Raw genomic sequence first — 72,089 nt, 5'->3', positions numbered from 1 at the left:
ATTATGCTCTTCGCTCTGTTAACCTGATCAAGCATCACTCCTTTGTCTTAAGACATCTTTCGATAGATCGTAAACTATTGCAACTTCAAAGAGGAACACCCGGAGATCCATCAAGATGTGTGTCCGCCAGAAATGAAGCACATTGGCGAAGACGACGTGATGTCAGTGCCACCGTACAGGACACAGGATGGCAGGAGGATAATGATTTATCGATTGGGAAATTGGGATCCAAGGAAATATGGCGTGGAGGAGATTTTTAAAGCCACAGTCATCATCCTTGAACTTGGGGTATTGGAGCCTAGAGCACAAATCCTTGGCGGCGACGTAATTTTCGATTTGGAGGGCATCACTATGGCACATGCGTGGACTATCACACCTCAGGTATCTTCTTTCTCATTCACGTGTTACGTATATACCTCAAGATTAAATTTTCTTTTTTACATCGTACCTTGAAATTTAGTTTCATAGTACGTATCTTCTTCAAAATTAAAAATTTTGTAATATTTGTTTCAAGATCAAATTCCGTGGTGCTATCTATTTGTTAATGAACATGTATTAGGCTGGGACATACATTATACAAGTGTTGCTTCTTCAAATAAAATATTGTAGCGTGAACGTTTACGTTTTCATTGTAATCTTGGTCAGAAATCAGATTCAAATGTTTGAGTTTATTATCCAAGTCATTTTCAAAATTCTTTCCAATAAGATTCAAATCAAAGATTCAAATCGTAGAGTTAAAAGATTACTTCCTTGCAAGTGACAAATTCCACACGTGTTATTTCGACAATTCCGTATTTTTCGTTTTTCTAATAATTTGAAAATCCTGTACGAGCTTAACAGCTTGTGAACGCAGCATTGATAAGAAGATCTATGCAGCAAATTTCAGCCTGTACGATATAATTAATAATAATTAATGAGGCAGGATCCGGCTGAATTCACAAGCTTTGGAGAAGCTTGCTTCGTTTCGCGTGCAGCAACCTAATTGGCTGGACGAATGCTGAATGAACGATAATTAAAAAAAATAAAGGATTGTCGGAATGAAACGCGAGGAGGCAGGCTTGACGCGAGGATTTAATTAGACGAAACTAAGTCGAGAGAGGGAAAAGCTTCTAATTTATCCGTGAGCAAGAGATAACTTCTTAGGTGGGAGTACTGGTATCGATCTACTTTCAACGTTCTTGAAACTTAAACCATCTATAACGCCCTTGAAACTAATAGTCTCTTGTTTTATCTGGCGACCTCCTGTTACGTTTATTCATCCCGGCCGAATATCCGGTGAACGGGTGGACTGTATGAAGACGGCACTAATGGTGTCCTTGAAACTACAACAATCCGTAAAGTTCTCGACACCGATTTTCCTCCGCGCATCCAACAAACTTCTTCGTCGGGATCTGATTCTTCATCAGATCGTTAGTTGAACGACGGTGTGGGATAACGGCGAAGAAACTTCGAGCTAGTCGATCATCGACGTCGCTCGCAATGTTATTTCTCGAAAATTTTAATCACAGATGGGAGAGAGAGAGTGAGAGATCTTGTGAAATAGTTGTGAAGATCTTTGTCTTTCATTTTGGAGGATTTATCGTCATTGAGATTTTAAATACAAGAATCTACTATACGCGATGTAAGGGTCGCTATAAATTTGAAATTTCCTTGTGAATTATAGGATATATTTGAAGATCTCGGTTTGTTGCTTTATCGCCAGGAGGATTTTTACTGAAGTTCTAGATGCTATGAGGATCAGTCTTGTGAAATAATTATAAACTGAGATATTTGTTTCTTTTATTTTGGAGGATCTATCGTCATTGATGTTCTAGATACAAGGATGTGCCATAAAGATTTTAGACAAGCTTGTAAAATAATTATAAAGAATTATTTAAGAATTATTTAATTATAAAGAATTATTATTATTATATAATTATAATTATAAAATTAAAAATAATATAATTATAATTATAAAGAATTATTTAAGAATTATTTAATTAGAATATTTAAGAATTATTTAATTATAAAGAATTATTTATATAATTATAAAGAATTTCCGGAGATTTTTATTTTTCATTTTGAAGGATTCTAGGTTTCAGATATAAAGGATCTATTGTAACTAAATTCTAGGTTCCAAATATAAAGTATCTATTGTAACTAAAATAGATACAAAGATTTGTTATAAAAGTCGAAGGTTGATATTTGGTGAATTATCGTTTACGAAATCGAATTTATAATAAATCCTAAAATCCTTGGAATCATTTGCAAAGTATTTACCACCTAACTGGTCTACAAAGAATCGGTGTCAACATTTGTACACAATATTTACACAAAGTGTTATAATTGTGTCCTAGATTTCAGTTTCATTCTCATTACTGTGCAGTTGCTGGAACGTTTCCACTTTAGAATATCAAATGTTAATTCATTCCTCTCCATTAAGTCTTTCTATAAACATCTTTCTAGTATTGACGGACGACGTGAAAATTAAAACAATCAACACAATCGCACTGTAATCTCAGCGACACTTTTCCACCATCGGAGAGCGTCATAGCTGAAAGCCATGATTAAAGGCGAATCGAGTTAAATCTCTTCGAAATATCTCATCCTTTCGAGTCATAAACTTAATCAAGTTGATGGTGTCGGGCTTATCAATCTTTGTCAAATTGCAAAATCTATGGAAACGGGACTTTGGATTGTTTATCACTTATTATTGATGAATGAATGGAGTGATCAGGCTTGGATAAATTTTATTCGAAATAAATTACTCTGGCTATTTCTGTTTCACAAATGACGCGAATCTTTGCAAACGTCTGTCTGGAATTTAAGCTATGTTATATTAAGACTATGTTAGAGTTAATTTCGAACTTTATGAATTGCAACTCTGTTGTATCGTATTCTATTGTATTATGGCCGCTTACTTTTACTTTTTAATATATTCAATTTCACCTTCATCTTTTTAGCAGACTTATTTTATACGTAAACAAACTAAGTAAAAAATTCTTGTATCAAATAAGAGATTCAGTGTTGAACTTTTTGAGTTGCACTTTGTTGCGTTGTATTCTATTGTATGATGGTTGCATCGCTTACTCTTGTTCTTTAACACATCCAATTTCACCTTTGTTCTATTACCAGAATTATTTTATACACAAACAGAATAGATAAGAAATTCCCGAGTTAAATAACAGATTGATTGTTGAACGTTTTGAGAATTTCATCTTTATTTCATCATCAGGATTATTTTATACGCAAAACAGATTAGATAAGAAATTGTCGAGTGTCAAACAAGAGATCCAACAATCGCTAAACTTTTCTTTTCAATTTCATTCATCCAGGTGGCCAGTATGGTAGTGGCGTTGATGGTATCGGCGTTCCCAATGACGACCAACGCCATACACATCCTCCATCAGTCGTGGGTGTTCGACGTGATGTTCTCGGTGTTTAAACCGCTGTTGGACGTGAAAATGCAAAACAAGATCTTCTTCCACGGCAGCAACATGGACAGCCTCCACAAGCACATCTCCGCGTCGTACTTGCCGAAGAAGTACGGCGGGATCAGGGAGGAGTTGCCTTACTACAAGTGGATCGACAACCTCAGCAAAGTGCCTCAAATCGTTAAAGAGATGAAGCAGCTTGGTTACGTACTCCCGGAGGAGAAACAGAAGCAGCAGCCAGATCAATCGGTCGAGGATTGAATTAGGACGTGCCTCGTGGGCTCCTTTGTCTCCAGTTCAATATTTACTTCTTGATTAATAATAGCCACACACGTATTAGTCTCTCATGCTAACCTGCATACAACTATCGGTATAATCCAGTTAGGATTCTTCCTTTTTCACTTCGTTTTTTTTTTTTTCTTGTATTCTCGCTTCCTTTTTATATCCGTTAATTAGCGCGTTTCTTCCTCGGAAACGGAGAAGATGCATCATATTAAACGCAACTCGAGCGTCGCATGTTTTGTACTCTCGTTCATTACCGTTCGTTCTGTATCCTTCTTTCTGCATAGCCTCTGCGCTCTCCTGTCGTGATATTGATTAAACGATTTCAGAGAGATCGCCTGTTCGTTCATCTTTCCCACCAAATCTCCGACGTTCATCTTTCCCACCAAATCTCATACTAGAGCGCGATTCGCGGATTGATAATAAATTGGATTCGAGGCGAATTAATGGCTCGACAAAAATCGACGTCGTTCAATTTCCTAGGAGAATGGAGGGACTGGCGTTGGCTGGTATTTACAGATCGAATCGAGACCTTGGTCTTCCAGGGCGAATCAAATGAAATAAGCGCTATCGATCTCCTTTACCGAGAGCTGAGAGGTCTTTGGATATTCGTCAAAGGATGTAACCTCGAAGAAAAATTAATTTAAAATTCAAGCGTCAGTCGCGTTACTCAGTCAGTTTTTTTTTTTTTTTTTTCTTTTTAACACACGACGAGGTGACAAACCGTCCGTGCGCAAACAGAGACTCGACGCGACAGTTAGCAGATTGATTTGCGTAGCACGTTGTTTGAGCAGAATATAAGCCGAGAGCCATTGGATCAGTCACTGGTGCAAAGTGCAATTACAGGAAAACGAACAGTGCGTGTTTCCCTGCAAGCGTCAGAGCAAACAATGCACAATCTCAACCTAACGAAGATTACATCACTCGTGTCAATCAGGAATTGATTAACGGTACTCTACTGTCTGTCGCGTTCAATTGTACTTTTTGCAACGAATGAGAGAAGAGGAGTCAAACGTTTGTTAACAGGTACACAGTCGCTCTGAAACATGAGCGAATTTCTAAGAACCGCGGCATCGAAGCTCAGCCTCTTCGATAGCGAGTAAACGAGCGTGAATCGCAGATTAATGACTCTCGATTAACGATCACAGTGGTGTAAGTCAGTGAACCGCTCGTTTTTCGTAAAACGACACGTTCTACGCGTTTGATCGTTCTTCGAACGACGAGGCCACGGTACGCGGGCATATGAATTACATTCTTCGCAGAGGAATGGCGATGACAATTGAGATTTCTCGAAAATTACGTGACTTACACACACCGCAGTAATTTTCAGCCGGTGAATTGCGTTCATCGATCGTGGAAGGACGACAGCTGCAGGGGGGAGGAGCCGGTTGATCGAAGTCCCTCTCGATCGGTGCAGTGGAAACAGGCGGATCGGCGCGCGCGAGAGAAGCATCGGGTGACCGACATCGAAAACGAGCAATTCACGGAAAACGAGCGGACATGGTCGGTGGTGGCGGTGGCTTTGGCGAAGGGTGCAGCTAGGTCGGTAGGTACATACGCGTAGGTAGGGCAGAGAGCGGCGCAGGTAGGGCCTGGCGTGGACGGCACTGGGGCTTTTGTGGTGGTTGATATCGACCCGGCGTTCGTGGAGGGTCGGAGCTGTCGGGGGTTGCATGGCGCAAGTCTGGACGAAGGAACGAGGGCGAGGAGGTGTACGGAGGTGGCGGCGGAGGCGGCAAGGAGCGGAGACGGATGGAGAGAGTGGCGGTCCGCTTCCCTCCGAGGAGAGAAGAAAGAGCACCGGCAGTAGTAACCCGGCCAGTACCCCGCGCGCGGGTGCAGCTGCATCCCGAAAAAAAAAAAAAAAAAAAAACGCCCGTGTGTGCGTGAGAGTGCGTGAGAGTGCAAAACGCGAGAGGCGTGCGTGTCCTGCTGGCGAGGACGACCACGTCGCCACGAGGGCCGAAACGCGTCACCAGCTGACAGCCCTCCTTGTCCTCGTTCTCAGCATCCTCTCCGAGGAATAGACGCGTGTACGCGACGCGATCACCGAGGGTGAAACCCTTCCTTCGGCCGGCTAAGGGTTGGGTTCGTCTGTCCGCGAACGGAAGGAAGGTAAACGGAGGCCAGCAGACCGTACCAGACGATAACCTTGGTTTGCAACGCATCGGACAACGATGTTTCCTCGATGCTATCGCGTTCGAAGCCACCGGAGCGAGTTTCCACGCGTGTAACGCGCGCCTCAGCCGAAAGTATGTGAAACGAGGAGAAGCAGAGAGTGAGTGAGTGAGAGAGAGAGAGAGAGAGAGAGAGAGAGAGAGAGCGAGAGAGCGAGAGAGCGAGATAGCAGCGCCATGTTACGAAGACAAGAGACCTCGAACGAGGATTCCTACCTGAGCGCGGGCAGGCCGTCGAACCTGCTGCGGACGAGCTTCAGCAGCGCCAAGCTAGAGACGCTCTATCGTGCCTCCTCCCTTCAACAGAGGCGGGGTGGCCTCGAGTACTTCCTGTTTTCGGCGCTTCTCTACGGCGCTCATTCGTTGATCACGCCGGGGCAGGAGCTACCGGCTCGAGGTTTGACCGTGGTCTTCTTGGGGTTGAACCTGGGCCTGTTAGCCTGGGCGAAACACAATTCCAGGGCGAAGGATGCGCTGTGGTCGGTGGTACCTCACGTGGCCTGGAAGCTATCCACCGCACAGCTACTTGCTCAGCTGTTCCTCAAGTCCACCGAGGTCACGCCTAGGGACGGACTAGGCTGGCTGTTGCTCATGCTCTACCTGCTGTTCGCCACTCTACCCCTCAGGCTGTCCCTCTGCGTCCTCCTCGCCTTTGGTACTGCGTCGGCATACATCGTGTCCGTCGTTGGACTCTCCAAAGATCCTGCACAGATACCCATCGACGTTTTGGTAGGTGCTGTTTGATGTTTGCACGTTGATGTTTCTTAAAAGAGGAGAGAGCAAGCTTGCTCTGGGCGCATTTGGGGCGAGGTTTTGGGAGTAAAATGTAAACGGACGGGGTATAAATTCAGAATTGTACATGTATACTATAGCAAAAAAAAAAAAAAAAAAAAGAAAGAAAGAGAGAAAATAATGGATCCTAGTCATATTCTATTTCTATTTACATTAATTAAGCACGGAACCCCGTGCAAAAGGTAACAAAATTTACAAGCTCAGTCGGAACTGACACGCAACGCGAGTTGCAAAGAAGCAATAGCAGCCGCTGAGATTAGGACGTTTTATATTCTCAGCGACTGAACTTTACTCGAGTGATCGATCATCCGTGCGAACGAGTGGCTCGATTATCCCCCGTTGTCAGCCCTTTTAATTGATTTACGATCCTCGGGCGCCCCCGTCGCGGCGATTGCGCCACAGAAACGACTCCGATTACAATCGTTCACTAAAACTAACTGCGATATTTCACGGCCTCGTGCTTCTTTTCACTCGGTGTGTTTCATCGAGCGTCTCGAAGACGAACAACCCCCTCCCCCTCGTGAAAGGGGCTGTTTCCCCTCGTTTTCATTTTAATTTCGAGCGATTTAATCATCGACACACGATGCCTCGTGGCCTCGTGGAAACAACTGTTGCCGCGCGATTCAATCGTGGTTGAACTAATTTGCCGTTGTGCGGCAGCGGCCGCCTTTCTTACGTGTTTCGATCGATCGACACACGCAACGACACACGGTACGAGGCTGGTCGCACGCCTCGAACGATCCATTGTAAAATAGCCGTGGCCGGCGCGCGTGACAACATTTTCCACGTTCGAGCGGCTAAGCCCTCGATTATTTTCTATTCGAACGCCCCTGCACGGAACGTTGAATGGAACCGGAGTTCGCGATACACCCGGGACTGGCTTGCTATTTTTGAAAATACCAAGCCACACCGGTGGAAGGGATTGGTAAGTTTGCGGTCTCCGGGAGTGTTCGAATTTTAAATAGAATTTTCTTTCTCTCTCTCTCTCTCTCTCTCTCTCTCTCTCTCTCTCTCTCTCTTTCTCTCTCTCTCACGCTCGTCTTTGATAGGCGTGGGTGGTACGTTCGCAGCGGTGAATCGTGACTCGATCGAAACTGATAACGACAGATTTATTTCCTCCTCTTTCTTCCGTTTCTTTTCCCTTTTCTTTTCCATTTCATTCCAATCTCTGTCTCACACATGTGCGTACGCGTTTCGTTTGAAGTGCATTACTTCACAAGAGCTTCGACAAGATATTCTAATTTTAGACGAAGCCCATAGAATTTATAGAACCCGACGCGTTACGACGTCGATTAAAATAACGGATCTATGGATTAGATCTTGGCTCGTTTTATTTTTTCAATCCGGGGTGCCCGGTTGTATAAAATTAGACCGCAATCAAAGCGATTCCCAGTCTCGACGCAGTGTGTCGAGTGGTTATTAACGAGATAATAGATTGGATATCGGACTTTCTTTCAACCTCAGATTGAATAACTTTTTGATTGATCCGAAGTGTGATAAGCTTCCAAAATAACAACGACTCGAGGTAGGAAAAATTAGCGGGCATGATAATTTACCGAGCAACAAGTTAACACCCCAGCTGATTACGTTTCGTAGCTCGAGCAATTTATGGGAAGCCATTTTCTCTGGTTGTCAATTTTTATGGGACAATCTGCTTCGTCGTACAGTGATAAATAACTGTAATCCCGAAGACACCGCTCTCTCCGTCGTTCTTCATCAACCTAAGTACTCTATGAAATTAATTTAAACGTTCTAACCTACTACGCTACGTAATTTAAATTCGATATTTCATAATTCCAGAGAATGACACATTGATCTAAATATAAAGATTCTTCGACAATGACAAATAAATGTAGAAAAACTTGCACTACTTTGAACGATAAAGAGATGCACTTATGTATGTGAATGTTAACAAACAACGATCGCGTATAAAAAAGAGGATCCTCGACTTCAATGCTGTGGCACAAATAAGCCATGGTTTATGCAAATGTCTGATTTATGCAAATTTCATGAACGTAATTGGTAGAGATTTGTTTTTGTCCCGCTAAGTATTATAATGAGCTTATTACGCTTCGAATACTTTGTATATCTTTAGTTTATGCCTACTTCAACTTTCAAATGTTCTATTAATAAAATATTCGCAATATTTGATGACATTCGCAGAAACAGAGAGATACAAATATTTATTGAGAAAATGTGTTACAGTAATATTTAGAAAAGAACAATATTTCTGTTTTAACAAAAGTTGACAATAATTTTCTCAGGAGTTACGCACTCTTGGTAATTATAAAAAACGAATATCCATCAGTTTGGTATGTTTCAACATCAATTAACATCTCTTGAAACAATAATTACATCTCTTTATTGAAATAACTTCAAATATTGTTCTATTCATTTCTAAAAAAGTGAAACATTCCCATTTGACTGTAATTTATAAATTGCAAACAAAAAGGCACTGAATGTTCATCATTTCAGTAAATTCTAACATCGATCAATGTTAACATCTTTTTGAAATAATTGTCAGTCTTAATATTTTCAGTGAAATAACATCAAACATTCAAATATTCTTCCATTCATTTCTAAAAGTAAGATATTTCTGTCCTATTTGTGTAATGTACACAAGAAAATTGAATGTCCATCATTTTAGTAAGTTTTTAACATCAATTAATAATTCCAAAAGCATTACTTACATTTTAGTCTAATCTAGGTTAATATCTTCTCTTGAAATAACATCAAACGTTCTTCCATTCGTTTTTTTTCCCCCCTTAAAACTAAAACATTTCCATTTGACTGATTGTCCTCGATTTGCTATAATCTACAAATTTCCTACATTCAATCCAACCCCCGAGAAATCCTATCTTTACATCGATCTTCAGCCGTTTGATCGCGAGTGGCGGAAGGGTCGTCGAAGGAAAGTGGTAAGCGTCACGATCGTGCTTATTTCATTTCATGTCGAAAATTGCTAGTCGCTGCATGATCGAGCTGTTTTTCTGGTTATTGCAGTTTCTGCAGTTCCGTTCGCCAGCACAGCCCCGATGCAGACGAGCGATATGACGTCGTTGCGATTTAACAGGGTTGACGCTGAACGATATTCCCAATAGCTGGTTCACACGCTCGTGTGCATTGCATCAATGAAAAATAAGAGAAAAAAGGAAATCGTATCGGTTTTCGCAGCAACACCAGACCCTCGCACAATGAACATTCCCGGAGATACTTTGTCTGCAAATACGGGTCGTTTCATACGTTCTTCCACGTCGTGTGCATTCCGTGTAATTTTGCACTTTCCACAAATCTTCAACGAATGCGCGAGAATCCGCAGTGTTAGACTCCTTTCGTAATATCAAACTACGATCATTTTCGTGATATCAAACTCTTGGAGAAACATGAAAGTACACTGTGCTTGCCGAAAGGGTTGCGCAATAGGAAGCCTTAAAACGTCTTGCCCTGGAATGACTTGCCACGCATGTCGAGAACTTTTTGTCCGAAATTGCAACAATTTCTCAGTTTTAAGTATATTTAAATGGCAAAACAAATAATAAGTTTATTACTTCTTAGTAATTTCTATCCAGTGATATCATACCGACGAGCTGAAAAGAAAGAGAAAGCGACGAATTATTGTGTTACGGTTCGGTCACTCGTTATGGTCCGCGAACCAGTTTCCAGCGCAAGGGGTTAAAAAGGAAATCGCTCGCGAATAAAAATAAACGTGAATTCCGCGAGAATTAAAAATTAAGTGAATTTCAAAAACTATAGTAAACTCTCTTCACTTTCCAACTAGATTTAATAAAATATCTAGATCCAAAAAATATGTGCGTTCTCCAGATTTGTACATCTCCAAATTTTTAGTTGTTGCAATATTTTTGGCGAACAGATTGTTCGACCTAATTACTATAACAGTTACATAATATCGTTTAAATACTTTCTGCAACTACTGTCATACACGTACGTCAAGTAAATCAAGTTGTCAGTTCAAACTGACTACCTTTTAGTTTCTGAAATGTTCCTCTGTTAATTCATTCCTGCACAAGGTACACGAAAGAATTTGCGTTGCTAATGTTCATTAGGCAAGTCATCAAAGGTCAATTAATCGACGTTTCAGTCATCGAGGCAGCTCACTTAGGTCACTGAATTCGAGCGTTCATTCCGGTGATGACTGATCGGAAATGTGGAACCTGCTCGTTTAATTACAGGCTTCCCTACCGTTCACCCTTTCGCGCAGACACATCGTCGCTTTAATTAGCGATCCACCTAAACTGGACGCCACCTTTATTCGTCGGAGCAGACTGATTAATAAGTCACGAGGAGCCTTGTGTTTTGTTAAAACGGTAACTATGCTTCCCTGTCTGGGAAACTTATGCTCGCCGGTTACTGCTCGACAAATTTTGTACGTCTTGTTGTTAACTACAGACTACTTATTGTTGGCCTGACGTCATGGTTTATTTCAGCACCATATCTATATACATATTGTGTACATCTTACATTGTACGTCTGTATAAATGTGATTTTATTATATTATAAATATAATTTTGAATATAATTTATAAATATATTTTACATAATATAATTGTATAAAAAAATTAATATAATTTTTAATATACTTTATAAATATATTTTATATAATATAAATACTTTATAAATATATTTTATATAATATCAGTATATAGAAAAATTAATATAATTGTGAATATAATTTATAAATATATTTTGTGTAATACAATTATATAAAAAAAATTAATATAATTTTGAATATACATTATAAATATATTTTATATAATATAAGTATATAAAAAAAACTAATATAATTGTGAATATAATTTATAAATATATTTTGTGTAATATAATTATATAAAAAAAATTAATATAATTTTAAATATACTTTATAAATATATTTTATATAATATAATTACATAAAAAAATTAATATAATTGTGAATATAATTTATAAATATAATTTTGAATACAATTTATAAATATATTATAAACAATTTTGAATATAATTTATAAATATAATTTTGAATTCGAACAATATAATGTGTCCCTACGGTAACAATGAGTATATAATTGCGAAATAAGCGTTCAAATACTTTTGAGAGTAACTTTAGTAAATCGATGGTTTCTATAAAATTAGCAGTTCACGTGAAGAAACATTTTATTGAAAAATAAGGGTAGTTTTCCAGCCAGTGTGCTTAAAAGTCTTAGAGGGTACAATTTATTTTTAATATTCAACATTTATCGTAGATAATAAAATATTTAAATTGCACGTGTGTCACAATTATTAATATATTAATACTCTTTATTGTCATTCTCTTAGGTTTCAAATAAACTTGTGTACGAAGGAACGAATTTAGATTTTCGAAGAACGTCGCGATTTCTTTCGTACACACGTGAACAAGCGTGAATGATTAAAGAATCGTTTCGATGGGTTTTTGAGATTAGTATGAATATTGCGAGTTTCTTTCCTCGCGTGACAGGATGATCGATGCGCGAGAGGAGCGAGTTCGTGCACGGAACGAATTAGGGCTGCACGGACAGAATTTATGAATTTTTGCGTTTGTCGGCGATCGAGTATATCCCGGTCGCGTTGTGTTATTTTTTTTTCTTCCGTTTTTTTTTTTATTTTTTACCGTGGCAGCGCGCGCTGCTTTAATTCGTCGTTCCGAGGTCGGGAATTATAGCCGAGGTAAATTTACTGAACGTTCTACCGCCACGAGCTGGAAAATCGTCCCCTAAAGCGAGACGCGCAACGCCGACTTCATTTTCTGCTCGGGCCTCGGTGAAAGTTTCCGATGCTTCGCGTGAAAAATAATTAAATTCTTATGGACGGTGGTAGCGTGCTGAAATTAACCGACGTTAATTTCGCCTAATGAGGTTCAATTATAGCGGAAAATTCGTGAAATCTTGCCGTAAACGCGGTGATTATGATTTCTTCGGTTACTCAACTTTTATCGCGTGAAACTTTTTCACGACTGTTAAGCAATTATTACGTTTTTACGAATTTCGTAATGTATGACTATTAGTTTTTTATTTATATTGTATTGTAAATATAAATAAAAAACTAACGCTGCATTATAAATGACATATTATCATTATTGATTATTATGATACATGGACAATCTCGTATGTATAACATTTAATATACTTTATATTATAATAATATATAATATATTTATATATAATAATATTAATATAATAATAATATATTTTATAATACTACGATATTTTGTAAAATTAAATAATGAAGATTCTTGTTTCAAAAAACATTACACTACTACTACATGTACGATCGTCCGTATTATTGAATATTAATCTTGTACACACATCTCCGATTTGAAATGAAACTTCAAGATATCCAGACACAACGGGAACACAAATTATAAGATACAACAATGCGTGTCAAAAGCGACAGAACTACAAATTATCATTAACACGTACAGTTGTTCACGGAAGTTCGCAGCAACTAATAGAAAAGTTACAATTTGCTCGCGTTTCTTAATCTTACAGAAATGAACGATATTTCCGAAGTGCTTTAGCGATTCCATTTTGAAGAAGAAGAAGCAAAGAATCAAAAGTTAAGATTTCCCAGACCACGGAGAAAGCGAGAGATGTCCCTTTGCGTGTTAATTTCGTTGTTGTTCGAATCACAGGGCGATCCGCAAACTCGTAGTGGACCATGACGAAACAGCGGACGGGGAACTATGTTGCAAATTTCCCTAGACAAGGGCGACCGCGAAAGCGAAAGTTCCAGTCGTGCACGTGGTTCTATCGTTAGTAACAGTCGAGTAGAGTTCGGTCAATGGTTGTTTAAAATAGAGAGAGAGAGAGAGAAGAGAGAGAGAGAGAGAGAGAGAGAGACAGAGAGATGTGCAATGACGCGACATGCTGCCTTTCTATGCACGACATACGATCGGTTTTCAATGGCAGGAACGTTTCTTTGAAAGCCATCGACTCGATCACGGAAATCACCGACTCCATCTATTCCACCGACAATTGCAATGATCGTTGATTGTTGCTCAACGAACCCTTTTATCAGGGAGTTAATTAAGGGTCTGTCAACCCTTTCATCGAGCAACAAGCGTGCACAAAATGGGGTGCATTAAATATCGTTGATCACGTACACGTTACGTTCCTTCGAGTTATAAATTGTTGTACGAGGAAGTAATTGTCCGTGATGTTTTTAATTAGATGGCGAGTTTGTAACTGATTGGTCGTAATTAGAAATTGAGAAGTTTCAGGGGTGAGGGGGGAGAGAGGGAGGGGGAAGAATCCACGTGAATTAGCAAGATTACTATGAAACTATAGCAAATCGCTAAGAAGCTAACGTAGAATCATTTACAAAATATTGTAAATTCCGAAAACTGCCGAAAAATTAAATCTAACAAATCGCAAGGACTATTTTAAGAAATTTAACAGATCACAGAAACTGTTAAAGAATGATCGCAATGATTCAATACGATTCAAATGTTACTATATAATATTAGTAAATAATACAGGATAATGCCTAAATAGTACAAGAGCTCGATAAAACACAAAAATGATCACAAAGACAGATTACAGAAGTGTAACGAAGATACATAGATAACGCGAGTATCAGAACTGTGGAAAGATCAGTAGATTATCTCTGATATTCTTTCAACGATTGGAGTAATTCAACGGAGTGCAATACTTTAATCGAGCGGCTGAACGAGCGACAAAAGCATTCCTCACGCTAATTTCTCCGCTGCGGCAGATCCAATTACGATCCCATTGTCACCGGGGACTAACGATTTCAATAAAGGCAATATTCGATGAATGGGACACCATCGAGCATACAGGTAGCTCGATGAGATCAAATACAATATATACTTGCCAATATCAGCATCGACATTTAAGTTATCATTTCATGGATTTTGAATATTATTCGAAAATAATTTAAAATGTGTCATATGTAAGTACAGTGTATGAGTTCTAGTGTTCAAGATTCAATAAAATGACGAAAATAATCAAAAACAGCAAGTTTCAAGGGGTTGACGTAAAAGAAATACTCGAATCTTCAAGATTATGGATAGATCAAGTCGTAAAAGAAACGTTTAGTGATTTTAGAGGCATTTAAATTTTTATGGTTTTCGATAACAAAAGTATCCTGCCACCTGCTGCACTATGTGGAGAATTTAAAAAAAAAAAAAAAATGAATTCAAAATTGATAAAGTAGAGATTTCACGCTCTGAAACGAAATTAAATGGATTGTCGTGCGATTTTGTTTTATGAAGTTTAAACAGTTTAAAGTATCGATAATTTTTCATAGTTTCATTCACTTCAGTATGTGTACAGTATATGAACGTTTGTAGATAAGTATCTACCAATATGGATGGTATCTACCAACCTGCAAGTTTCATTTCTAAAGTGAAAATATATAATTATTTCAATGAATACACTTGCAAAGTATTTATTTTACACAAACTGGTTTTCAAGAGTTCACCCATAGATTTTAAGAGAGTACTAATGAATAATTCGATGTTTGTAAAATTCGATACTTTTACAAATATCTTGGAAATCAAAATTTCTTTTTTTCGTTGAAGGCTAACCCAAGACAGAACCAGTCTATTGGACGTGACAGTGTGATTCGTTTGAAGCAAAATTTGTTTATGCATAGGTATAGTAATCGATCAGAGGTATTTCTACAAAAGAGAAATGTTCTTGTATTTTTATACGTGATTTTTAAACAACATAGAAATACAGAAACATGTTTTATTAAGTCAAGATTCTTTGTGAATACCAAAAATCGTCCTCTAATGTTCGAGTATTCCCTAAATCAACAATGTATTGTCACTTGTTTTTCAATATTCACAGATTAAATTGCTGAAGTAATTTTAATAAAATGAAAGATGAAAAAAAGTTACATAAGAAACAAAGGTACTGTTTGTGTTATTGTTTTCTTGGCCAGGGGTAGGTATTTTTACCGATCGAAAGCATGCTTCTGTATTTCTATACATTTTTAAATGATACAGAAACGATTTTTAAATGATACAAAAATACAGAAAGTGCTTCATCGAGTCAAGCGCTCTCTACAGTTCGCGCACATCAAAAATTATCCTCCAACCAGCAAATGTATTGACACTCGTACTCTTTCAAGTTTAGTTGCATGGTTGAAATAATTTTAATAAAACAAAAGATGAAAAGAGAACCGTACAACGAAGTATCGTTTTTCCTTTTTTCGGAAATATTGTTTTCACTTCCAGAAAAATGGAAGCAATATTTCTCTTTCTCGTGTGTAAAAGGTGGAAAATGAAAAGGACAGAGGACCGAGAAACAGCACTGGTATTGTGATTTCCAGCAGTCAGCTGGAACACGTGAACGAATTCGAAAGCTTTTTACGGCACGAGGCGAACAAAAATGGATTATCGATTCGGCGATGTTTTTCGCTCGATGTGTTTAGAAACGCGGAACGAGGTGAGACGGGTGGAAATATTTCTTGTGTTAATTGTTCCGATGATTATAATTGGGAGTCGCGGTTAGCCTGAAATCGATGAAAAGCATTCCTAACTGAGAAGGTGGGGGGGGGGGGGGGAGGTATAATTTATCGGTAGAACGAACAAGTAGAAGAAGAACAGGAGCAGCGGAATTGTTGGATGCTTTCTTCTACGTAGATTATATTAATTACGGAATTAATCGAGACACTTGAGAATGGACTGGTTTTCCTAGAAACGAGAAACGAACGTCTGAGCATTTGTATATTTAAGAGAATTCAGATTCAAATGTTCGTGGCCTTCGTAGCTCACGCTTTTTAAATGCAAATCTTATATTTAAATGACTCGGTGAAAAAAAGTCGACCTTGATGATTTTTAGCGTAAAACATATCGCATGATCGGATTAATGACGTGGACTCATTGTACATTCGGAAAGATGCTGCATAGACGTTGAAATACACGGATTTGAGTGTCCTTCGAGATCGAAACCTGTCAGAGGAACGTGGAAGGATGGGATTTCGGTATTGAGTCGACCAAATGTAAAATCGTTTCGTATATTTCCTGTCTTGAGACAAATTCCAGACTGAAAGTATCGTAGTTTATACGTGAAACCAGTTTTATCTGATCAACTTCGTTTCCTTGACTCGACAATTATCGCATGAGCATAAAAGGAATTAATTATAAGCAACATGAAATGTATCAGGGCAATCGTTGAGATGATTTTACATACTCGTTCTTGATCTTTTCCCACAGGAGATATATTTTTATTCCTCGAGCGTATCGTACAAAACGGGACGTTCTTATACAACGTCCTGTTTACGAAAATAATAAATTGTGCTCAGTGGAAATAACATAAAATTGTCGTTCGCTAATTTTACTTTTTAATCATCGCACGTCATTATTCAAATAGCACAGAATTGTCGTGTCACTGCAGAAGAAAAGAAAAACTGAAATTACACTTCACATGCGTCAAGTATAGTATTATAATATCCGGGGTTTTTTTAATCATTATTTATGTTAAACGCTCTAGAAATGCTTAGAAGAAATATAACTTGGTAATATATTAATATATTAAAAATTTTTCAGTTTTACTTATAATTATTGGCTCAATAATTGGCTTATTTTTAATTGTGAATAAGATGGCAGATAACACATGATTGATGTCTCCTTCAATCATTGTGAAACTGCTTCGTTACATAACCTCTTTAATCAAGTTATAAACAAGTCAAATTAAGAAAGATTTCAAATTGAGAATATGAATCTAGAAAAGAAGAGAAATGATAAATAATAAAATATATACGCAATTTAAATTTTCACAAGCAAATTCTCTAAAGAGAAAAAAGAGAAAGATATTCAAAGTATAAATACCATCCATTTGCAAAATTCTTACGAAAGAATCTCTTTTTAGGTGCTGACGGTGACACTCTCCATAGGCGCCATGCTTCTAGGCGCCTCTATTTATTCTCTGACCGAGTTCCAACAGCGTAGAGCCTTTCTGGAAACGAGGCAAAGCCTGGAAGTGCAACTAGTGATCGAGGAGCAAAGCGCGGAACAGGAAAGGCTACTGCTTAGCGTGCTTCCGGAACACGTGGCTGTAAAGATGCGGCAGGACTTAGGCGCCTCGCTGGACACGCAGTTCAAGAAGATTTACATGTCCAGGCACGAGAACGTCTCGATCCTCTACGCGGACATTGTCGGATTCACCGCGATTTCCTCCACGTACAGCGCCAGCGAACTGGTGAAGATTCTCAACGAGTTGTTCGCCAGATTCGATCAACTTAGCGAGCGGTAAGCGATCAGTTCCGAGGGAAATCTAATTTAACACTGGAACTACTGACGACTGATGAAGCATAAAATTTCAATTAAAAGAAACAGAAATTCTTTATAGCACTTATAAATAGGTTTTATTTATGTATTTTATAAAGAACCATTCAAATCTCCGAAAATATGCCGTTTTATATATCTATAAAATATCGAACAAAAATATTCAAATGGTTATTTTGGTAGTTCTAATGTTAAGAGGAACGACGTAAGAGTTTCTGTTGAATTTGGAATTACAGCTGATTGTTTATAACCGATTAATTTAATTATAATAACAATTGATCGCTGGACGGGGAACGCCCTTTTAAATTTTTTAGAAAACACTTGATAACAAGTGATTGGATTTTGGAAAAGTAGTTTGAAATCTGAGAAGTGAGAAACAAATTCTTGTTGGAATTATACTTGATAGAATTGACTGTTATCAACGAGGAACGTTTTTTTTTCAAATTTTTGAAAAGAATCTTCATGACGAATTTTGAGAAAGTAATATAATTAAATTTAAGAGAAATTGAGAGGAACTAGTTAATTCGACACTTAAAACAACGTTTAAAATTACAAATTGACATTCAAATTAATACCATATTTGTTATTTAACCTTAAAAAGGACTATCGGAAATTAATTCATCTCATCTTGGCTTAAGACAAATTTACTATACCCGTCTGTTATTCACGAAACGAGAACAACAAACTCACTATATTTCCAATTCTCATTTCTCAAGTAGCACTCGCTGGCTTGATTTCGGCGACACGGACAATCCTCTCCATTCGAAAGACAGAAACACCAATTTTACGCGAGATAACAAGGAACTGGACGAACAATGCTTTGAAAGGGACTACCGAGTCAATCCCGACCCCGAATCCGAGATTTTCGCGAATGTAAGGGTCAAAGGAAAACGCGCGTTGCCTTTGTCAACCGCTTCGAAACGGCGGAGGGGGGAGAGGAAGCTGTCGATAAACGGTGGGAGGAACAAACGGATTAATCGACAACGAAGCTATCGACACCACGGAAAAAATTCGTTCGTTTACAATCGACTGTGACCCGCTTTTGAAACGACGGCGAGCTTTCACGAGCTCTGACACACCCACACTCCCCTCTCCGTCGCCCTATTATTTTTCTTTCCCTCTCGTTCGTGCACGACGGATAATGAAAATCCTAAAATTGCCAGCCGCGAAATTGACTTTATCGGGAAATTCCAGCAAATCCTTTCCCCGTTTTCCTCGGCTCGTCCTCGAAGGGAGAGAGAGAGAAAGAGAGAGAGAGAGAGAGAGACCTAACGCGGGTCCTTCACGAGGCGTCGCCGACGAATCGATACGTCCGGGGACAAAGTGGTATCGTTAGCGAATTCCCATCGCGCGATATTTCACTCTGTTCAATTGTCCATGCTATGGCCGTGGCGAGGGAATTCCAGGGAAACACCAGCGATTCGCCAAGGTGTTTGAATCACGCGTTTAACAATAATTTGACGATAGCCGCGGACGTGTTATTCGTGAATTTTGATCTACCTCTTACCGTGGTAGACCACCTCTACAGATGGATATTCGAAAGAGAAAATTGAGAAGCAGAGGTAAAGATATAACGTTTTCGAGTAACGAGACACTCGATCGTGATGTTCTTTTGATACCGAAGCTCAATTTCTACGCTGTGTACGTTGTATAATACAAGTTACAAAGCTTGTAAAACACAGACGCTTGTTCCCTTTATAATTCTCTTCGTACACTCTTGTTCGTGTTGTTTTAGAAAAGACTATCAACTGAAGGGACTATGAACTGGTTAAAATTTTTCTACACTACTCTCGTCACAGGAAATAATCGATTAACAATCGCGCGTTGACACACTTTTCTCACCAACGAGATCTTTCAGATGAATTCGACGAACGAAGTTGCTGCGAAAAATTTGAAATTGAACTGCAATGCGATAATAACCTGTGCCTTGTGTCACGGTGCTAATGAAATTTCCAAATGTTTTGCACAGGACAGCTAATGGATTCATGAAATTCAAAGATTTCTATGAATATTCAGATACGTTCGCGAGTCGTGCTTTACATCGTGCTTCTAAATTGATTCTCCTTAATTAATATAAAAATCCTCCGTGGGAAGGAAAAGAAGAAAAGAAGGAGGCGAGGATTTAATTCGTTGAAAAGGAATGAAAACGCGACCCGACGCGAGGATTACCGAAACAGCGGGTTTGATAATACCGAGATCTAATCTGCGGGAAGAGGAACGTGGGAAAATGAAATCGGTTATCGTTGGATCTGTGTGTATAGAATGGCGAACGGTTTAACCCTGAGAGCGTCGGTAGTGGTGCAGGTCAATGTATAAATCCCGCGAAACACCCTCCTTCACTTAAGATGCTCCTTGACATGTACTTTCCTCTCCCATTTGCCAAACAGCGGCTTGGTACCAAGTGAAAAATTAAATCCTCCACCCTTGCGTTTTCTAAAACGAAACTCCCCGCCACTCAACCCCGTTTCCATACGAACGTTTCAATTACAAATTCTCCAGCTCAATCGATATACACGATCACGTGTGCGTGTGCGTGTGCGTGTGTGTGTGTGTGTGTGTGTGTGTGTTCGCGATCCGTCCGCTCGTTTTAACTTTCGAAAGTATTTCGCTGGAAAAATTTCAGTTTCCAACTGCTTGCGTCTTTTTTTTCTTTTTTTCTCTCTTTTGACTCTAATTATTAAAACTTTCCGAGCAACTTCTATTCTTAAACTAGAGCTAGAAGGTTCTAGGAAGCGGAAGTTTCGAAATCGGCACGAGGTTTAACTTTTTTTTATTTGTCGTTCGAATTTTTAGAACGACCGAAGCTGTTTTACGTTTGAAAGTTTTAGGTAGAAATAACGCTTTTGCTTTTTGTACTTCGAAGTTTAGAAGTTTAAATTCTACGCAAACACCACGCGATCAATTTCAAAATTCATCTCTGTTGATTTTGTCAATTCTGTTTTTTGATGCCGCTTTGTAATTAAAATAGAGTATTTTAGTGCAAGACAATCCTAAAATTAAATAGTAAAATAATATCAATATGAAATCTTCGTCCCAAAATTGTTCTTCTATGAAAGAACTTGGTCTTCACATACTTTAGATTCATACTGTAATTCTAAATAGTTGTATATATTTTCAATTACATTAAGGTATTATATAGAGGCCTCAGAGTTCAATTAGTGTAAGTCATTTTCCATTAAAAATGGAAATGAACACATTCTTGTTGTCAAAACTTTTAGTCAATGAAATAGTTTAGTTTGTATTGTTGTAATATTGCAATGATTATATAATAGCGATTAACTGACAGTAAAAGGGAAACCGATGGTTGGGAAAGACATCTGATCGGATTTCGAAAGGATCTCAGAATTCGAGAAAGTCGGAATTCTCAAGAAAGTCGCGATTGTTGAAGAACTTTCTTTTTTTAAGAAAGACACAGCAATTTTTATTTATTAAAATTTAATGTTTTCTAAAAAGAAAATATTCGATTTTTCAAAGTTTTCTCGACGTTATTATATCATTAATTATTTTTTCTAATAGTTATTGATTAATTTCTTCACGATTTACTATATTATTTAATAAATTTATTTTAATTTTATTTAAAGAATTCTATATCAATAAATAAAAAATCAATTTCTAATATAACAATTGTTTTATTATATTTATAAATTTTTTCAATTCTTTCCTTATATCTTTTCTTTAACAAGACATCTTTTGTTTAATTCATCAATATCATTATCATTATGATTAAGATTATTTATTTATTTATTAATCAATTTCCCAATTAATTTTTCAAAAATTAATTACTAATTTTATTAATTATAAAAATTAATAGAATTAAAAATTTTTACTTCCACTCTCCTAAACCTCTTATACATTTTGTAGTAATTATTGAATTAATTGGATTAATAATTCGATCATGAACGTTATCAATTCGTTCCATCATCAAATTTAATTTCTGGACATTTAATTTTACGAAGAAATTTTATAATAAATTGAATTTCTATCTTACCATTTACTACAATTATTCAAAATATATTATTAACTTTAGAAATTTCTATATCAATTATTCAAGCATATGTTTTTTTCAATTTTCATCAGCGTAAATTTATTTTCAATGACAAGTGACTTGCGCTGATTGACCTCTGAACCTTCCACATATTCTTAAGATTCTACCATTCTCGCGCGCAGCGTGATATTTTGAAAACTTGCCAGGTACGAACAATTGCGAATAAAGATCCTCGGCGACTGTTACTACTGTATAAGTGGAGCACCGGTAGAAAGACCGGACCACGCTGTCCTCTGCGTCTATATGGGCTTGTCGATGGTGGACGCCATCAAGTACGTGCAACAAACGACCAATAGTCCTGTCGACATGAGGGTGGGTATACACACCGGTGCTGTGTTGGCCGGTGTCCTCGGTCAGAGACAATGGCAGTTCGACGTCTACAGCAAGGACGTCGAGCTGGCGAATAAGATGGAGAGCAGTGGAATGGCGGGGTGAGTATCACTTCTTTACTTTCTTTCAACCTCACGGAACTATTTGGTTGAATTGCAGAGTTGAATAGAATGTACTTTCTTAAACTATATTTTAGTAGAGTTAAAGAATAGAATGTGTCTTGATTTCTTAAACTATTTTCACCCTTTGCCTTCGAAAACTTTTCTCACATCATCCACCAGCAATTTATTTACGAAGCATCGACTAAAATGACACGGCATTGGAAACAATCATTCAAATGGTATTCAACAGGAAATGTTGTTGATTATATCTTTCCAACTCTGTGATATCGTTTAAATTTGAATTAATCATCAAGGTGTGTTTGTTGGAACAAATGTAATATTAAACAAGAGTTAATGGTACATAGTTTCAATCTCCTTCACCAGCTTTCAAACTTTCGTAAGAAGCAATAAGAATTCTAGCTTATGTGAATTAATAATTAATAATTATTCTTTTGCTCTTCTTACGTCGTTATTATAGCATTCACTCTAGGCGTCTGTTCAGATATTGTACCTTTATACTATTATGCATCCTATCATAAGATCAAGTGCATACATTCATAATGATAATCAGCAAATTATAAAAAAAGCTGTTGGCTAGATTTGAGTACGATGTCCCTTCAGAAGGATACATATCTGTCTCGTAAATATTTCAGAATTGTTCTGTTAAATTTGGATGGATGAAACTCTTAGAATTATTTTTGTGGAGCGCGTTGAAATTTCACATAAAAGAAAGAAAAGAAATTAAAAGAATAAAAATTATTCGCGAGAGCTTAATTTTTGTTTAAAAAGAAATCGATGTTCGAGTAGGTATACTTTTTGACGAATATCGAGATCTTTTAAAGTCGTCTCATTTGAAATTCAGCTAATAAGAAATCAAAAATTTATCACACACACACCTTGTCATTTGTCCTCCATTTACAGAAGAGAGTTATTGTTTCAATTTATCAATTCTAATCCTGTGCAGTTTGAATTCGAATTGGAAATTCCATATTCCTTCGATCAAAGATTAATAAATGCAAATTATATATAATGCGCCAATTACATTTACATCTAATGACCAACGATTAAGAAACATCGAGAGGATAATTGTAAGAGAAGAAGGTTAATCACGTTTTTTATTGTGCAGAGAATTATGGGCTCTCACGTACTTGTTTTTCAGTATAATTCCACTGAAATACGATTATATATACGTGTGATTCTATTGACGTTTCGATTTCTTGACCTCGTTAACTCGTCGAAATTCAACAGGAGAAAAAGTAGAACAGAGGCGTGAAAAAGCTGCCGGATTCGGAGCTAAACGATATCGATGCGGCGACATACAAAACGCGTCCTTGATGTCGGCGGACACGTAATGAGCGCACTCCGCGTGTATATCTTTGACATTAATTACCTGGCGAAACGCCTGGCGAGCAGTTTTTAATGCCCTGTCGTACTTTAATTTTAGCTGGCTGGTATTAAAGGGTGAGATACCCGAGTCCCGTGGTAAAAACCTAATAGCCCGTGCTTTAAAAAGAAAAACAAAAAAAAAAAAAAGCAAAGCAAAGAAACGGCCATTGTAATGTTCCTTCTCTTTTCTCTTTTCCATTTTCATCAGGCTGATGTATTTAACAAAAAATTAGAGGTCTCGGCCCTTCCTGTCACGCGACTCTCCTGTTCCCTATTTTTGTAACACGTAACGCGATCGAGGGATCTCTCAGCTTTACTCCACAAACGTTTGACAATTACTGAAGAAAAATCACGGCCAGCAACTCTTTTCAATTTCCCGATCTTTGATCAAACTTTGACACGATGTAATTAAAAGTGGGAGTAATTGCTGACGGAACTGGAAGAACAGTCATTTCACGGTCGAGTAAGAGAATTTTCATACGACGTGAACTAAAATAATTGATGCTGACGAGACATTTCCAATTGATTTTTCAATCACAGCCCGGTTTTATTGTTGCACGTAAGACTCCGAAAATAAATTTCGCATATGTAGTTACGGTGATTATAGTTTAATTTATAAATATTTAATTAACTGTATAAACTGTATATTTAATTATTAATAAATTGTATATTATAAAATTTATAAATAATTATAAATTGTAAATACATATAAAATTTATAAATAATTATAAATTATAATTATTAATATATGTATATATATAATTTATAATTATAAATAATTATAAATTATATATTAATATAATATATTGATATATTAATTATTTATAAATTAAACTGTATTAAACCGTATATTTAATTCCATAACTCCAATTAATCAAGTGTCTGTATATTTTCGTGCCATGAAATAATGCACTAAAGCGCAGTGAAATATTGGAGAATACGATAAATCGATTGCGTTGCGATATAATGGAGAATTAACTGCATAAATACTTCGGAAGATAAATGGCTGTTGTCGCACAATTTTCGCTAGAGTAAAACGCAATCTAGAATTCACGTTAAACACAAGTTTGGAGTATTAACGATCCCCTCGCAGTCATTTGCGCCGCATCACCAGCTATTCCAACCGGCATTACGGTAACCTTATTATTATTCACACGAACTAGAATTCACTCGAGAACAATAACGTAACGGCAAGTTCCAGCCAGCGAATCGCTTACAAAAGACGTTCGAACACCCTTCGACATTACCATGAATGCAGAATACGTGAATTCTCCTTTCTCTGCCACATCCACGTCTTACGCCCACGTCGTTGGATAATCAGGGCCATTTTGCCAATCGTGAACGTCTCTGTCCGAGATGTTCGTACACTGTCTCGTCTCTCCTAACGAATAATTTTGTATACTTTCGACGAGAAACGGGTAGAGGTTGAGTAACAGTACGAACGATATTGCAATGATTCGAAGGAGGGTGCACATCTCGAACGCGACGCTGAGCTTCCTGAACGGCGAGTTCGAGGTCGAGCCAGCGCACGGCGAGGACAGAGAAGAGGCACTCCAGAAGGCAGGCATCGTCACATACTTTATAGTCCGCGCGTTGAAGCCCTTCAAGCCAGCTGTCACCAAGAGCCTCGCCTCGCTCACGGAGGACAACAGGAGAACGATGGACGCCAGAGACGGAAGGAACAACAACAAGGAGGACTCGGAGGAGTTCAGGCAGAGGCTGAGGAAGGAACTCGACAGCAAAAGTGAGAATGTTGGAATTTCTGTGTGTCGAACGAAGAGATCGAAATTGATATTGAATTGTTTCTTTTCTTTTTTTTNTTTTTTTTTTTTTTTTTTTTTTTTTTTTTTATTAAAAGAAAAATCCTGTTCGAATCCTGCTATATGTTTCGTGTAAATCTGTTCTCGCGGAATTTTTATGGAAGGAAGCGTTAGGTGCATTTTTGAATAGTGTTATCACGGAACAGATGTAATAAAAAAATTCCATGAAAACGAGTTATTTTAGAAAACACTTATCTGTTATTTTACATTCAATTGAAAATTCAGCACTGTTCACTGAATATTTGCTACAAAGATTGAAAGAAATTTTTTTTACCATTGTTTTTCCGACAGAAAAATTTTTATTTCGATATTTTACGAGTTCCATTTTGTCTGGAACTTTTATTTTTAACAACATTCGTCGGGACTTGTAACGTAAGAACATTTTTCGAGAAAGTTCTCCAAGTCGTATTTCGAATAAAATTTATTTAAAAGTTCCTAAACTTTTTCGGTCCCTAATGTTAAATAGGAATAATAGAGAATAATAATTGAAATTGGTAGAATGTTTGAAGTGAAACAAACCATCATTGATATCCGTAGTACTAGTTTTTAACTAATGACAGAATCATTAGTAGAAGCTTTTATATTCGTACGTAGATGCTAGCTTCGTACAATTCACTAAGAAATTCTTTCTTATACCTCGAAATACAATCTCAGGTATTTCCTTTCGCATGAAAAATTTCCTATTTTTAATTTTATTTTTCATTCGAAATGTAAGAAGACGTTGATTGCAGCTGGAGGAGCGCATTTGAAAGGCCACGCTCACTGGTTGACGCTGCGGTTCAAGGACGCGAAGGTGGAATCCGCGTTTCACAACGCCGAGGAAGCATTCTCCCCGTTGTCGCTGCTCGGCGGGCCATTGGTGATGATTTGCACCGCCCCGGTTTGGAGGTTTCAGCCCTGGGGACCTTTCACATGGGGCGGTATCGGGGTGGTTCTGCTATTCGCCGTGGTTCTGGCTGGTGCCACGTGTTTGGCCAGTGCCGTCAAGGCTATGTGGCTGAGAAGAGCTCTGGCCCTCCTAATGACATTTTCCCTCGGTGATTTTCTCCTCCTCGACATGGTACGTACACTTTCTTCTTCGACAAACCATTCAAACTCCTCTCAATTATTTTGCTTCGTCTTTAACCGCTCGCGCTGGCAACTGATTGCGGACCATAACGAGCGACCGAACCGTATACAATAATTCGTCGCTTTCTTTTTCAACTCGTCGGTATGATATCAAACCGGATAGAAATTATTGAGAAGTAATAAATTTATTTTTTTTCGCCTGGGTTATATTTAGATATACTTAGAACTGAGAGAATATTGCAGATTTGGGGCAAAAAATTCTCGACGCAAGAGGTTAACACGTTGACGGGTGATGTCGCGTCTTTTGTTTCGTGAATCGGCGTTTTTCAGTCTTCAAACGTGGAGGATAGCGATTTACGTCATCCTGTACGCACGTGAACGATAATCATCAAGCGAACGAAAACTATTAAATTTAATTACGCGAATGACAATCATTAATTTAAATTTATATGATTTTGCGTCCGCTTCGTAGAACCTCGATTCAATTTTAAATAATTATAGTCAAAATTGAAGCGTCGATCTGAAAAATGTTTTGAAGAATTTTTCGCAGACGAGTTTCCAGATGTGTCAATGACGATAGTAAAGATGACGGTAGTCTTTTTTCTGATAAAAGAAAGGAGAAAAACGCGATGTATTTGGAAATTCTGCTTACTCATTCTCGATAAGGAAAAATGTTCTCAGAATCACCACTAAGAGACACTACCATTATTATCATTAGTTACATTCATTTGAGTATAGATAAGTTTGATGAAACATTCTCAATCTGCTCAATGAAACATTTTCGTTGCTTTCATATTTTCTGAAAATATATATATATGTATATATACACACAAATTCAAATGAATTATTACTGATACATTATTCACTTCCAAATCATAAATCATTTTTGTTCACTGATGAATGAATTTATATTTAATTTGAAATATTGATAAACTTAAGCAACACATATGTCTTGAAATAAACTATTTGGGTCTCTTTATATAAAATTTATAAAATTTAATATCTTATATAAAATTTATAAAATTTAATATCTTATATAAAATTTATAAAATTTATAAAATTTAATATTTTATATAAAATTTATAAAATTTAATATTTCAAAGTTGTTTTAATATGACCTTTGGCAAGCAACGAAGTAAATCTCAAGCACCTTACAAAATTAAACCAATTCTTTCTAACGTTCGTACGTTTATACATATATCATCAAGGCGTGTACGACTGAACAAATTCTTTTGTTACTAATTGTGCATGTGGTACGCGCCATCGCAACTTAAATCATAGTGCAAGGAGTCAACAACAGAATATTTCGACATGTTACTTTATATTTTCAACTTATATATCGTAATATAAATTTTTATACCGTAGAAGGAAACGTAGAGTAAGAGTATTATTTCCTTTCGTACCGTTTCACAGTTCAACTGCGTGGTCATCGAGGAAAACTTGCCGATCGTAAACACCACTATAACCGTGTCAGCGAAGTGTCCGTATCCTTCCTACTACTCGTACTTCGGCGTGCTTACACTCGTGGCGATCTCGATGCCGAGCTACGTATGCTACCTGGGCAAGGCGGTCCTGATGTACGGCATCGCGGGTTCTCAATGCTTGATCAACATCTACTTGCTGGATGTCAGGCTCGACTGGGAGGATTATGCGTCCTCTCCCTTCGAACCGTCTCCCGTTCCGTCGAAATACTGCCTATCCGCAACTTTACTCATCGTAGCTACTTCCTTGGTCGTTGTATCCAGATACGTAAGTAATGGAACAGTTCCCTGGACAACGTGCTGCTCGAAAGTTTTTCTCATACTTGTATTTGACAGAATTGGAAAAAGATCATTTATTAAAAGATTTCGGTAGTTCGGACGAACAGTGTTCCGAGTTGAATGGCGAAACATTTAGAATTAGTTTTCTAAAGTGACGTTCATTGAGAGTGAATTTTATTAAAATCTGTTCAATTTTTTGTATAGCGCAGTACGTGATGTTTTTATGAAGAACTCTATCGAAAAGTTGGATACTAAAGTATTTCAGAGCAAATGATCATTTGTTTGGAAAAGTCTTGGATATTTGAGAAAATTTGTTTGTGAAGAGAGTGAAAAACGTTATCGAATATTATTCGATAATGTGCTACCACCAGACTTTCTAGAATTAACTATACGATATATTCGAAAAGTCGAAACGTAGATCATTCTACACGAACGTGTTCCCATCCTGTCAATACAGTTAGCGGATTTCCATCGCGTACGAGTAGTTTCGGCAGATTAAAACCTTCCGCGTAGAGACGTCGTGAAAAATTCAATTTCTCCTCGCACGAGGATAAATAACCGGGCCTCCTGTACGAACCTCTCGAACAAATTCATCAAAGTCGAGGGTTGCACTTGGCCCGACAGTCGAGGGCGTATCTCTCATCCCCCGCATCGGTCGACACTCTTTCACGAGGAGTGAACGCGGTTTGCATTTAATGCAAATGAAAGCCAAACCATCTCGTAAAATAAAACAAACAAAAAAAATAAAAAATAAAAAATAAAAGAAACTAAAAGAAAAGAGTAACAGATTGAAATATTTCACAAAATATACCGATCAAAGGTATATTTTTAAAAAGAAGTATTAACCTTTCGGGGCGGAGCCCTATTGAAAAAAATAAACGAAAGGTTAAGTTAAGGGTAAAGATGCGCTCGGTTTCGACGACTCGACGAGGACATCGATCGATTTTCAGGCGGAGAAGTCGAGGAGGATGCTGTACCTACGAGGTAGGGAGGTGGTCGCGCAGAGGGAGAGGGCGGCGGACATGAAGCGCAGAAACGGCGCCCTCATCTACAACATACTTCCGCCGCACGTGGCCGCTTACTTTCTGTCGAGGGCGAGACACCACGACGACCTGTACAGCCAGAGCTACGCGGATGTGGGCGTCCTGTTCGCCAGCATGCCGAACTTCGCCGATTTCTACAGCGAGGAGAGCATCAACAATCAGGGCCTCGAGTGTCTCAGGTTTTTGAACGAAGTCATATCCGATTTCGACGCGGTGAGTATCGTCGACAAAGTTTTCCCTCGAGATCCACTTTCGTGATATCACGTTTGTCGTAATTATTGGAAATTTCGTTCCTACGATTATATATCGTGCAGCTAGATTCAGAATGTTTGACGGCAGATCACAAAAATGGGAGACAGGTTTTCTGTTGTTTGAAAATTAATTTCCCGTTGTCGTTGTTATGATTGTTTATGTGACAGCAAGGTAAAATTGAGAGGGTGGTTTCCTTTTTGATGCAGTTTCCCTAAATTCAGTGAACTTTTAAGCGGTTAAATATAACATAATTCTGGTTAAATATAAAAAGATCGATAGAATGCTATCGTGGGATGTTTTCAATTTTTGCTGGCTAAACCGTGGGAGCATAGTGTACGATAGAGAAGAAAAATAAATGCTCTACTATGAGATTATGATTATATATAGCCACTGGATGGAATCGTGATTATATATGTGAAAATTTGGAAAGTTAATTGCGAAACAGCATAAAATTGTACTTAATATTATTACATCATAAATGAACCAATAACTACGAAAAATTTAAACTGTTGTAACTTTTTCCTTTTGTAAAAGAAAATTCAGTAACAATTCACTTGAATATCTACTTTGACAACCCATCTATTTCTTTTTTCAAAAGCTGTAAAAATTCAAGCATGTCTAAAAACATTAAAAAATTCTTTTTATTACTGGATCATCGCCATCACTTTGAAGAACAAAGTGTTTGAACGAGCCGTCAAAACTTGCTATACAATTCCTTTTCTCAGCATATTGAAATTTGAATATTAAGAATAAATTCAAGAAATCCTAATGTTTCATTATTTAACTTTAATTATTCATTATTTAATTTCAAAATTAGATAAAATGATTGTAAACAGAAGACTTCTTCAAGATCACGGTAGAATTAGTCAGGAAAAATTTTTTATTATTTTTAGAGACGTTTGAATTTTTACAATTTCAATGCTATAAAAGTATCGAGATTTCAAGTTTCAAAATGAGATCGAGTGAATTGTTGTATGATTTTCCATCTTTACAAAGTTATAACAGTACAAAGATATCGATGTTGATAAGAAAAGTAACCAAGGTATTGAAACGTTAAAGACAAACGAAACACTCGTTGTATAAATTTACATCGGTCAATTAGTTATCCAAGATATCTAAGATATTTTTTGTTCCGTTAGATCCTCGATCAGACTAAATTCAAGGACATCATCAAGATCAAGACGATAGGCTCGACGTACATGGCTGCATCCGGAATCACCGAGTCAGCGGAATCCGAGGACACAGCTCGATGGGGTCACCTGTCCACCCTCGTCGAGTTCGCCCTGGAATTAAAGAAAGCATTGTCGAGCATCAACGAGCAAAGTTTCAATCACTTCGTTCTGAAAATGGGTATCAATCACGGTCCTGTGACCGCTGGGGTCATCGGCGCCCGGAAACCTCACTATGATATCTGGGGAAACACCGTGAACGTAGCGTCCAGGATGGAGAGCACTGGGAAAGTAGGCTGCATCCAGGTAAAATGTTCGAAGAGTAGGGCAATTTAGAAATATCTAGACGTAGACGAAGTTGCACCTTTTCTTTTTCTCCAAATATCATAAAAGATTCGATAAAATGAAAAATTAATCTTGTTACGATCCTTGTACCGAAATTTTTGTCCATGCTTCAGTATTACTCTCGTTTTAGGAGATAAAAAGTGTTTACAGTGATTTAAAAAAAAAGATGCAATCAAGAAATTATGCGTACTAATAAGATTTTATTCAAATTTCAAATATTAAAGGAACAAGGCGGTGGAAAATGCTCAAAAGAACGTAACAGAATTAGCATTAAAGAAGCAAGTTTTATAATAAAAAGTATAATGGCTTTATAATAAAATATAAATATAAAATTTATAATAATAAAGAACGTAATAAGGTTAGAATTAAAGAAACAAATTTTATAATGAAAAGTATGATAGTTTTATAACAAAAGTATCACGATATAACTTTGATACACACTCAAGACTTCAAAAAATGTATGGAGATTAGTTTTTTTTAATATACGAATTTCTTGTTATTTGAAGCTCCAATCAAGATAATAATTCTTGAAGAGTTTAACGATGGTTCTTTAACCTCTTGCGCTGGCAACTGGTTCGTGGACCATAACGAGTGACTTAACCATGTAAAATAACTCATCGCTTTCTTTTTCTCTTGAACTCGTCGCTATGATATCACTGGATAGAAATGATTAAGAAGTAATAAACTTATCATTTGTTTTGCCTGGGTTACATCAAACATAATTTATTTAAATATACTTAAAACTGAGAAAATGTTGCAATTTAACGATGGTTCTTTAACCTCTTGCGCTGGTAACTGGTTCGCGGACCATAACGAGTGACCTAACCATGTAAAATAACTCATCGCTTTCTTTTTCTCTTGAACTCGTCGCTATGATATCACTGAATAGAAATGATTAAGAAGTATTAAACTTATCATTTGTTTTGTCTGGGTTACGTCAAACATAATTTATTTAAATATACTTCAAACTGAGAAAATGTTGCAAATTTAGAGGGCAAAAAATTCTCGACGTGCAATTCCAGCGCAAGAGGTTAAGAGTGGGTACTTCATTTTCCACAAGTAAATTATAAATATATGATATTGTGACATAATGCTTTCAAAAACTTGTCAATGATTTAATGATTTAATAATAAATTTACTAGTAAAGATAAAAAATGATGGCACGCTCCGCAAATTGACACTAACAGAGACGTAAAAATCGCAGGTCACGGACGAGACCCGGAAGATCCTGGAACCGTTCGGCTTCGGCTTCGAACAACGCGGCCTGGTGTTCGTCAAGGGCAAAGGTCAGCTGCTCACCCACTACCTGGTGTCCAAGGATGGCGTGTCCTTGAACCTGGACAGCGACCTGCCGGTCGAACCCACCTATCCGATCATCTACCAGTAGGCTAATACTCGAAGGCTCTAAAAACTTCAACGCAAAAAAAAACCCTTCCACGTTCACGAAGGGACCTTTCGTCGAGAGCGAGGTTTCTCTCTCTCTCTCGATAACCCTCGAAGATTTTATCTCGAGACGAAACGAAGGGAAGACGCGCGAGGCCTCGACTACTCTCGACGATCTTCGAAGAGTTCGAACGCGTGAAACAGGGCGAATCGCGGAGATACGACGGGGAGGTCTCGAGCAACGGACGAACGGATCTACGATGTTAGAAGGTGAAGATCGGGAGATCTTTGAGAAGAAAAATTAAAAAAAAAAAAAGAAAGAAAACAAAGAACGAGAAAACTGGGCTGTTTAGATTAACTCGATACACGTATATCCTATTTGGCCAGAATTTTTGTCACTCGTTCATTTCTTGGGAGGAAGTTCCACGCGAACGATGATTCACATGACAAAACGTCGTGGTTTTCGTTTGGTTGGAGATTGCGGGAAAATTTGATTTGCCAGAGGCTTAGCCAGCCACTAGAGAAGAAAGGCTCAGCCACTAGAGAAAAATTCTTACCGCTGTACCGTAACGACCGTAGTTTACCGATTATCGTGATACACTGAAGATGAAGAGAACAGGGTACAATGTAAAAAAGTTTAGGGCGACGCTCGAGGGACGAGCGAGACTAACTGATAATTACAAAGAAAGTGACACACTATACGTCGTGGAATTGTCTTAGTTTAGTACTAGGCCTTCAAACGAATCCTATTTTCCGTAGAACCGAGAACGTAAGAGAACGTTGTTGGTAGCAGGCTGGTTTCGATTCGAGGAACGAAGATATGAAATTTCGGTACGAAGTACAAAACGTAGAAAGGATCTCGAAGAGTCGAAACGCGGGAGAAGGATGGGATTCTCATCGTAGGGATTCCCCGTCGAATCGTGGATATCTAGAATAAGTGTAGATTTGCCGGAACGCGTCAACAGCCAAGAAGCCAGTCGATCAACCCTCGTCACTCTAGAATCGATACGTAAACTTAAGAAAGTGTCTAGCTCGTAATCGTTGTGGTAGATTCACGGTTCTCGCGATCGAGTCAACTCTATTTTTCTAGATCCCGCGGCGAGCACGTTCCCAGGGCGCGATTAATTAAAAGGGGAAATGGATTAATTAAACGCGCCGAGAGCGTGGACGTGGTCAACTACATAGTGGTAGGTCTTTTTCCTAACGTGGCTCTCGGAGAATCGCAGTGTCCTCCGACGCACATTCTCTCGGTCGTCGAAAAAAAAAAAGAAGAAACTACGTCAACTGCGTGCTCTCTTTATGACTCTTTTTTGAATTCGAATCATCGCGGCACGACATGAATGAAATTTCCGCGACGTGACGCGGGGTCTGGTATTTGACGAAGAAGATCGTAGACTTGGAATTTTCTCCAAGATGGTCGAACGGTGATTAGCCCCGTGAACGCAGGAGAATTCCTTCGGTCCTTTTTCTCGAGGAATTTAGAATCTAATCGTAATAATTCGACGGTGGTTAGACATTGACCGATCGAATGGAAATTTCGGCGATTGTCCCGACAATCGAACCCTGTCGGATATTATTATCGGTCAGGTTATACCTACGCGTTGTAATTAAACAGAGTTAATAAAATCGAATCGCAGGTGCAATTTCAGTTGTACAAAGTAAATTGCAAATCGATGTGTAGATAGTACGGATGCTCGATGGAGAGGAGAGGTTGTACATTTCACGTAAAAACTGAAACCTGAAAGTAAAGGAATTGTTTATGTATTGTAAAAAAAAAAAAAAAAAAAAAAAAAAAAAAAAAAAAAAAGAATCTTGTAGAGAAAGCTCTAACAAAATACTTCGTCGGTTATATCGGAGCTTTGTTCTCATAGAATTAAAGAAAAAAAAAAAAGAAAAAGAAAAAAAAGAAACTGGGGGTTATAAAAAAAGAGAAACGTTGAATGAAGATGAAGTCAGGGAAAGGAAATATGATCGAAAATATGACGCGAGGAGGAAATATTCCGTGGCGTGGTTGATACTAAAGAAATCTCAGTGAATGAACACGCAAGGAAATGCTGAAGTACTCGGAGAAGAAGAGAAACGAGGAAGTTTCGAACGCTGTCGTTAAATTAAATTACCATCGAATACGAAGGAACGCTCGCGCGTGTTTGAAACAGTTTGTTAACGAGACGAATAGAAAAGGAAAAAGAAAAGAAGAAAAAGAAAAAAGAAATGAAGAAAAAGTAAGAACAGGCTAGAAAAACTTAACTGTCTATTAACGATCACGTGCAGAATGTTCTCATCATGTTTGAACTATGACTATATCTATTTAGCGAGAGTCCATTAGGACGAAAACAGTCTCTCTATAGTTTCGAGTTTAACTCTATTTTTCTGCGAGCAGAGTCGTCGATTTGTACGAAGGAAGAAACTGATCCGAAGATGACGATCGAGGCTCCTCGCAGGAGCCTTTAGGTCAGATTCGAACGTTACGAGGCATTTCATCGCAAGTCCCCGGCATTACTCGCCATTAAACGACTTCTGAGATCAAAATAAGGCAATCTGAAACAGTCAGTTTGGTTTCTTCTCTTCAATTGGAAGGAGATTGTCCGATTGTTTCTTTCCTTTTCGTAACGGTTCGTTCGTGTTCGTCTTATTTTGCGCTCAAGATTCGTTTAGTAACAACCGTTACGGGCTTCGTGAAACAATTTTGGTATCGTGTCGTCCACAGTAGGATGATACCACAGGAGTGTAGGCTAACGTACTCGAACACGATATCATCACCGATATAATAATTTATTTTTCTACAGTTTCAGTCGCCGAGTTAATAGACCAAGATGACTCGAATACGTACAACGCACACGCGATTAACGACGGGCAGGGGGGCGCAGATTGTTCAGGATTTAATCCTTTCGTCGGCAATTATTTAAGACCTGATGATCATTCAAGCTTCAAATAGTTCCAAAAAGAAAGAATGAAGACACGATGAGCCGTAAGCGTAGAGACCCGAGAAACACACATTCGTACATTCGTATATATACTGTGATTTTTAATAAACGTTTCACCGAATCGAAATTTCCAATCCGAGATATTTTCATTGCTTTTTTATAACAGTCTTTTTCTAACGATACTTTTAGCAGGGTTAAAATAGTACGAAAGGATTAAAGGAGAAACGAGCAGAGAGAGAGAGAGAGAGAGAGAGAGGAGCGAAGAGTAATTATTAGCAAAACAGAAAAGAAAAAAATGAAACGAGAATGCACGGCCTAAGCGCGACAACAGTGATAGAAGAGAGAAGAATCTAGTAAATCGAAGAAAGAAACCCTTCCCAGGAAAATTCCGATCTTTTTTTAACAAAAAAAACGAAAAAAAAACGAAAAAAGAAAAGAAAACTCCGTCGTTTGCATTTTCAAGTCACGGGACGACTCACTTTTTAGAATTTACCATCGCCGTCGGGTTGCTTTTTGCGTTTCATTTTCGTTAGACGCAACGGCGAGAGAAGTATTTTACTCGGATGAAAGAGAAAGAAAAGTATGAGAGAGCGTGAAGAAATTTAGAATCTTTTCTCGCAATGATGAAACGGTTCGTTCTCTTTCGGCGGAGTTTCAGAATCGCACGCAGCGAGAGAGGAAGCGAGGAGAAAGGAAACGAATCGGATCGATTACGGGACGCTGAATCACAAACGTTGTTCCAGCGTTCGCGTATTTCCGGTTGATACATTGCGTTTGGCACGGTTCACGTGCTGACAGACAGACACACACACACACACACACACACACACACACAAAATGGAGGAGCAGGAAACGGAAGCAAGTGCGAGAAGATGTTGGCGCGTCCGACCAGACGGAAATTTTGTAGCAATAAAGGATACTTCGTGTACATATGCAAAAAGGAGGAAGAAAGCGAAGAGAGACGGGTCGACAATGAGACGTGGCGATAGCGGAAACGATTGTATCGTCGATTATTTTCGTGGTCGGTAAACGAGGAAGCAAAGTGAGAGAAAGAAATTATTGAACGACCCGGCCGAATGCGTGTATAGTCGTGTAAGAATTATATCACTGTAGATATCTTAGCACCTTAGATGTGAGATTTCGAAGAGGGAACACTTGTTGTAAAACTTTCAAAGTATACTTCTTCAGACTGGGGGATACGCCGGGGACTCGTGGGAGTCGAGGATGGAATCACGCGACTGTAAAATAATAAATGGCTCCTTCGCCGATGAAAATTGGCCGCCTCCGATGCTTTTCCCACATTCCACATTCTTTCCTAGCTCTCTCTAAGAATTGCCTTTCGTTGGATCAGATAATTTCATATTTTGTATATTTTTTGTCTCAGTGAATTGGAATTTCTTTATTTCAATCATTTAAATTTGCAACAAGTGAAATTTTGCGTGAAAAAAATACAGGGAATTAACACGAAAATTGCACGATGTCTGACCTGTTTCTGATCCATTCGAAATTTATTTATTTGTTATTCATGTCTCTGATAAATTAACAATTAACTTAGTTTTTAATCAGTGATTCGAATTGATGAGTAGATATTTTTCATATAAAAAGTGGAGGAATTATTATAGAACTGAAATGCAATTTTAGAATGAATATTTACAACATGAATTTTATTCATCTCGATTTGAATTTGTCGAAACTTCTCCTGTCAATTTAGTTGATTGACACAGTTATGACACAACGTGGATCCAAATTTAACAATGATGGAGACTTTCTTAATTCTGAAATTGGAATAATTAAAAAAAATTTTATCGATGCACGTGATCCACAGTGAAGAGTCTGAACCAATAAAGATGAAAAATTGGCGACAAAATATGTTGCAGTTTTGTAAAGAAAAATCATAAAATAATCAACTTGATTTTAAAACATAAAACCCCTACAATCTTGAATTCTTTCTTTTGAAGATACTTCTGCATTATACAGCAAGTGAATAAATAAGAATAAGATAAAAATAAAATAAAATAATTAAAATGGAAATACTAAATCTATTCTCGAAAATTATCAAAATTCAAACGTTTTTAGAAATAATACAAAATTTTTGGTAACTAGATCGCTATTATTTTAATGACTGTAGTCTTTCCAGAAGCTTCTCATAATTTGCTGTACGATCTTTTTCAATTATTTTATTGCACTTTGAATATTAAGAGTGAACGACAAAGATTCAAGAAATGCTAACATTTCGTCATAATTTAATTCTAATGTACAAAATTTGATGAAATTATGAGACATAAGAGGTTTTAAGAACTCGTTGTAAAGAGTAGATTTCGATTTTCGAAGACTGTGGTATTAATCGTGAAAGAAATTGTTCAATATTTTTAGAGACGTTTGAATTTTTTGACAAATTTCGAAAATGAAAGTATCCTTGATATCTTTGAAAAAAAAAAAAAACGAATTCAAAACCATTAAAATAGAAGCTTTACACTTTGAAATGAGAGAAAAGAGATTGCTATATAATTATAAAGTTTAAAATATCGATAATTTTTCGTCGTTATCGGTTCAGTTATGCTTTTCACTGACAATGAATACAGAGAGGTAAGTAAAATATGGATTTAAACGCGAGTTTATAGTCAATCTTAGAGTTGGAATTCATTTAACCAAAATGGAGCTTGACAATATGACATTAATTTAATCATTATATTATCATTTAAAATAGAAATAAATTAAACTTAATTATTTAATTTCCTTTTGTAACTACCGATTAAAAAAAGAAAAAATGATTGCAAATAAACTCAACATGATTGGCCCTTGATCTATTAAACACAATGAAACTTGATGATCAGCGCTGAGGGATAAGAACCGTTCAATAGATTATTGGAAAAAACTTTATTCAGAATGTTGCTTTGCACAAAGTCGAAAGTTTTGTACAATACGAAGCGATGGATCGACGAAAGGTGTGAAACAGTTCGACAGATTTCTCTCGAAAAAAAGGAATTCTCTCCAAAATTAGAACAGAAACAATTACAGCGACTATATCGATTTACATTTATAATTCTACAACGACAAGAACCGCGGTCATCGAGCGAAAAGTAAATTACTCTTTTTTATTATTTCATCTCATCTGAAACGATTTTTCGTTTCTCTCCTCCGTGTAACTTTTGTTTCTCGTGAAAAAATATTTCCTCTGAAAACTTTTGGCCTGATCCTTTTCAGAATTTTTAATCTCAAGAGGTGAAAAAAATTCTTCTCTCTATTTCTTCTACTTCGTAGTGTGGTATATGTATGTGTGTATATATATATAGTACATACACACTTTTAGTGTTTCACATTTAAAAAAGAAACGACCACGTTCTCTTTCTTCTGCAAGCGTGACGATTCGTCGAGGATTACCTTAGAAACTTCGTTGCTTAATATACAACACAACGTCAAAGAATCGAAGGCGCTCCTTCGTTAATACTTGTATATATATATTTACAATATACGTTATATATAGAATATACGTGTATACATGTACGTTTCACGATTATCATGTTATAAAGTGTCGACGGTACGTAAGCTTGGAGAAAACGTTTCTCTCTGCGATGAATTTCGAAGTGTGAACGAAATGCATTTCGATCGAGCGCGTATCGAGATTGCATTAAGATTTAAATGGAAAAGCGTTATTATACGAATAACGTGCGCTGCAGAATGACGAGAATAAACAAACAGAGAAAACCTGAATACAGAAATTCGATGTAACTATTGCTCGTAATCGAGTTGAATTTAATCTTTTACACTCCAACGACGATGTATTCGTTATTTGCAAATATAACATAAAAATTATTATTCGTTTCCTTTGACAGAGAAATTCGAAAAAAATGAAGATCACACGTTACAAGTGATTCTCGTTTCTCGGCTCAAAATCGAAGGATCAAAAATCGAAGAAATCCATTTAAACGTTAACAATCTCGACGCGTTTCCTGCGCTTACAAAAAGTAAATCGTATCTCGTGTTCAACGCAGGATGGGAAGAAATGTGAAAGAACCGCGTAGGAAGAAAAATTTCAACTTCCTGACGATTGAAATCGCACGAAGAATCAATGTGACGATGAGGAAAGTATAATTCGTGAAAGTATCGAAATTACGAGAGAGAACACGCTTCGACGGAACGCAAGGGGACAGGTTTTTCTTTCTAGATTTCACGTCGAGCCGCTGTTAAATAGCGAAGGAATGCTCGAACAGGCTGCTTTTAATGTGACATTTACCGCACGAAGCGGGAGAAGCGTCCGATGCGATAATTTCGCGATCGCATCCGCGACTCCATTACATTGAGCGCTTTCGCGAGTTTCAAATATCTCGCCGCGATTTCCCTTAAAATTACGGAGACTAAATATCGGAGCGATTGTCATCGGGATAGAATATATCGTGTAAAGCACTTGAAGAGTCACGAATTTTCATTCAATTAACGCGCGCTTTGTTCGACACGCGTCGTGACACATTTTCACAGCAGTTTACAGTAGAATCTGATTTATTCGAACGAGTATTTCTCGCAACAGAGAAACATCCGAATGGACAATTTTTGATACTACATTCTGTTTATTTAGAGATCAAGGAAATCAGTTAGATCAAATATTTGGAGATGTATTCTTTTCTGGACAATTATATAAATTGTCAAACATAAACTGTATATATTCTTTCTTGTGCTTCGAATCATTACCAAAGGCACGTCCTCGTTACTTTTGTCTTTCAAACTTTTTAGTTATTTCGTACTTTCTTTTTTTTAAATACACAAATTGTGACTAATCTATCGTCATAATTCGGCCAAAGTCGAAACTATAATGAACTGGAAAAATGCATCTGTCACTAGCAGATTTACAGCATTCTGCATTAGTAATGTAAAAATAATTTAAACATAAAAATAACTTGAATAACAAATGTGTCGATAGAAGAGTAATAATGAAACAAAATCGAGGAAACAAATTTTTAATCGTAGAATATAAACTGTACGTTGCCAAGAATGTGTGTGATAAATCGTAACGGAAATTTCATTCAAACAATTCAAAAATCCACATTCAGACATACGAATCCAACTGGAAATCGATTATTTGTTTCATCCAGCGCAACATTGAAATCTCGCTCCGATAAATACAGTTCTACCATAAGCTCGAAGCGTTTGATAGATTTTCGATAACTCAGTAGAAAGTTCGCCGTTATAAAACTTGCCAAGCTAGTCCCTTATTCGTTTATGTGTCCACGAACGTACGTTTTTCATTTGGAAAATGGAAATGGCGTCGAGCGATTTCGCAGCGACGATAAATTCTCGTTCAACGATCGCGTGGTGCGCCAGTCTCTCTCCGGTAAAAACGCTCGTTAACACCGTCGTTGAATGTCGCGTCAAGATTTTATTTACGTTTCTTTGCTTTTCCTCCAATATTGGCCAGCCATCTGTCTCGCTCGTCGAAACAACTGGCTCCTTCCACTTTGTACTGTTTGTTTCTTGGAAAGCTCGTTCGATTTCGCATTAATTTCGACCACACGTCGCATCATTTTTGCGTTTCTATCGTAACTGGTCGTATGTCAGACTTGAATAATTCTGTTCGACTTTGTGGGCCTCGAAGAACTGGGTATACAACTCGACACGTCATCCTTCTGTATAATTTAACACGTGTTATTACGCGTGATTTCTTTACCCCAAAGCTACGTGTAGCTACAGGTGGTGCGCGTATACTCTCGCTCAAATGTTTGGAGAATCCTCCGATTTGTTGGTTGAAACCAATCCTTTGAATTTAGGGAATTAGAGCGTTACAACTATCATTTCATCGATTAAGTACAATTAATTACCAGCGTTGTGAATATAATATCTATTTACTCTTTTTTATTTTGTGACCGTTTCTCGAGATTCTGACGTGCTCCAAAATTTTTGGGCGAGAATACACTGTCAGCCACAGGTATTGGTATTTAGTATAAATTGAACATTTTTCTCTGCACTGAACTGCTTCTGCTTTCCAGTTGATTTACTGTAAATCTACTGTAGCGAGTTGAAAATCACAGTGGCGTCACAGTAGCGAAATAAAATTTGTCAAATATATCCCAATACTTATGGCCGGCAGTGTAACGAATGTTTAACGTGCTTCGTTTAAGAATCACGTGGCTCTGAGTATAAACCAGAATTTTGACAGATAGAAAGAGAGAGAGAGAGAGAGAGAGAGAGAGAGAGAGAGAGAAAGAGAGACAGAGACAATGACAGTGCAGCTTGAAATACTGAATCGTAATTAGAGTCTCATTTATATCAAACGCTATAAACAATCCAATCGTTTGCTACGATTCTCCAGTCCAGTGTTCTCATTCCAACGAACGAAACGATCTTCAACTTGTACAGAAAGAGACTTTCAGTATAAAATTCAGATGAAATGTCGCCCGTATATGATCAACAGTCACGGGATCAACAGTCATCCACTACGTTTCCAGAGCAACATTGGCAACAATGATATCTCAACAATTTGATTGTTCTTCAATCTAGGCCCCGTGACAAGCACCCGTGTGAAGATTCACCTTTGTTCTCGAATTCTGTTTCAAACTCCACTCGTACGTCCAACGACCGTCATCGAGTACTATACATCGATGGATGTTCCACGTTATTTCGCCAGGTGTGCTCGTGTGTTCAACGAGCTTTGGCCGACTGGAAGTCGATTTAATGCGCCAAACAATCGGCCAAAACGAGTCACTGGTCGAAGGCGTCGCTGGTGCCCGGCCGATCGAACTCCTGCGAGGAGCCAGCTGGCCGATCGGGCACCAGCAGCCATCCTCACGTTCTTACGAACTTGTACACAACGCCGAACACCAGCACGCTCACGAGGACCAACACCAGAGCGGTGACCACCTTCGCGAACGCGTTCAGTCCACTCTCCGTGTGCTGCTGAGGTCTCCTGGTTGGCACGCTCTGCTTCGAGGCGAGGCCACGGGCCAGCGCCGGGAACGCCAGGCTCTGCGTGAACGTTAGCTTGTGCAGAGACTCCGACAGGGAGTAAGGACCGACGGAACCACGGGCCGCTGCCCTCAGCAACGCGTACTCCAGGTCCAGGGCATCGAACATGCTGTACCTGTTGAATCGAACGGTAGTTTCTCACAGTATAAACATCATTTGACAGACTATTGTACATCGGTATTGTCGTTGCGTGATGAAAGAGAAGTTGTTCGCGAGGGAAGATAGTTTTTTTTTTTTTTTTTTTTTTACGTATATACAGCGAGTGACGAAAGTATTTGTTTAATTGATCGAACAGAATTGAGAGAAATAGTTTTCTATACGAGGTGTCTCGGCTAAGAAATCACCTGAACGTCTCTTTTATTTTTTACGAGACGAAAAATATTCATAGCGCAATTTCTTTATGGCTTTAATGAAGAAACATGAGGGCGTCAAATATTCTGCGTTTGTTGAATCAAACAACATGCAAGTTGTATGGAAGAGATTGATACTGTTGTCGTTGCATGGTAGAAAAGAAATTATTAGTATGGTAAAAATAGTATTTATGTATGTACAGTGAGGGAGTATTCGTACAGCTTGAGTGATCGCAGAATTAGAATAAGAAAAATATTTTCTATACAAATGTCTCGACTAAGAAACCATCTAAACATCTCCTTTATTTATTATAACACGAAAAATATTCATACCACAATTTTTATGGCTTCAATGAAGAAATACGAATATTGAAAAACAGATCTTTCTCTTAGGTCACTTTTTCTCTGTTTTTCGTTTTTTTTAAATCATTGTATTTTTATTTTTATTTGTATTTTTTTCTATTGGAACCATCGTAATAGATGCAAAAATACATTTAAGTATATTTGAATCATGAAAATTAGTAACATGATAGTTGCTGCAGTGAACGTAGATGAGATATTTTAGAATAGGTCAGAAGACATATTTGTACAAAAAAGACAATTCGCATTAGGAGGATGACTAGGATGAAAGAGTTATTCTGTCACTGTGAATCTCTGTGTAAATCATGTGAATAGCTACACTATGTTTGACGACTTCATTTAAGTTAGGTACGTCGTTGAAGTTCGAACGCACGTGGAACATTATACTATGCTTGACGACTTCATTTGTACCATGTCGTCCAAACACAAACGTGAATAATTCCACAATTTATCAACTAAGAAAAACAAACGAACTTCTTGCGAAGCTGATACATTTGAAAATGACTAAAGATCAGCTGAAATCAATTCTTTCCCTCGAATTTTTATCGCTGGAAGATCTGTCTTACTAAGAAATCAACCAATTAAGGATAAATAGCCTTTCGCAATGAATTTGATGTCGTATAATTTACTGATAAGGTTCTTTTATGATTACAAGGTTCTGATTACTCCGTAGATTTAGATAATCCGATTAGCTATTTATATTTTAAAGCCTTGATGACAGATGGAGTTGTTCAGAACCAATCGACCACATTCCCCTTTAATCAATATCTGGCAAAATTTGAAATTCCAACGAGAATCTCCTTCAACTATTCACCTACAGGATCAATGGAATGAAACGCTCGAGCAAAGAGAATTTAGAAAACTCAACACTCGATAATCTCACTCCTTGTTTGGAGCAGAACATTCCGAAACTTAAGATTTACATTAATTCACGCATTTTATATTTCTGGAACATCTTTCGCCACTATCTAACGTTTCAGTTTCTAGTTGGATATTTAGTTGTTCACCAATCAGAAGCAACTAATTCAAAGCAAGTAATCTCTCAAACATTATGGTGGCGAATTATTATAACAATAATTACCATACGTATTTTTTATTTTAATAATTTTCCAATATCTTTTATATAATTATGTCACTTTTGTATTGGGTATTTTTCTTTACCCGTGAAAAATAAAATAAATATAAATAAATATATATAATAAATATAAATATAAAAATAAATATAACAATAAAATATAAAAATAAATATAAACAAGTATAAAAATAAATATAAATGAAATAAATAAATAAATATTGTCTGAATATACTAGCAAGGGTCTCGACACTCCCATTCGTCAAACCTCAAAGACACTCGAAGTCAAAGAAGAAACAAAGTCACGCTGCCGAATCGATTCGCGATGTGACACGGTGAAGGTTTCACCCTTCGAAAGTTCAGGGTTCGAGGTGGGAAAAGCGCAATGAAATCCCGACGATATCCGGCTCTGTATGGAAGGAAGCCGTCGGCCAAATCATTCGGACAGCACGCGATTATTATCTTCAGATGCATAAATGAAAAGCGGAGCGGTAACCGCACACGTGCACGTATTGCTTGGTGCCAGGGTCGCACCTTGACACGAGTCAAGATCGCTATCAGCCCGGGGGTTTATTATTTCCAGCTCCATCCTCCCGGTAATTTCACGAATCAGGAACAGACACATTCAGGGACTCCTCTCCCTTTTTTATAAGCGAGATCGTAACGCGTCTGAAGCAGAGTGATCGTTGATATCAGCTTATCTCGAGATGCAGATCGTACGAGGAAAAGAGTGAGAAGGTATCATCATATCTCGATGAAATTCGCGAAGCAAATAACGTAAAGAATTTCTTTTGTACATGGAAGATTCATGTACTTCTTTGGAGTACAGAGTTGACATTTTATTTGGATAATGAACATAAACGAATCTGACAATGAGGAACTTTTATATACGAAAGATTCGTTGGAGAATAGAGTTGAAATTTTATTTGGATATAAATGAATATGACGGCGAGGAATTTCTTTTGTATATGAAAAATTCGTTAGAGAACAGAGTTGACATTTTATTTGGATATAAATGAATGTAACGATGAAAAATTTCTTTTGTATATGAAAGACTTGTTAGAGCACAGAGTTGACATTTTATTTGGATAATGAATATAAACGAATCTGGCAATAAAAAGTTTCTTTCGGACATTTCGGCAGAAGGATTCGTTGGAAAACAGAAAATAGAATTGAATAAGATTTTATTCGATATAAATGTAAAAAATGAAATATTAGTTTTACTTAGAAGAAAGTTTTTTTAGTATACGTGAATACTAATTTTAAATTTCCTTTCATCCGCCACTGTTATGTAAATGTCGTCGATGTATTTGGAAATTTATGGAGGATAAAATTAGGAATTATGTATATTAAAGTCAGAGTTATCTACCTCTTCCATCGTAATCTACGGAAACTGTAGTGGTAATAAATTTAGAAAGGACATTTACTGCTTTCGGGTGTGGTATATAGTGTTAAAAGAACAACGTTAATTAATGAACCTAAAGAATCAATTCACGAAGTATGAATATAAATTCTGTTTGCAGAGTTCCTTGAGTTTTTATGTCTCGATCTTTTTTTTTTTTAATTTCAACGTAGAAGGTTAAACACGAAAATAAATCTTTCCCATTTTTTAGTTTGTTAAGAAGAAAAGATTAAGTAGTAAGATACGCGCGTATGTATGTGAAACGAATTTTTTTTTAAACTGACACAGCTAATTCTGTATGGAAACAACTATCGCACAGCCTTATCGTCCAAAAATTAATGCATAACTATGAATTTCGAAAACGTATGCATTTGCATATCATGAATAAATCAAATCTTTAACAAAGCACAGAAGACAAGCGTGGCAGATTAATTATAAACACTGTTCTTGTTCGTATATCATGTATGTTTCAGGAAACAATTCTGCACCTTGAAAATTTACCATCACGTACACGAATGTAAAGTGTTCTTAAGCAGTACTGCAATTAATGCGATATTTATATTCACGCGTTATATGTTATTATACTAAAAAAAAAATTTCAAATTAAAATATTTCACACGAGTTGAATAGAAATTGCTAATTTTATTTTCTCGCATACTTCAATATTAATATTGCATTTTATAGTTCAATATTAATAGTGTTTTATAGTTCAAAAATACTTGTGTTTGATCGAGAATTTGATCAAGGATGTATTATTATTAATTCAACGTAACCTCTAATAATTTGAATCTACATCATGCTTAAACAAACTCAGTTAGACTTGATTAGTTTCTAGACCCTTTCAAATATTTGATCGAAAACATTTTACTAAAAATATGTTGTTATTAATTCTATATAATCTCAAATGATTCGAATGATTATATATTCTACATCATGTCTAACTCAACAGTCAAACAATTAAATTCGATTAGTTTCTGAATACTTTCGAATATTTGTGCGATTGTAAATACTTTGTCAAGGATGTACTCTTATTAATTCTGTATAACCTCAGAATTGAATATCGAACAATTAGATTCTGTACCATGTTTGAACAAACTCAATTAAACTCGATTAGTGTTTAAATACTTTCGAATGTTTGTTTGATCGAAAATGTTCTATCAAAGATGTATACACTGTCACTAAATGTATATAACCTCGGAATTGAATGTCGAACAATTAGATTCTACGCCATGTTTGAACAAACTCAATTAAACTCAATTAGTTTCTCAATTAGTTTCTTTCGAATGTTTGTGCGATTGTAAATACTTTGTCAAAGATGTACTCTTACTAATTCTGTATAACCTCAGAATTAAATATCGAACAATTAGAGTCTATACCATGTTTGAACAAACTCAATTAAACTCGATTAGTTTCTTTCAAATGTTTGTGCGATTGTAAGTACTTTGTCAAAGATGTACTCTTACTAATTCTATAACCTCAGAATTAAATATCGAACAATTAGATTCTATACCATGTTTGAACAAACTCAATTAAACTCGATTAGTTTCTAAATTCTTTCGAATGTTTGATCAAAAACGTTCTACCAAGGACGTATATACTATCACAAAGTCTATATAACCTCGGAATTGAATGTCGAATAATTAGATTCTACATCGTGTTTAAGCTCAATTAAACGCTCTGTATACAGACTATATATTACCTGCTGCTACGTCTTCTATCTTGCATCTGAGCATTCGCGGAACTGGTCATCGAACGTAAACTGCTGGTAGTTGAACTCGAGGGACTGGGCGGAAGCGGAGGTTCTTCGTCGATTGACGTTCGGTCCGGTGTCGGCGGACTCTTGACCCCGGAATTGTGATGATTGTGATGCAAATGGTGCAATTGCAGTCGAGCGTGATCCGGATGGAGTAAACTGGCGCGTCTGGATTGTTGAGGCGTGGCGGCTGGACTAGTGCCGGCTACACCGCACGGAGACGGCGACGCCTTTTTACGACAATCGCAAAATTGTTATTGCCCAGCCATTTCTGTGAAATTCTCTTAGCGTAACATGGAAATTGGACACTAAAGTTTTAAACAGAATGGTTAACGATCGCTAGCTGCATTGATATTTCGAAGTTGGCGATTGGTTAGACGTGAACTGTATATCTTACATATGTTTTTATGGAACTGTATATCGTACAATTAGTGGATGTTGTTATTGAACTCTACAACTTGGTTTGGTAGTTACTTTCGAATTTTATTATCTAAATTTTGCGCCGGATTCTACGATTGAATCACCTGCGATTTGAATTGTACGATTTTCAATTTCTTTTGCTATCGGATTTCAAAATTTATTGGCCAATGCTGTTAAATTGTATATAATTCGTTATTTAGCAGTATGTATTATATACTATATTATATAACATAATTCGATGATTATCGTTGTTGAATTTTACAATATTACAACGCTGCGGTTAATGCTGTCGGATTCTACGAATCGATGTCTATCGCTATTAAATTTCACTACTTGATTAATATTACTGAATTCTATCTGAATTTACATCTTCATTTCATATCATCGAATTCTACAATTTTATTCATCACTACTCAACGTTTTTTAAAATTCCAAATTCCAAATTTTCAGTTCTCGTCTTGAATCTTAATCTTAAGCCAATCGAGTTTCTTTTCACACAACTTTCACGCAACTAATGCAATCAACGTTACTATATTTAAAGAAAAAAAGAAAAATCTGAAGATCCTTAATCAACACCCGCAGTTGCTTCGATTATGCTACCTGTATGGATTCGATGCCACTGTCGTTGACGTTCTCTTGGACATCCGGGAACACGAATGCCTGTGCCTGTCCGTCGGCTTCGCCTCTCGGCGAATCGCTCGGCCATACTTGCAGCAGAGGAAGTCCACCACGAGGCTCTGTACAAACTTCCGCGACGACGTCGTTGCTCTGCTCACCCGCACTGAGGCACAATCGGCCCAGCTCTCTCAATGGCTTCTGTTTAATCAGGTATAGCAATTATTCACCTAACTCTTCCCTCCGTGCTTCCTACTCCTTCTCTTTATAATCGCCAATAATTATTAATAGCTCTCAGTTTCCGATCAATAAGATTATGCAATTTCATCGTTGATCGCCAGGAAGAGTATTAACGTATGAATATTGCAACGAAAATAAAGCAACATTTTCGGGAATCTTTTCTTAATAGTCTTAGAGAGTCTTTTGATTTGTAAATATTTAGCTAGAATATTAATCCTTTGAGTGTTTAACCCGTGCTAGAATATCGTACGGATAATTTTATAATCATTAATAAAACAATTGGTTTACTTACTGGAAGTTCAAAGAGATTGCAATATATTTAGTAAATATATTTATTATAAATGTTGAGTGATGAATGCATCCTCCATTCAATATTAAACTTTTAGATTTTGGTCAATTTCAGTATCTCAAAGGGTTGAATATCACAGCAATTAATTAAATTTTACCATATAAACTGTAGTTTGAGGACAGTATATAATAGTAAAATCATTTTAACTTTTTCATTAATCATAACGAAGAGCATCAACGAAAGAATACTTATTATAATGAAATTAGCGATATTACATTGTCAATATGTATTCAACTTTCGTAACTCTTTCTTAATAGAAATTCTTAGAGACTTTTTGAGCCATACAGTTGTAATTCGGATACAATATATATTTTTATACGTTTCACATTAATTGGAACATCAGAACGTCGAATGTGTCAGGATATCTATAAATCTCCTCAGCATCTGACACAACTACGCTGATAACACTGTTCTCAAGCACTATGCCAGTTGCACATACACAATCGCATTATGCATGTTGTATTTACGTCACGTGGAGCCTGTCATCGGTTCGAATTGATTTCGCTCAACACCGTCTGTGTTTCCGGGAATTTCACCAAAGATACCATACGTATCAATCGTTCGCGATTACATCTTCCCATCGTACAACATAATTGAATCAGCGGTCGTTGAATTGACGTTTCTTTCATGTATAGACAACGTTTTTTATCAATTTGCACAGTTTGTATAAACTTTGAATAAAAGTATTCTTTGTTGAAGTTTTGTTCTATTATTGGAAATAGAAAGTTTCCAATAGTATCATTAATCACTTTCACTGATAAAGGGATTCTGCAATGGATTTCGATCAATAATTGTGTTCTAATAAATTGAATGCTTAATACACGAATACCTACGCGTTGAACTATAATTTGCATGATCGAATAATTTTCGTAAGAATTTTCCATTTGTAATACACTATTACAATTAAAGAAACGGAACTTTTTATATTTATTTTTGTGAACAATAGGCCACAGAAAATTTTACGACTTTATCTATTAAAATATTTATGATTGTCTGAACTAGCTAAAAAAATTACCCAATTTTGTTTTATATACTTTGTACGGTAAAATGTACGTTTAAAAATATTTTAATAAATATAATCACTAAAATCTTCATTTCAGATCTTTGCAAAAATAGATCCTAAACCAATTATCAGTAGTATATTTTCATATTTTTGTGAGTTTTGTGTATCTTTCCAGAAATCTATGAAATCCATTATCTGTTGAATAATGTTTCTTGTGAGAGTGGTTAATACTACAAAACTACACTTTTCCTACTATATATTTCCTTTTTTCTTTTTAAATAGTATAATAATTTCGTGATCTTGGAGTTTTTTTAAACATCCACACTGTTCTTTCATATACATAAATAACACTGTGTCCAAGGCGATCAATTCTTTAGGCTTTTTATTTAGAAATTGCTTCGAGTTCATAAGTCCTTATCTCATACTTCAATTCTCTTACGCGTCCTATGTTTGAATATGCATCCATTATCTTAACTCCACACACTACAAAACACAAGCTTCCAATTGAAAAAATCCAACACGAATTCCTCAGATTTGTTGTTTACAAAATAAAAGAGTTAATTCCTATCATCACTTTACTTTCTTAATGAAGAATTTGAGTATTCACTCACTGAAAAACAGCTGATCTCTGCTTTCTTCGTCGCGATTCAATATTACCGATTCTCTGTTTCATCACCGGCTTGATTAACTTTAACTAACTCACCGATATTTCTGGAAATCTAGTAACTTTTATATATAAAATTAAATAATAAATATCACAAAATATTTGTACAATTTTTATTTTTACCTATAAATCAAAAGATTCAAATTATTAATTCCTACCTCTATCAAAATTGTATTTTGCTTTTACATTGCCAACGTTGTGTAGACTGGTGTACGACACCGTTACGAATTTATGAATTTTTATGTCCTTCGTAAAAAAGAATGGGCACGCGTCGAAATTGTTCAGCACGTAACGAATTATGAAATTCCTACTAGAATTGTTGCCAACAAGAGATTGTCATTTGAACAAATAAAACACGTTTGAGTGAGTAAAAGGATGCTTTGATTAATGCGAAATATCATCCAGTAATATATATGTATGTACATGCGAACAAAACAAATGATGAAGCTCTGATTCTCGTCGGAAGTCCCTGCACACAAAACGGAAGTTCGAATCGGCTTATCGGCTTTCAACCGCGAAGGCTTCGTGTTATTTCTGTTGTCCACTCGTCGAAAACGTTTCAATCTGATTGTCAGCCTACCGTATTATCTCGTTTCTCGTTGTCTCATGAAAATTCGATGCGCCAGCTAATTATTCATCGAACATATCAAACATTTATCGAAGCGCTTGTTTGTCATTTTTCCGTAATATTCACACATGTGCCCGTTCGATAGCACGTTTACCGCTCTCCGAGTTCACGCACGATTGAAATACAAGCTGTTTTCGATTATTCTTCGGATAAAATTCGAATCGTGTATAGTATATTTTCAAATATATATCATATAGATTGATATAGTGATATGACTAAGCTCGTTATCCTAAATTTACAAGAATTATTTATACAATTGTTCCAAAAATTTGTTAAATTCTGCGTCGTAGTTTCTGTTAAAATAATATATATATATATATATTTTTATATTATATTATATATATATATTTTTGTTAAAATAATAATACAGAATAAAATATCCTCGAGTGCTAAATTTATGTTTCTAGCAAATTTCAATTATTTACGACGATCAATAAATAAACTATTTGTTTATATAAAATTAATTGTTAAATAAAATTTCTTGACATTTACGAAATCTTCTTAAATTTACATTTTCATCTTTCATTATTAAATTGTGCACTGAGCAAAATTACGTGATATTTGTCTATCAAAGTCAAATACTTCGAAAGTACAACATTTTGTACGGAATTGCGTAAAAGGCGCTGAATTAATTTCGCGCAACGAAGAGCGACCTGAAATGTGGTGAAATATCAGGTAGCAAGATGTTATGGATATTGTAGTGCAGGAGAATTCGCGGTCAAATGCTGGGAACGGAGTTCCACGCGAGGTTCGCGTAGATTCTAGCGATATTTGGCCCGTTTCGACAACGATCGTCGCATTTGATAGGTTCACCAGCTGCTATTCGCAAGGGAGACACACGTGCATGGGTAAAAGTGTTATATGCACGTATTTTGCGAAGCGGCTACACGTGGCAATGAATTATAATCGCGTGCAACTTTACGCTTCTTTGATTCATTAACAGTAGTAAATACATAGTACATGGGCTTTAAAATATCTGTGACTGAGAAACGAAGATTAAACGACGCCTATAATTATTTAATTATTTATTAGCGATGGCTGAATATGCGGAGAAAAAGTGAAATTACTAGGATAAGAATTGTGCTTATTTTCAGATTTATCACTAATCTAAATTTATCAGGTAACAATAATAAATTTCTGCGAAACGAATTATATTTTCTTCCGAATGATCTGCGTTTCTAAATCTAAAAATAATTAAAAGAGAAGTGGAAGTTATACGTTATATTCCTTTGATCGAGGAAAATTTATCACGCCTAAAATGGAAAAGAGAGAAGACTTCGAAAGATTGTACATTTTTCAAAATAAATAAATGATGAGATATTTTCTTGCAGGAGAGAGCTCTTAAGAAATTGCAAGAGAGATGTGGGTAAATAATTTATAAATTAACAAATGGAAAGAATAAATTTTTCAATGGCAAAAGTGAAAAGAAAAGTCCGCGATGAGGATAGTTACGAACAGAGGCGACTTTAACGAGTGAAAGAAAAATGTAGCAAACCGAGTCTAAACAATTAGTTCCTTATACCCGATCGCCTCGAGACTTGAAGAATTATCGTAGTAACATTAAACAACCTTCGACGTTTCTCGTCTCCGGGAATAAGCTGAATAGAAAAGGCTATTACAAAATAAGCTTCCGATAGTAGATCGTTGTCGACCACATATTCCTGTGCGATAACTTCCAAGAATCTTGATTTCGTTTTCGAATTACAGATCTTTGGATAGCTAATTAAATTAGCTAGATACCCTTGAGCTACCTCCAGGAAGAACAAAAACTGCGGTTACCTAATTTGAGTACAATGGAGGAACTGAAGACTCCAAGCGTGTGTGAGTAGAGGAAGCTTGTAAATACTATAATCTGATCGTGAATCGAAATTTTCACGTTTGTGGCTGTATTTATGCAATATTGTATTAGTCTACTGTACTTTAATCGATGAAGCAATCAAACTGACAACGAATTGAGGGTCCAGTGTAATAAAAAGCTACGCCATAGTAACCGTCGGATTAATCCCGCAGAAACTCATCGAATTTTATAATATAAATTTACAATATATGAAACGCTATTTTTCGAAAAAGAATTTCTAAGTTTGTGTAAGATACTATACTATGTGAGATTTTTTGAATCTAGATTTGTGAAATTCAGCTACATAACAATATGTTTGTACAATGTTACGGAAGGTACGGAATTTTTATGAGAAACAGCGTTGTAATAGAGTTTTCGTAATTAAGTCTTAATCTATGAATTAAAGTAGAATTTATCTAGACATCAAAGATGTCAAAATTAATAAAAACTCATTTTTGAATATTTTCTAACATTTGTACTGAACTTCTCAATCACTCAGGAACTAAACTAATCGACTTTGTTTTCTGATAACTTCTCAATTCAAATATCAAGACATACGTATGTACAATTGATATATATTATTTCGATAAACTTTCGACCTGTCCTCGCCAATATCAATGTTTGATATACACTCTCATTGAAAACTCTAGAACATTTTTTATTTTCAATGTTCAATAAATCCAAAGAGTTTCACAATTTTCATTCCTTATTGCACAAAATATTATTCAATTTTTAAAACAATATAAACATAGCGCTTGTTTTTAAGCTTTTTCAAGATTTTTAAGCGTATATGAGTGCGCGATGGTTTGACGTAATAATCAATATATAACATGATATAATAACCAACTAATTGAATTCGACGAGACAAGGGAAATCATTTCGAGAGAATCTTCTCGAAACATGGAAGCATAAGTTGCAAAAGTTTTCGACCGAGCATAGCCTGGGTTCCTGAAATATATACCCGATTGGATTTTCATTAGGGCCTGTTTACACCGGCACGGCGAAGGTCTCGGTAACACACTTGTCGTCTCTTTGTGACACGATGACGTAGGATAGACTTGCGCTAGAATTGCAACAAGTTCACCAGCTAATATTTACCACGACATAACAATAAAAGTGCAAAGTTCAAAGCAGCGGCTCGTGTTCTTAGGGCACAGTTTGATTCTCGTCCTTCGGATGCCATCCCCCTTCCTCGTGCTTGAGGAAGAATGTACTTAATAACGAAAGAGAGCCGAGCAACTCGATTTCGGAGTATTACTCCTCCTTTGTGGAAGCACGTTTACTTTCCTATTGCTGTCAGCGTTGGTTTAATTTTCTGATTCCTTTGATCTCTTCGCGATTTCTTGCTCTTCGATCTACTTCCGGTCTAGAAAACGGCTCTTTCGGTCGAAATTTCTTCAAATTCTTTTTCCCTCACTTCGCGGAAGATCTATTTTTACTGAACAGACGAACAATATTATTATTATTAACTCGCGACGCGCGTTTTTGCTAATATGAAAGTGCAACTGTCTATAATTCAGGGTCGATGTTGACGCAATTTTATAGAAAATTTAAATACCATCAAAAACACCTGTCATATGCAAAACCGTACAAAAGATTCAAAGCACAGTGGTTTTATTTGGAAGAAAGGAATCTCCGTTACGTACGTTCGATTTCCTCAATTATGTCTCTTGCATAAGCAGCAAAAAAAAAAAAAAGAAAAAAAATATTGAACTTAAACACTGAATAAACAGTAAGGGAAACTGATAAGGTCTGAAAACTGATTCTCTGTACACTGATTCTTTGTATTTCGAGATTCGTTACGCCGCCATTGTTCGAGTTCGCTGGAGGGTGAGCGATCGACGACGACGAGCGATTCTGAGCGGCGACATTTAATGGGATTATAATGTAAATTTATCGATGCATTTTTATCTTGTTCAGCGATTTTTTCCACCGGCGTATTATTAGCCCGACCTCGTGTAAAAAAAAACTGGTTGGTCAAACAAGCGATGCGAACTCAGATCGATAGAACCCGCAATCAGGAAGCTCCCTAATGAAGCTGGACGGCTCTTTTACAGCTTTTTCCCGTTCCGCTTCGGTTATTCGACGGTTTCTGGGCGGAAGGAAATAAAAGAGTAGATAAAGAAACACGGGAAATGCTGCGCGAGAAACGAAGTATCTGTTTCGGATGAGAACGTTACGATGAAAGTTTCAAATTCGCCCCGGGAAACTGGCAGAGGATTTGTCTACTAAACTTTCAACGAAGCGCGCAGGAACCGTAACATAACTCGCGAAAGTATTTGTACTTGACAGAAAATATAAAATACGAAGGAGTAGAAAAGAAGAAAGAAAAGACAAACGCATCCTATTGAATTACTTCGTCGAAACTACATATTTCCTTTTCGAAATTATATGTGTTGGCATATGTATCATAAAAATTTTGTGAAATTTGATCTTTGCGTGGATATTATTTAAATATAATATTACTTAGTAATTATTCCAATATGCCTACATTACAATAATCATTAATTTCATTATTTTGGCTATTTAAAATTAATAGTGCTTCCTACTATAAAGAGACTGTTAAAAAATGTTCATGAAAATCATACAAGATACAAATTCTAATTGTGTTAAAAATGTGACTCTTCGTATTTTAAATATAAAGTTGTAACATAATTTTATTCTAATGTTGTATATTAAATTATTATATTTACTACAAAATTTATTGCACATTACATTTATTTATAAAAGGAATAAATATTTTATATACAATCTAGCTGGCACTATTTAACTTATATAAGGATTAATTGAATTTTATTTTGTATTGTTTACATCATTATCTTACTATTAAAAAGATATATATAAAACCGGCCCAAATTTTGTCAATTTTTATATACGTAGAAATGTGAAAAATTGGGCCGAAAGGATTTGAAACTCTACTGTGTCATACTATAGAACTATAGAACTTCAGTAATTTTCAATTTCTATATAAATATAAGATATAACAAAACAAAATCCGAATTGGCAATATATATGTATATAGAGTGTAGAAAAATAGAGAGAGATCATCGATGTATCATTATAATTTCGTTCTATTGTATTCTGGGTTCAATTTTTTCTATGGTAAAATATTCTGTTCTGCAATTACGAAACAAATTAATTCTTTTTATCATTGTTTTTCTTTCTCAATGAGTAGAACGTAAATAAATTAATTTTTAATATTATTTAGAACATAGCATAGATACATTCTTTGTTCCTTATGAAACAATAAATCGTCACGTTGATTAAAAGAATAAAATATTAAATTAGAATAATTTTGGGAGGTTTTATAATTGTGAGATGCAACTTGTGTTTGTAATTTAAATTCTGTAACAACAAAAGAAATTTATTAGTACAGGGATTCCAAAGCTCCAAATTTATTAAACGTTTATTAGATCTTTTCAGAATCGATATAACTATCAAAGAAATTCGCATGTCAAATTCTTTGACACTATATTTTCTTCGTAAGTGACGTAGAATTTTTAGAATTTGGCTTGCATTCAATGAAGAGTACTTATTGTTAGTAGCCATCGATTATTCTATAGCACAGAGTTTAATAAAAAAAATTCGATCAATGTGCGACCGAGAAAATGTGCAGAAAAAGTCTCGAGAAGCGAGTTTCTTTTTATTGTTTCACATGCAGTCCGATTTTATAAAAAATTTCGTGACATTTTCACTGTACAAGCCAGATTTTGTGGCCAGCAAAACGACGCAATCTGGATGCGAACCAAATTTTTCTGTGTGAAATATAACACGATGCCACGAGTGTTCAAACGAGTGTTCTCTCTTCTGTCTGTACATTCTTTTATTTATCTCAAACGAGTTGAGAATTTTTTTTCTATTGAGAATATATCATAGTTGAGATACGCTATCTACGGTGATTCACAAAAATGTTTAGACGTTTATTTCTTACGTATTGTATTACCTGTGTTGCGAGAAATATTTTGAAGTGTCACTGGCATTTCAACGAGACACGTTCACCATGGTTATATTAGTAAAGTTTGGAATAAAACTGAAACCGTGTAGAGAAATTACGAAATATTTATAGCAAATAACAAATAAAATATATTTTATAAGTTGATATGTTTTATAATTATCTCTTAAGGAGAAAATTGAAAAAATGAATTATTAAAAGAGTTGTTGTTTTTCGTAGAATTTTTCAACTCTTCTCCAATATTAATTTTCGGGCAGTTTGAGTCGTTTATGTGTAATCTTTACTTGTGTTCAGTGTAAACTTTACCCTTGAATTCCGTCGAAGTGAATTTTTATTTTTTCAAATATTCGACTCAAAGGCCAATTATGTAATTAAAGTAGAAGCATCAATAAGCATCTCGGAATATTTTTAGATTATTTAAAAGTCAAGAGCGACAAAAATATTAGTCATTTAGTCAAACGATCGAAATTTTCCGCAAAGAGGTTAAGAAGAATTTGCTATTATTTTGTTAACATTCGATCCCGTCGCTAAACAATTAATTAACCCACGTTGCAAGTATCAAAAATTTCACAACGTTTCAGCCGAATTAAAGCAAAATTAATTAATTCGCGATCGCCTGAATATTAAAAAGTTTGTTGCACATCGTATATAAACGGGGATAAATATCATCCTTGCTTCTCTAGTTCGACGCGATCGAGATAATTATCGAGAGAATTTCGCGATTCATCGAAAGCGATAAATTTAGCGTCCGACTGATTTTATTCATCAACGAACAGATTAACAACTCTAGACTAACAAACCGAAAAGATTTATTTTTGAAATTTATTTTTGCGGAAAATTTCGTTATTAATTTTTCTTCTTCTATGATTGATTTTTCTTCTATCGAATATCAAATGTTTTTCCAGAAAGTGCTCTGACGAATTGACAAGTTTTGCAGAAAATGAAAATAAAAGTTTTCGCGGTGAAATTATTGTAATTGTTTATACTACGCCGAATTCAATTAGTTTTGTTTGTCGAGAATCGGGGAAAAATGAAAATGGAGACAAATATTGTTGAATATTTTACAAATAACAAATATCAAAATCAACTGAACTTACGAGTAAGTTTAATTTCTCTGTTATAACAGTCTGACCTTTGTTCAGTTTGCTAAAAGTCATTCAAACCTTCAGAAAATGCACCAGTGCGAAATCTATGAAATTGCAAATTGGTCGTTCGAGCACTTTGATAATTTTACAAAATTACAGACGAGTTCTTTGACAAAACGTTTCGCTGGACAGGTGCAATTCCCTGGGTGAAACTCGTTGGGATTTTTAAACACCGTTGCTCGGTTACGAGCACGCTGAACGAGTTTCACGATGGGCTGAATAATGCAATGCGAATTAAACATTCCGCCATGCTCGGGCAATTCCTCTTTCGTTTGCAAAGCGAAGATAATGGTAATTCATATTACAATTACGCTATGCTTGCAACGCGGTCACTCGTGTATCTTTTTCTTTTATCGATTTCGAATTCCTCGCGCTGTCAGCGCCAATTTTGACGAGGAACTCGATACGATACCTGTTACGATATTAGAAGTGTTCACCGAGTTTAACAAAAACTAATATACGTGTAGTAACATCGATTCGTAATAGCATTACGTCGCAACTAGACCACGAATGTCTACGAGATACGAGCAAAAATATTGAAAAACTTCTGAAAACACAATATTCACTGAGAGATGACATTGGAAAAATTCTAAGCAAAATTAATTACGATATTGTAATCAGACTTCGAATGTTTAAGCATTTAGAGGAAATTTAAACTAACACTAGAACTACCGACGATTAAGGCATAAAATTTTCCATCAAAGACATTAAAGTAAAAGAAACAGGAAACCTTTATAATGCGATATGGTATACAAGCTTTTACTTATGCATTGATAAAGAAGACTTTATTATCTATTAATAATAAAGAAGAATCATTTAAGTCTCTAAAAATACACTTTTATGCTGTTTTATATCTATAAAATATTGAACAAAAATTATCATATGGTCATTTTGACGAATCCGGTAGTTCTAGTAAAAATATTGAGCCGATGGGAAATTGCCTGCTATTATACCAACGCAGTAAACGAACGTTATGCCGCGAAAGAGTTTCCAAAAATTGAATTAATCAACTTAATCAACTTAAAGCTGCCGGAGTTTCAGCTTCCTTTTTTTATCAAGTTAATTACCACTCCCGACGGGCTGTGCCGGCTGTTAAAAAAAAATATAACCACGAAATTAACAAATTAGCGAACAGCTGGCGCTATAAACGGCCGGCCAGCGGTAACTCACGCAATCCGTTAGAAATTTTCTCAAAGGCGGGTGTCATACAGACACACGACCACGTTCGTGACCGTGACTGAAAGATCTTGCCTGGCTCGGCCTTGACACGAACACGGTCGATGAAGGAAAGGTAAAAAAGGGGGTTGCTTTCTCTCACCCCAATGCTTCTCCACGCGTGTAAACAGCAACACCCTCTCCTTTAATTTTTAACCACCGACCAAAGTAAAGCTGCGCGTTTTCTTTCGTCCAACACGTATACACGCCCTTCCAAAAGTATTGGGACACTTGCAGAAAAATGAAATAAATTTGGAAAACTATTAGGAAATTGTTCTAATTTCTTAAATCTATTTCAATGTTAGTTATATCAAGTTGGGAGAGGTATATACAGTTTACATTATTGTAATAATAACATTAATTTTGCACAAGAAAGTTAAATTTTCTTTTCGTCGATACATCCACCGCACTTTTTAATTATTTGTTCGACTAATTTCGGCGTTTTGTTAGTTTTTCTATTGTTTCTGGTACTATTCGGCTCCTTGCATTTTGTAGTTTGTTCCATAAGTGATTTTGGGACTTTGGACATACTTCACGGATTTTTCGATCTAATTCATCTCAAATGTTCTCTATTGGGTTCAGATCGTGGGATTAAAAGGGCCAATGCGTTATTTTTTACTCATCACTCTGTTCTAAATGTTGCAAATGGTCTTTACAAACCCTTGCAGCGTGCTTGAGATCGTTGTCACGCATGAAAATAAAATTTTGGCCCATTAATCGCCTCCCAGATGGTATGGCATGGTCACGTAAAATAGACAAATATTGTTCCTTTTTCAGAATCTCTTCGATTTTTCTTAAATCACCAACACTATTTGTCACAAACCATTATCGACCGCCCTTCGTGTTTAACTGTGGATACGATACAGTCAGCAATCATTTTTTCTTCAAGTCTTCTAAAAACATAAGCTTGCAACCGAACACCTCAAATTTAGATTCGTCGGTCCATAAAATATTTTTCCACTCTTCACAACTGACCAATTTCGACATTTTCTAGCCCACTGTAGTCTTTCTACTTTATTTTGTCATCTGAGTAATGATTTTTTTATAGCTACGCATCCACGAAGACCAACCTTATGCACAGCAGGTGTCCTAATACTTTTAGAGGTAAGTATGTATATTTATTCGACCGTGATAATATTTCTTTTGTTTTATCATTGCTTTGTTATTGACGAGTTTGCCTTATTGATGAAATTCTCACAGTTAATGTCGTTGCAACTCGATTACAAATTTTATCGCGAATGCGACGAGAGAGAAAGAGAGAGAGAGAGAGAGAGAGAGTTTATCATGAGAGAAAGATTGACGCAAAGTGGAAATGTTAAGGGTTGCCTGACGTAAATTAATGAAAACCTTTGCCCTCGAAAACGAGATAGTTGCCGACTGGTCTCGATTTGAAAATTGGTTGCTCCGCTCGAGATATCACCGTAATTGAAATTTGCTTCTCACGCGTAACCGTAATTTCTGTAATGAGCGAAGATATTTCTTCTGTAATTTTCTCTCGGGAGAAAACGAATGAATAATTCGTTCGTTAACAATTTGCGATTCTTAAGGTCTAATTTAAAGAATGTTATCGTAAGTTGATTAAAGTACATAAACAGTGCAACGTATATACATTCTTCTTTCTAAAAATATTTGAAAACACGCGACGAGAATTTCCCGCAGAGAAAATTAATTAAAAGTGTCGTTTGCATCTCTACGTCAACGGCTGAAAGATTTTGAAAAGGAACAGGCGAAGCATCGACGAGGCTACGTCGCTCGTTTGTCGACGAAAGTAGGGGAACGGTCTCATTATGCCGCGACGAACTAGCATCCCTTTCATTCGAAATCCATGCAAATCCGGCCCGAGGATTCGTGGAGAACCAAGGAGAACGATCGAACGATGTCGTTATCGACGACACTTCCTCGTTTCACAGTAATTTTTACGCAACTTCAGCCAACTTGTATTTGCACCCTGGGGGGTCGAGACCCTGGAAATTCACCCTCTGTTCGTGTGCTATCATTGGAAAACGGATGACTCTCTCGATACGAAGTACCGAGACGAAGGGAGAAATTCTAAGAGCTTTCTCGCTTCGATTATATTCTTCATTTCTCGAGCAATATTTCGAAAGGCGTGAAATACGAGCCGGGGAGGATTTTAGTATTCGACGAGATGGAATGTGAATTTGTATTCTTCGAAAGTCTGGAATTTTACTGAATGGCATGTTTGAATAAATTTGAAAATTCGAATTTTAGCGCCTGTTCTTTCGAAATATGGAATTTTGAAGGATTACAGAGGAGAATTATTTAATTATTCTCTGAAAAATTGATTGAGTTTGAAAAATCGTTAATTGTTTGTTGCTTGAAAATTTTCCATTAAAAAGAAGAATATAATCCAATCCCTTTAATTAATATCCTCGAAAAAAAGTTCGACAAACGAACATTTAGGGGACAACTTTTCAGACTTGGTCGGGAGACGTCTCATGGTTCAACGAAAGATAACTCTCGGATAATGAGATTACAATCAAGGGTAGAAAACGAGCAAGTATGTACCAGGTAAACTGAAACAAACTTCTGAACTTTGTCCGTGAACTCGAGGAAGTTGTTTCACGCACAAGACAGCTCGTGCTAAATAATTCACAAATAATTCAAAGAGCTTTAATCTCCTAACCACTTCATAATTTATCTCACTATTTGGATAAAAAGAAATGGAAACTACGCAAGCTGAATTAGAGTGTCCTGTCGACAAGTTTTAAATAAAATTTAGCAAATTTACGACGTCGAAATTTTTGATATTGTAATAAAATGTTATAACAACTTGTAAAACTTTTGAAATATATAATATCAAGCCTAAAGAACACTGAAATTCTCAATCTAGCTCACCAGTTTTCACGTATGTGAAGAAAATACTACGATCCTTTTTCCTCTCTGTCCAAAAACGAGGAAATGTAATGAAATCAATTTTCTCCAAAAAATTTTCCACTCCACTCCACTCCACTTTTATTCACATCTATCTCAACTATAAAAGAAATAAGATTATAAAATTTCCGATATACAAAAATAGAGTAAAATCCTCGAAAAAAATTCCCACTCTGCTACATCCTAACTATAAAAAAAGAAAAAGCGAAATTGTATAACACCATTCTCACTTTTCTATAGCTCTATTCACACACATTTCAACTACAAAACGACCCCAGCAACAATAACGGTGTATCGTTGTAGAATAAATCCTATAAAATTCCCGAAAAAAATTCTTATACACTTACGTTCTTATACACATGCATCTCAATTACAAAAGAATCTCAATACAAACGAGTACCTATCTCTCAGGTAAATTATTCTATCTGAACTATTAAAATTACCTTAGCAGTAGTAAAATATCAAACAAACCTTAGTTTTCAAAAAATTTCTCTTATATCAATAACAAAGAAGAAAACAATACAAATACGACATAAATCTCAGCTCGATCGTAAAAATTTTTATTCAACCTACCCCTGTCCACACGCGCGTCACAATTGCAAGAAATATAATATCAAAGTGCGACAAAATTCTGAAAATTAAAAAAAAAACATGAAGAAAATATTCTAAAACATTCCAAAACTAGCAAAAAGTCGACACACTTTCCACCCTTGTGCAAAATTGTAAAAGAAACGCGAAAAATGTCGAAAATTCTGGCTGAAAATTCTGAAAGTGAAAAGAAAAAAAAAAAAAAGAGAGAAATATGTTAAAACCAGTGAAAGGTCAAAAAAACGTTCTCCACCCCTATGTACCTGAACACCGTCCCAAAAAAACAGCGCTCGCCCGTCAGAATTCGTTCAACCCTTGGCAAGAGAAAGAGCTAAGAGAAACCACGGACGAACGTGGAACGTAGGTCACCCACCTGCATGCTTCCGAGGGCGGGCTCATGGCCAAGGGTTTCGGCACGATCGTCCGCGTCGTGCCTGCTATCGACGTCCAGGATATCAGCTCCTCGGTCGGTCTCCTCGGGGTTCGAACAGCGACTGGTTCCGCTCGTCAGGATAGCAGAGACAGCAGCGTGCTCAGGGGGAGGGGGTTGCCTCGGTCCGGTGGCTCGGCGCCGGTGGGGATGAACGGTCGTGTTTCGCCGTGCTTCGGGGCGAGAAAGAGCGAGCGAAGTATATATATATATATATATATATATAGAGAGAGAGAGAGAGAGAGAGAGAGAGAAAGATCCAGTATCGCTCAAATTCTCTGACAAGAGTTTGATTTACTACTGATGCTAGCATGACGAGACTGATCGTTACGCTCGATTCGACCAGCTTGTTGCTGGATGAATTACCAGTTAGCGAGTGGCTAATGGGGGACGGAAAGTGGGGTGAGATACGGGTTGATAGAATGGTGGAACGAACAGGCTCCCACTGGGGGAGGGAATGAGTGGATCCTTTAGAATTTATTATTTTCCATCCGGCGCGATCTCTTCGGGAAATTGAGATATCGGGGTCGCTCGACAGGGAGTCGACGCGAACTTTCGTTGGGGGTGGAAGCGTTGGTACGCGCACCCGGAGTGATTAATCGACTGCGGATGTTTATGCATTCGGGAAATTTAATGCGTGGCAAAATGTTCAAGATATACAAAATAGAGTTGTTGGTATATATTGATAAACGGAATGATTCTGCAAAACACTTTGTGTTTCGTGAAAATATGGAATCATATAAATATTTAACTTGTCCTTCCTTACGCGAGGAAAATTTTCTGCGCTTTATAATAAAATTCATCGGACTAGCACAAAGAAAAAAATTAAATTTCTTTTCAACTGTTGCACACTTAATAGAAATTTTCTGATTCTCGATACGTTTAAAAAAAAAAAAGAACTTTTATTAAATAGTACTGCCTTCAACACAGAAAATTGACGGAGAAAGATACTAAATTTCGTTACCGAAGACCTTTTTAATTTCTATATTAATATCAACGAAGGATGAAACGATCGTTTGTTAATTCTTAGAAAATTGCTTAAACGTCGAGAAGAAGACAACAAAGCAGCTGGAGGAGGCAATTTGCCAGTCGAAGACGGAAGCACACGAAACAGGAGGTCGATTCATCGAGAGAACAGAGAACTGGTGGAATTCGGATTGCCGGCGGACTGGAAACGCGCGGAGTTCCTCGAGTACTTCGGACTCGTCTTTCGCGATAACGACGGCTCGGAAGAAGATCCGAAGAGGAAGTTGGTATCCGCCTGCAGAAACTTCCAAGAAACAAAACTTACGTGCTCAGTTTCCCCTCCCATATTAATTAAGGAATTCTCAGGAAGCTGGGGAACCGAGAAAGTTGAAATTATAAAATTAGATACAAAAGGCGAAGAAAGAACATGAGGCGAACGGATAAGAAGAAAGTTTAATAAAAGCTTGAAATCACGAGCTAAACTCGTGACTCTTCTCGAGGGGAGGAAGCGTGGGTACGTGACACACACAAAAGAACTCGAATCGATAGAACAGTCGAGTGTTCGGCAACGACACGAAATATCAAACGGAAGCTCCTTTAAAATCCAGCGAACGATGAAGCAATCGAAAGAACAAAACCCAAAAAACAAGGTCACAAAGCGGGAAACCACAAAAGGAGAAATGGAGTCCGCACAAGCCAGAATATATCTATCAAACGATTCATCCTATAGAAGGTTCCCGGCATTCGACGAAGCGTCGAAAATCAGCTTCCGACAGAATCGAGAATACACAGAATAAAGTCTGAGAATCGAGAGAATGTAACCCTGGCCGATCGGATATCGAGAATAATATCGAAATAAAATCCACGAGAAACGATGAGACAAACAGGTGTTGGGAAATCGTATTACGTACCGGAAGGAGGTAGAACGCGACACGGAAGAGAGTGGCGAACGAGAGTGGAGGACTGGTTCGAGGGAAAACGTGACGAGGATAGAGAATGGAAAATCCGATTTTCGCGAAGATTGTTGGAAGAGAAGATGGGGACGAGAAATGCAGAACAGTCGTGGAAGAAGCTGAACAGAGAGAAAAGAAGCAGCGACGGAAGAGGGCGAGAGGACGTGACGCCGGCGCGAGAGGAACTCCGTAGGTCAAGGTCGTCGCAGGTGGCGTCGAGCCCCGTGGTACGGCCCTGAAGCCCCACTCGACCGCCAGAAAGCTTCGTGCAGGACGATCTTCACCTCTCTCGAGATCGATATGGCCAGCCCACGTTCAGGCCACGCCGCGTGTGCAGGTAAAAACTGGCCGTTTTTCTTTTTGGCGAATGCCTCTCAAGTCGGTCGATCCTGGTTCGACTCTGTCCAGCCGGTAATTAAGGGTGGATAGATTAATGAATCCAGAAATAATTAATTTCGCAAATTCAGGAAACTTTACGTTATGATTATTCTTAGCTACCAGACCGAAGCAAATCCGACAAAAGTCACGAGGTAATTTCAAGTTTTTTACTTTTATAATTAGTAAAAATGGTTACTGGTTTTTGGCAAAATTAATCGTTACTCTTTATCGAAGTATGAATACTATTGTATTTTTTTTATTCATTTTCATTGTAGAATGTGAAATTAATTTTAGACGTTTTCACGTGATCAGACTTTTTCCTAACCGTCCATTTTCTACGTATTAGGACTACCCATGTTTGGCACGAGATTAGGGTCGATGTGTTTGATTTGGTGTGGATTAGTGTGATCCTTGCTTTAGGGTGGTTCTGATGTAATAATTTTAGTAATATCTGAAAATGATGTGAACCTTGATATATGTATAACTAATTCTGTTTAGATTGGATGTGGAACGATTTGACGGATTTGGATCAATCAAACAAAGACAGGTCAGAGGAGTATTTAGATAGCTTAATTGGATTAATCAAAAAAAGGTTCACTCAGATAAGGAAGGTGAACATTTTATCTGGGAACATTTAGATTCAAGATGTTCGAAGTGCTACTTCGTCAATCAGTAAATAATCCAAATTACTTTAAACAACTAGAAATACATCCATTCTAAATGTGGGAAATGTAATTATTCGAATAAATTCCAAAATCAATGGACACTTGAATAATTATATAATTTATATAATATTGTTCGTCGTTCTGATCAGAAGAATCATACATGCCAATAATATTGATCAAAGTGTAAAGTTAATTAAAACAAACATTATAAATACAGATATAACAGTGTACGATAAGTATCAAATTCAAATTTAAAATATCAGTAGATCAAATCAAGAGAGTAAGCTTGAAAGATAGCTTACCAATCTTGGACAACTTTGCGCAAGCTACGGGCAAAGATGATTTGTGTTTTGTATTTTCGCGAGATGATTTGCAATTGTGGAACAGAAAGAGTTTCCGAAACTTTAAATGAAATAGCTTCTGGTTGCTCTTCGAAGTAATTTCAAGGATAAAATAGGTACACAGTAACTGCAACGGAACTTGAACGAAAATTTATTTCGCTCCAAATGCAATTGAAACCATAAAGTGTGCAACAAATGAAGCGTATAAATTATGAATAGAACGAACACTTTTTGCGTGTATTTCGATATCTTCTGCAAACATCGTTACCGCAAATCAATCATTTACCTATATTTGCCGCTGTCACCGCGGCAGGAAAAGTGGAACTTATGTATGTACCGACGACAAACGTCGCGTGTAACTATTAAATATATATCATCATCGAATAAGACTCATCGACGCTTTATCTCGAGCGATGTTTTACATAATCAGCAAATATTTTGCTTCGTATTTCACGGTTCGGTGATTTCACAGAAAACCGGTTAATAAATAATTAATTAACAATCCTACCGATATTACAGGCACGTTTCAACTATTCCTCAATGAATTTTCATTCTACTGAAATTTTATTCATATTGTATCTCGTTACGTTCCATATAAATTTCGTAGAAATCGTATTACATCCCGTATGAATACGAATCAATTCCGTTCCATTTAAAAAATATTTACGCGATACAATAATACGAATTTCTGGTTCATCGGAAAATTAAGAACGCTTGTAATTTACACTTATCGAATCGTACTTTTCAAATTTACGTTTGACGAAATGATGAAAGTGCTGATCGAACTTGAAGCATAAACATAAATATATTGAAATCACGTTCTTAATGGGCACTCGACGTTACGTTATAAAAATGTTACTTTTAATTATTCATTCGCTCTTGGCGTAACGCATAATTCTGATGAAAGTATATTAATAAGAATTAATATAACTTTACAATTCTTAATGTAACGTATAATTCTGATAAAATAATCAAACTACACTTGAATCAACTACACTGTGCTGCTGAATCTGAATCAATCAACTTCCCCTTTTCATTTATTTCCCCGAGACAACGCACGAGTGAGTGTCACGGTGAGAGGCCAGGCATGGGAATCAGAATTTTCTTTTGTGCTATTGAGCCAAGTTCTAAAAATGAACGCCCTTGCCATCCATGCCAAGGAAGACAGCCTCGAAGTCGGAATCCTTCGAGCATCCGTTTAGATTATGCGTCTCGTGCAATCGCGTACCAGCTATAAATATATATGTCTTTATTGCACGAGAAATTTTTCTAGAGAAGAAACGTTTTCCACGGGATATTTCCTTCAAATATAATAACGTATGTACGTAGCTCGAGATATTATCAGACAAAAGTCGCCTGGCGATGCACACATCTTGGAATCGAGACGTTGCCGTCGAGAGAATTCTCACGTGACATTTTACGTCGAGTCGTTCTGCTCGCGTGACTTCTCGCCCTGGCTTTCTCCACGTGGAAACGCCGATCTCAGGGACGATTACGTTGGCAAACGCCAAGAGGCTGTTGCTTTTCCGTACACGTGGCGACAAAATCGAAATTTCGGTGATTCACGTTATTTAAGACGGGAGTTCAGACGCTTAATGAATAACGAGAAATCTACGATAATAATTTCAGTTTAAATTAATCTGACGAAAGACTATCACGAGATAAAAATATGTTTTACTGCTCCGTTGTGAAAACTCACGTGATGCGGGATTAATGTTTGAATTTTGTTACGTGGAATATAATATAATGCAGAGGGTGTTCAGGTTTGTTGTTTAAAATTGTGTCAGTGTGCAGATTCTTTCCGAGTAAAAATAACTTCGCGTAAACATAGGCTATGCGTAAATACTTTGTTGGAAATTTATGAGAAAAATACTGAAAAGCACGGAAATAAGAATATGAGTTGTCTGCTCGACGTGGTAATTGAATTAGTGAAGAATAGTAGAAAAAATATTATATATATTGAATTCATCAAATAGAAGTGCAAATAAATCAAGAAGTATTAACATTTTATTTTCTACCGTCTGATTTCACGTCTGATTCTTCATTTAAAAAAAAAGAGAAGGAAATAATCATATCTTTGTAGGAATATTTTAATCAAGCATTTACTTTTTTCTCGGTTTCATTCGTCAAATATGCAAGTATCGTTCTGCAGGGGAAACGGACACGCCGTATATGATTAATTTAATCCCGAATGTTCGAGAAAAATATTATGACATTGCAGAAATTGTACTCTGGATCCTTGTGAAATAATCAATATATTATAAAATACCACACATCAGAGAAAATACTAAACTTCTCTTTTTACGAGACGAAAATGTCGAGGAATTCCAAGCCAAGGACGTTATAAATCCAAAGATTAAAAAAACCACATGAACTACGATCTTCTGAAGCCTCGTAAAATTGTCAATATACTAAATAAACCTTCCAAAATGCATATCGTAGAAAGTAACAACCAAATCTCTCCAAAAATTTTCAAACAGCAACCTCTGCTACGAAAATTTTAAATTTCAAGCATAAAATTACGAAGTTTTGCAACACTATCGATGGTAAAACTATATCAGAGAATACGTGGCGTCCACTTTTATGTCACAAAAATGCTGAACCTCGATAGACTTGTTTTCTCCGCGAACGCACCTTTACAACGTTCCACGAGTTTTCTAGTTAAAAAGTTCGCCTCGCGCACGTCAAATCCGACTAATACCCCCGAAGCGAAGGCAGCTCATCGATGGCGTAATTTTCAAAGCTCATCCCCATGGAGAGTTGCTGCAGCGATCTTGAAACTTATCCGGGAAATTTTTAGGTTTGCGGCGCGGTTGCCAGCGGCGAAATTCAATTTACTGCGAGAGAAATCGGTCCCTGGAGCTGTACGGCATGCCGATCACGTAATTCAAGAAGTCTGTTCGATCGTGGTTCACTGCATTGTCTCTTCCTTGATCCGCCTCCCATGGGAAGACAGAGTGGACGCGGCTATGGGTTTTCTTCGGTTAGAATTACTTTTGGAGAGAAATTCCGGGGGCTGTATTGAAAATCCGTGTGGTTCGACGATCCACTTTCGTTCATCGAAATTTTCATCGAAATAGACGTTGTGTTTAGTAATTATTTTTAATACAATAACTTTTAATAAAATACACTACTTAATATACTTCCATACACTGCCACCCTCTTTTCTTTTTACATTTCTATGAAAATTTGTTGACGTGACGTAACGAATACATCAATAGCAAAATGGACATACTTTGATAACAAAAGTGTCAGTTGCAATAGAAAAAAACTTCAGAAAAATTATATATATTATATATACTATTATATTACTAATATACTAATATATAGTATATACTATTATATTATACTATTATACTATATATTATAGTATAATATAGTTGTATTATACTAATATATAGTATATACTAATATATTATTATACTATTATATTACTAATATACTATATAGTATAGTATACTGTTATACTATATATTATAGTATAATATAGTTGTATTATACTAATATATAGTATATACTAATATACTATTATATAATATAGTATACTATTATATTATTATACAATTATACTATTATATTATAGTATAATATACTATTATACTGTATATTATAGTATAATATAGTTATATTATACTAATATACAGTATATACTAATATTCCATAATACTATTATATTACTAATATACTAATGTATAGTATATACTAATATACGATTACACTATTGTATTATAATATACTTTACTACTACTATTATGTATATACTAATATAATATTATATTATGATATAATACATTCAATTTCGAATACATCTAATAAAAAAGTAATTTGTAAAATTATCTTCCTATGTCTGATATATAAAATTCCATGTATCGTAGAAAATGTTACAAATACAATAAAAATATAAATTGCCTTCTAGAAGAACGAAAAAACATATTAGAAATATGTCCATTTCCAGAGGGACATGATTGTCGTGTAAAAAATACGAGACTCGATGAAGCTGCGTACGAATTGCACGAAGAAAAGGGGACGAGTGACTGTGCGCAAGGAAGAAAATACTATGAGAATCGCTGCGTTCTACTGTCAGTTGTCATATTGAATCGTATTATCGGTTTGTAACATTAATTTCTACAGTGGATCGATTTTCTCACACGCCCGAAGCAATACAATTGTCAAGATTTGTCGATTTCTTTCGTTACCTGTACAACAATCGCGTTTACTTTAAGCAATAAAACCTTGTTACCGCTGTTCTCGACTCGAAACAAGTGTTTCGAAGCTGGATGTATCTAACGAAATATCTTCGCGATATTTCTGCAAGAAGAAATCCCCGTTTCGCGTATTTCCGCCGGTTGATTGTTAATCTTTTCTCGAGCTTTCTTCCGCAAGGATAAGCGTATTATGCAAAGGAGAGAACCTACGTGTAGCTTGCACCGCATTGTTCCGCAGTGTTATCGACTAACGTGTCCCATTTGTCGAATTTCAGGTAGCTCGTCCCATTTATTTGGCCGGTTTATTAGGTTTCCACCCGTCTCTATCGTTCAATTTTTTTAACATCCAAAGCTGTTATTCCTAGATTGTCCCATAATCGTTTAAAGTTTTATTAAAATTATGCTCATTGAAATTCGTGAAAGCGTGTCAAGAATCGTATCGTTTTACGTTACTCGTTAATTGATCAACGTTTGCGAGAAATTCACTGCAAATTGGCGAACTGCAAAGTGACGCACGGATATGTTTCATTTAAATGTTTCAACTGCTAGCACGAGACAAGGTGTCAATTAAAATCCCATTTCTTTCCCAGATTGTTCTCTGCTTTTTTCCCAACGTCCAGACGAAATCCGTCGGCGGTGGCTCAGTTTCGCTCGTCGAGGAAAAGAAAAAAAGCTCACCGTGCCAAAGGATCGCGCACGAGGATTAAAGATTCACAGGGCTCAGCTAAAATTACCTTGCTTGCCCAGCGCTTCGCCCAGAAGATTTTCATCTTTCTCTGTGTTTCCCGCTACTTCACGTATTTCTCCAGGGAACACAGAACCGATTTTTAATTGATATCTCCAATCTGGTGTAGAATTAATTCCAGAAAGTGTTACTTTCAAACATCGTTCCGAGTCATGGAGAAGTTTAATAAATGGGAAGTTTAATAAACTATAAAATTACAGTTAAAATTAAAATAAAATAAAATTGAACAGTAAAATAAAATTAAAGTTTAATAAACTATAAAATTAAACATTCAGACTTTATGATAATATAATAAATATCTTTTTTTTTAATTTTGCTTTACTGTTCAATCTTTTATAAAATTAAAGTGCAAAAACTAGATAAAATATTACGTACGTAAATATAAATATGCAAAACTTTTGTTCTTTATCAA

General features: G+C 36.5%; 3 protein-coding genes across 4 annotated transcripts in view; 2 read left to right on the top strand and 1 right to left on the bottom strand.

Annotated features, from left to right (window-relative positions):
• The window catches only part of LOC122537714 (alpha-tocopherol transfer protein-like), a 17,204-nt gene extending 13,175 nt beyond the window's left edge, over positions 1-4,029 (top strand). For both annotated transcript variants that reach the window (XM_043671123.1, XM_043671122.1), the window contains 2 exons: positions 67-381; positions 3,315-4,029. In XM_043671123.1, the coding sequence (XP_043527058.1) occupies positions 67-381; positions 3,315-3,674 (675 nt within the window). In that variant the 3' untranslated portion in view covers positions 3,675-4,029. The remainder of the gene's footprint in view (positions 1-66; positions 382-3,314) is intronic.
• Positions 4,030-4,138: 109 nt separating this feature from the next.
• On the top strand, positions 4,139-36,829 carry LOC122537713 (adenylate cyclase type 3). The gene is made up of 9 exons (XM_043671121.1): positions 4,139-6,601; positions 17,514-17,893; positions 22,121-22,405; positions 25,255-25,535; positions 26,343-26,671; positions 28,093-28,428; positions 29,390-29,695; positions 30,874-31,209; positions 32,453-36,829. Exons 1-9 carry the CDS (start codon positions 6,050-6,052, stop codon positions 32,633-32,635), a joined length of 2,988 nt encoding a protein of 995 aa, XP_043527056.1. The 5' UTR covers positions 4,139-6,049; the 3' UTR covers positions 32,636-36,829.
• A 1,588-nt stretch (positions 36,830-38,417) lies between these two features.
• LOC122537718 lies at positions 38,418-64,137 on the bottom strand. The gene is made up of 4 exons (XM_043671133.1): positions 63,368-64,137; positions 48,467-48,682; positions 47,393-47,676; positions 38,418-42,624 (listed from the first exon to the last, which is right to left on the bottom strand). Exons 1-4 carry the CDS (start codon positions 63,371-63,373, stop codon positions 42,330-42,332), a joined length of 801 nt encoding a protein of 266 aa, XP_043527068.1. The 5' UTR covers positions 63,374-64,137; the 3' UTR covers positions 38,418-42,329.
• Positions 64,138-72,089: the final 7,952 nt, after the last annotated feature.

Source organism: Frieseomelitta varia, unplaced genomic scaffold (assembly GCF_011392965.1).
Source record: "Frieseomelitta varia isolate USP_RPSP 00005682 unplaced genomic scaffold, Fvar_1.2 scaffold_926, whole genome shotgun sequence".
In the NCBI taxonomy this organism is placed as follows: domain Eukaryota; kingdom Metazoa; phylum Arthropoda; class Insecta; order Hymenoptera; family Apidae; genus Frieseomelitta; species Frieseomelitta varia.
This window is presented reverse-complemented; position numbering and strand designations above follow the sequence as displayed.

Excerpts from the sequence above, each read along its gene's own strand:
- LOC122537713 (XM_043671121.1), top strand. The coding sequence starts at position 6,050 with ATGTTACGAAGACAAGAGACCTCGAACGAGGATTCCTACCTGAGCGCG. Across the intron at positions 22,406-25,254 it reads GAGAGCAGTGGAATGGCGGG|GAGGGTGCACATCTCGAACG; the intron begins GTGAGTATCACT and ends AATGATTCGAAG. Across the intron at positions 28,429-29,389 it reads TGGTCGTTGTATCCAGATAC|GCGGAGAAGTCGAGGAGGAT; the intron begins GTAAGTAATGGA and ends ATCGATTTTCAG.
- LOC122537718 (XM_043671133.1), bottom strand. Across the intron at positions 47,677-48,466 it reads GTGGCATCGAATCCATACAG|GCGTCGCCGTCTCCGTGCGG; the intron begins GTAGCATAATCG and ends TGTCGTAAAAAG. Across the intron at positions 42,625-47,392 it reads GATAGAAGACGTAGCAGCAG|GTACAGCATGTTCGATGCCC; the intron begins GTAATATATAGT and ends TCGATTCAACAG.